The sequence below is a fragment of the Cervus canadensis genome, chromosome 28, assembly GCF_019320065.1.
Source record: "Cervus canadensis isolate Bull #8, Minnesota chromosome 28, ASM1932006v1, whole genome shotgun sequence".
NCBI classification, from domain to species: domain Eukaryota; kingdom Metazoa; phylum Chordata; class Mammalia; order Artiodactyla; family Cervidae; genus Cervus; species Cervus canadensis.
The window spans coordinates 10,832,291-10,893,597 of record NC_057413.1 but is presented as its reverse complement, the minus strand read 5'-3'; the positions used below and the strand labels follow the sequence as shown (position 1 = coordinate 10,893,597).

Genomic DNA, 61,307 nt, shown 5'->3' with positions numbered 1-61,307 from the left:
TTCTCAGTTTTTACCTAATGTCTTTTTTCTGTTACAGTAACCCATCTAGGTCACATTTAGTCTTCAGTACTCCTTAGGTACCTCTTGGCTGTAAGAGTGTCTCAGACTTTCCATGTTTCTGATGACTTTGACAGTTTTGAGGAGTGTTGGTCAGGAATTTTGTAGACTGTCCCATAATTAGGATTCAACTGATGCTTTACTTATGTTTAGACTGGGGTTATGGGTTTGGGGGAGGCAGCTCTTTAACTTTGTCATCTTAACTTCTGAACATCAGACGGTTGTTTCTTTAACTCTCTTCAACACCAAACTGCTTTACACAGCAAGAAACTTACCCAGAGCAGCTGCCGATCTGTGCCCTGAACATTTATGATTATTTGCCTTCCAGCACTTTTTGCTGTTTACTCAGCTAAAGAATAAAAGCAGTTTTAGAAATTGGGGATGTGTTTGGTGATAGCTGTTAAAAAAAAAAAAAAAAAGGTGTGTATAGAACTCAGTTCTAATTATAGTTGCTGTGCAGGGAGAGTTAAAAACTTTAAAGTAGCATTGGATTATTTTAGTCGCAAACATGAATGGTATATAAATTCTCTTTCCTTGTCAAATATCGGATATGGATTTTTTCCTGAAATAATTTGTGTCATTTTCCATTTTTAATTTTAATTGCTACAGGAATCAGGTTTCATCTTTAACACTGTTTCCCAGTACTGTTTTTGTATCTTCCAGATCTGGAAAGACTATACTAATAAGTACACTAGATTGCATCAAAAAGAAAACTCCAGACCAATATCACTTATGAATATCATAGGAAAAAATCTTAAATGAAATATTAAAACACACAATATATCAGCTCATTAAAAATATATAACAAGCAACTGGGATTTATTCTGAGAAAGCAGGGGTGATTCATTATTAGAAAATTCAATAATATAATTCTTTATCTTAAGAGACCTAAAAAGAAAGATTATATATAATCATCTCCACAGAGGTAGATAAGGCATCTGATTATGTGAAATTTCACTCCTGTTAAAAGTATTCAATAGAATAGAAATTGATGACTACTTCCTTTTTATGATAGAAAGCCAAAATTTTAGTAATGTGGTAACACTAAAAACTTTTCAATAACATGATTAACAAGACAAGGAGGCATTATCTTTACTACTATTTTACACTGGGATGGAGGTACTAGCCTATACAATCAGATAAGAAAAAGCAGTCAGAAGGGTAAAAATTGGAAAGGAAGAGGCAAAACTCTGCAGGTGATGATTTTACCTATGTGCAAATTCCAAAGATCCAGTGAAAAACTACCCTAAACAATAAAAATAGAGTTTCAGGTTATAAAATTAACATATAAAACCAATAACCACCTCATATGCTAATTAAAATCCAATATAAGACACAATGGAAGAGAGAATACTATTTTTGACAGTAAAAAGACAAAAAGAACTAGGTATGAACCTACAGTTAGAACTTATGTGAGGTCATCTCTAAACCTCTGCTCAGGATATAAAAGAAGACCTGAAAAAGTAGAAAGGCACACTATGGTCTTGGGTGGGAAGACTCAACAGCATAAACACGCTAATTTTCCCTAAGTTAGTTTATAAATTTAATGTAATCCCAATAAAGTTAACATTAGGGCTTTCCCCTAGAACAAGACAACTTGCTTATAAATTCATCTAGAAGGGGAAAAATAAAAGAACAAGAATAGTAGGCAAACCTCATAATGCAGAGCATGGGGCTAGCCCTTTCATAAATAACTTTTATGAAGCTTCTGTCTTAAAGCAATGTGATATTGCACAAGAATGGACGGATAGACCAGTGGAAGAAAATAGAAAATATAGAAATAGACCTAATTGCATACACAAATGTAGGATGTAATGAGGGTGGCCTCTCAAATCAGAGAAGAAAAGTTGGATTTTTTATTGGTGGTACTGGGATAATTGAATGACTACTTAGAAAGAGTTAATGTCTTTTTCACACCACATATCTGGATATATTCCAACTGAATCAAAGATCTAAATGTAAAAAGTGAAACCATACAGGTACTAGAAGCAAAAACAAATAAATATCTTTATAGCTTGGGGGTGGGAAAATTTTCCTTTGCTATGATTCAGAATCCAGAGCATTTAAAATTATTTTTTGCTTCTTAAAAATACAGGCTTGCATAGTGAAAAAGATGACTTTGGTAAAGTAAAATGGAAAATGACAAACTGGGGAAAATATCATCAACTGAAATCACAAAATGTAATCAATACCTTCCAGCCAGAGACCACCGAACACACACCTGCAGATGAATGAGTTAGGATTTAAGCCCCTTGTAACAATGGAGACTGTATGCCAGGGGCCACCACAGTGGGATTCAGGAAGACTATCTTGAAAGTGACTTTTTGTAGGAGTTGGGCTTTGGTTAGGCACCTTTGGAGAACATTCAAGAAAGTGGAGCTTTGCTCTGCATTGGATCCTGTCAGGAAACAGTAGCAAATCTATTATTGAATATCCTATTAAACCTTATCTCTAGGTCAGGAGAAATGAATCAAGGCTAAAGCCATAATTGTTAGAGAAGCAGCAGTTACTCGTGTTAGCCAGTATAGGAAGATGTCCATGGGTTTTGGTTTTTGTTTTGTTTCTGTGGTTTACACAGGAATTGTGTTTTTGTCTGTGCTTAAACAAGATTCTCAAATGGTGTTTTGTTTTGGTTTGCTTTGTCTGTCGTGGTTGCAAAGTGACCCTATCTGATGCTAATGTTCTTTGTGATTTTTATATCCAATGGGGGGACACCCATCTAGCCATCAGTACCAGGCAAACTCCTGGTAGCTCTGAGGTCCAGCTGTGGCAGGCCACTTCTCAAATGTCAGGGACTGCTTCTCTTTCTTATAGAACTAATACCCCTAAAGTCTTCTCTGTACCGTTACAATTTTAGTATATGTGCTGCCTAGGCGAGCACGCTTGCTCCTTGGAAGAAAAGCTATGACAAATCTAGACAGCATATTAAAAAGCAGAGATATCACTTTGCCGACAAAGGTCTGTATAGTCAAAGCTATGGTTTTTCTAGTAGTCATGTACGGATGTGAGAGTTGGACCATAAAGACGGCTGAGCACTGAAGAATTGATGCTTTCAAATTGTGGTGCTGGAGAAGACTCTTGAGAGTCCCTTGGACAGCAAGGAGATCAAGCCAGTCAATTCTAAAGGAAATCAACCCTGAATATTCATTGGAAGGACTGATGCTGAAGTTGACGCTCCAATGCCTTGGACATCTGATGCTAACAGCTGACTCATTGGAAAAGACCCTGATGCTGGGAAAGATTGAGGGCAAGGGAAGAAGGGGGCGATAGAAGATGAGATGGTTGGATGGCATCACTGACTCAAATGGACATGAGTTTGAGCAAACTCCGGGAGACAGTGAAGGACAGGGAAGCCTGGTTTGGTGCAGTCCAAGGGGTCGCAAACAGTTGGACACAACTGAGCAACTGAACAACAACAATCTCTGGAGAGTCATATCACATGAATTTATGTGCGAGGGTGCAGCAGCATTAAAGAAGGCATATAGTATGTTACTTTCAGTTGTTAATTACTCTTCAATATTCATATGCTTTTGAAATAAACACTTAAAAAAGTGATGACTAAAAGGCCAAATTTCTAAAGGGAAGATAAGTGTGTTTCAGAATCAGACCAAGCACATTTATTAAGCATTCATTCATTTATTCATTAAAAAATATATATATTTAAAGCACCTACTATGTTTCTAATTGTGCTATCAGGTTCTATCCTAAGATTACCCAAAGGACAAGGTAGCCACTTACAAGGAGAGACATTATGTTAGAATATGCTCAGTTTTGCCTTCACTAAATTAAATTAAAAACCCATTGTTATTTAAACATTGATATAATTACAGGCAGTCATTATCCTGGTTGTTTTCCAAAGGCCAAGTCTGACTCAGCGTGCCTTTGATTACTGACAGAAGGCACTGCAGCAATATGAAACGTCTCTGCAGAACAAAGCACGCTGAAGAAGCTATCACACAGGGGGTTTAGCTCGGGAGAAAGGAACAGAGAAACAGCTCCCCATACAAAGCTCTTTATCTCGGTTTCCAAAGTGCAGTGGTTTAACATTTAAAAAGGCTGCTTTGGGGAACATCTTCTCCTGAAGGTTTCTTTCACACATTTACAGTCAGGAAGTACAATAGAACCGTGAACCTCTTCCACTCTCTGGCGAGGATTTTCCTGCTTTTACTTACGTGTTAGATTAAAATAGCGTTTTACTTCCTTTCAAGCCTGAAGACAGGATTACATTTGAGTCTAGGTCGTCTGATTCAAAATTGTGAATTGTTAACCAGGAGATAATGAGACCTGACTTTTAACCAGGCAGTCCTGACTGTTGTTGAGTATTGGCATCTGCTCTCCATAAAGTTCCCCGAGGCAAAATGAGCAGGAGAGGTCTGTAAATAGCAACATTGTTCCCTCCTCCCCTGCCCACACTGACCCCTGCACTGACAAACATTTAATGGTGGTTTTTCCTGATCAGAAACAGCTGCCTTAAGAAATTTGAATGTTTATCTCTTATTTTTCTCCTGAGTTTTCTGAACTTTTTTATCCCTTAAAATAATAGAGCAAGCGGAAGTAGACAAGATCAGAACCCCTTTAGACAGGTCTCTGGTTTAGTTAGTTGACAATCCAAACCCCAAAGGAAGACATATCCCCAGTATTGGGTATCTTGCCAACATGCCTGAATCCTGTTTTCTATGTCATGAAAATGCTAGGGTAGTACCAACTTGTCATTACACAGTTTACAAAACAAAGTGATCACAAAGATAAAGTCATTAAAAGAGTATTGGCCACTTAGATTTCTGATACTGAAAAAGTAATGAGATGGATTTCTTGCGTGTGTTCTGTGAGAACAAAGTGTTATTATTTCAGAGCTGCAAATAGGCTCTGGATGATCCAGGCTTCTTATTTTGCTATCATGGGACCAGAGAATATCACATCACTAGACTTCAGTCTTTCTATTCCTTGCTGCAAGATACTTGTAATAGAAACAAAAGAAGGGATTATCGAAAGAGTGTCCAAAAAACAAGAAATCTCTTAAAATCAGGCCTTAGTTCAAACGGCACCTCTTTAGAGAGGCCATCGCTCCATTCCTTACTCAGCCTCATTTATCCGAAAAGAACAGGGCACTTCATGAGTTTATGGTTGTGTTACATTCTACTGTCTCCAAAACTAGAATGTAAGCTCCAGTGGTGCTGGGGTTCCGTCTATTCTCTTCACTGTTATATACTCAGCACCCAGAACTGTGATTAGTCCCCCAGGTGATGCACAAAAATAATTGTTGAATGAATGGACAAAAATGAATGAATGAAATGAAATCCAGCTGCCATCAGAGGTAAGAAGGAATAAAAACCAAGAGATGAAAAGGCTATATGATATTGTTAGGTAGTTAGAATAGGGAAAAAGAGTCCAAAATGGTGGTGGCTAAAAGACCTGGAAGGGAAAGCCCGCGAAAATAGAACAAAGGAAGGTCCGAGGACCTGAGTGAGAACCTCAGGTAAAACAAACAACGCTCCTGCCTAAGCCCAATTTACATAAGGCAGGCCCAGGGACAGAGAAACATATAAAAAGAGGAGCCAAAGCCCTCTTTTCCCCTTTTTTTGCTCCCTCCCTCTCCCCCGCGCGATGGGCGATTGTCTTTTCTCGTCTTTGGATCAACGTGCCCTCATGCCTCAAAGATGGATTTTCCTACTATTATCTAAATAAATAGAGCCGTAACACTGAGCTGTAACACTGGTTTATTTAAGAGCTATAACACGGTCTGTCCTCCGAGAGCTGTGACCCGCCAAGGGGCTTTAATGTCCATCACTCCAAATTTTTGCTGTGACGAGACAAAGAGCCGAGGAACATACACTCGCGTGACATCTATGGTGCCGTGACTCGGATAAAACGTGGCTGAAACAACCTCCACGGAAGAGGCCAAGCGCAGCAGGAGCCCAACTCAGTGAAGCTCCCGCGGTAGAAGTGGAACGCGAAGAAAACCCAGCACAGGGGAAGGCCCGTCATGCTGGAAACCGGGGCAGCAAAAACGAACTCAGTAGAAAGCCCACGCGGCTCAGTCTCAGATTCCAACAGACCTCCGGTTAAGGTAAGAGGTTCTCGCTCCTATGGCTGGAAGGACATGCCTAACAATTAACAATCTCTCGTTTCTCGTTTCCTTTAACCCCCAGCGAACAGGCAGGCGGCAGTGGGCTCCAGAGGGACTCTGGAGAGGCTATTCTTCAGTATGTCCCAAAGGCACTCTCTGCTGAGCCCCAGTAGCTGTTACCCAAGCCTGTGGGGGTTCTTCTGTCCCTACTCCTCTCTGTTCCAAGAATCAGGCCAATAAAAACTGAGCACCGGTCAGATATCTAGCAAATTTTCCAGTAGGCTATGAAGGGGATTCCTTGGCACGTTTTTCCCACTGCTTTTTCCTCTTTTCCTTCAGCTCTTTCTCCGGGGACTGGAGCCCGACCAAAACCCAGCATGCCCGGTTCAGGCTCTGAGGTCTTATTGCAAAAATTCAGTGAGAGACAAAGCAATAAGTGGGAGGTGGATTTGCTAGGATTCAGAGAGAAGCGCCCATTCTACAGGGTACCGGCCATGGAATGTGGCCTAACTAAGTTTTGCCAGCGGGGCAAATTCATATGCTAATGAGTGGGAGGATCATCCCAGCATTGGGAAACCACCCACTCCTCCCTCTGTTGACAGTGATTTAGGGCTGTTCTGCCACCTCTGGGTGTGTCTTTTGGCTTATGGATTGGAGATTAAAGTTTGTTCGATTGGACCCAATTGACTTTAATTGGTTTACGTTATGCTCTGGTGCTATGTCATTCTTCCAAAGGTTGTGTTCTGCCCCCCTTCCTTCCCGTTTCATGCTCCTTTCCTCAGCCCCATCTGGGCCCACAATGTTGCCTCTACAATCTACTAGAGGGATAACCAGAAAGTAGCTGGCCTTGGGAGGGAAGAACTGTATAATATCCAACCTTAGTCCTGCCTAGCATTGGTCACACTGGAGATCTTGGGGATGCCCAAACTCCATTCCGGGGGTCCCAGGAGGTCATCACGCCTTGACCTGCCTAGGGATCTGGTCCTTGAAAGGTTGTCACGCCTTAGCCTTTCGGGGATCTGCTAGTCCCAAGGGTCCCAGGAGGTCGTCACGCCTCGACCTGCCTGGGGATTCAATCTCTAGGAGGCTGTCATGCCTCAGTCTGCCTGGCTCTCAGGTTGCCACAGTACTGGGTAAGATAAGCTTCAAAAAGCCTGTTAGTTTTTTTCTTTTCCTTTTCCTCCCTAACATGACTGTTTTTCAGATGGGAAATAACCAGTCCACTTCCCGGCAGATGCCCTTGAGATGCATCCTTGATAACTAGATGACCCTGAACATACTAGGGTCTTAAAGGAAGCCCGGAGGTATGCAACAGGGCTTCACATGTCAAGCGATAGATACCCAGTAGGGGAAACTGCAGTCCCCTCCTCCGATCCTAACTGGAATTATAATGACCCTGAGCACATCTGGGAAAGACATCATTTTCTAATCTGTATAAAGGCGGGACTTAAAGCAGCCCAGCAAAAAGTAATCAGCTATGCCTGGGTCTCAGCAATAACTCAGGAGTCCAATGAAAACCCCATTGCCTTTCTAGAAAGGCTAAAAGAGGCCCTCCAAAAGTTTACCAATTTGGACTTAGACTCTTATGAAGGACAGGTGAATTTAAAGGATTTTTAAATGTTAAAGGATTTTAAATTCCTGTCCCAGTGTGCATCAGATATCAGAATTAAGTTACAACAGCTACAGCAGCAGGACCCTGCTGCCTCTCTAGATGAGATGATCCAGACAGCCACCAATACCTTTTATAACAGAGAACAGGAGAAGGAGGCCAAGGCCCAGGAGAGGGAGAGAAGGAAAGAGACAAGGCATGCCCAGATGCTGGCCGCCCTCCAGGGAAGCCCTATGGCACACCCTGAGCCCTTGAATGACAAGGCATGAGGCAAATGCCTAATCTGTAGACAGGTGGGACATTGGGCCAAAGAGTGTCCTAACCGTGACAAGTCTCCTAGAACAGCTTGCCACAAATGCCATCAACTGGGACATTGGGCGGCACTCTGCCCTCTGGACCCAAGAGCCTCAAGGTCAAGAGCCAAGCCTTCCCTCACGATGGTTCAAGAGGACTGAAGCGGCCCGCTCCAGCCAGCCCGCCTGTCACAGATAACCGTCACGGGGCTGGAGCCAAGGGTGCGACTGGATGTGGCAGGTAGGTCCGAGAATTTCTTGGTTGACACACGGGCTGCCTACTCTGTCTTGATCTCCTACTCCGGAGCCTTCTCCTCCCAAACCTGTACCATTTGGGTGCTACAGGAAAAGCAACTACTAGAAGATTCACCCAAGCACTTCTTTGTTGCTGGGATGCACAGATATTCTCCCACCAGTTCCTGGTGGCCCCTGAGTGTCCTCCTCCCTTAATGGGAAGAGACATACTCACTAAACTGGGGACCACCCTTGTGATGGGAAGCTTTTCAGCCCCTAGGGCCCTACAGCTTCTGGTTACTACTGAGGAACCCATCACACCTCCAATAGAGAGCAAAGACTATGGGAGGACAAAATTAACCCCCAGGTGTGGGACCAGGGGATTCCTGGATGAGCCCACCAAGCTGAACCGGTCATCATTGTCCTCCGAGATGTCACTCGGTTTCCTAACCGGAAACAATATCCTCTCAAAAGAGAGGCTTGGGAGGGACTACAGCCTTTAATAAATAAATTCCTTGCTTGTGGGCTATTGGTCCCCACCAGTTCGCCATGTAACACCCCAATCCTCAATAAAGAAAAAGGATGGGACCTGGCAAATGGTTCAAGATCTCCGGATCATAAATGAAGCTGTAGTCCCCCTCCATCCCACAGTACCCAATACCTATGTAATCTTGGGAGAAATCCCACCCGGTGCCAAGTGGTTTACAGTCTTGGATCTCAAAGATGCATTTTTTTGCATACCACTGGCTAAAGAATCCCAATATTTTTTTGCCTTGAGTGGGAGGCCCCCAGAAAAACACCAACAGATGACTTAGACAGTATTACCTCAGGGGTTCAGAGACAGCCCCCACTTGTTTGGACAGGCCCTTAGCCGGGATCTCCTAGATCTAGACCTGGGACCTAATAGGAAAGTATTACAATATGTAGATGACCTACTAATCTGCTCTCCAGATGAAAAAAGTGCCCAACAACATGCAATTCAGGTTCTAAACTTTTTGGCAGAAAGGGGATATAAAGTCTTCCGTGCTAAGGCACAAATGGTCAAGACAAAGGTCACTTACCTGGGAGTTCAGATTACACATGGGTCCAGGAGGCTGTCCTCTGATCGGGTACAAGGAATCCTCCAGTTGCCCTCCCCCATGACTCAAAAACAATTGCAAGCTTTCCTGGGGCTAACTGGGTACTGTAGAATCTGGATACCCAATTATGGTCTAATTGCCCAGCCCTTATATAAAAGCTTAAAGGGACGAGATGATTCAATCCCACTAATGTGGGGAACTCCTCAAAAGAAGGCAGAGGCTACACTAAAACAGGCCTTAACTCAGGCACCTGCCTTGAGGTTGCCAGATCCAAAAAAAGCATTCCAACTTCATGTCCATGAAAGAGAGGGAATAGCCTTGGGAGTGTTAACTCAAAGGTTGGGATCTGAGCCCCAGCCTGTAGCTTACTTATTCAAGAGACTTGATCCAACCGCCCAAGGCTGGCCCCCCTGCCTTCGAAATCTTGCAGCTATTGCAATCATGATAGAAGATGCTCTAAAACTTTCCTTCGGGGGCAAACTAACTATTTTTACCAACCACCAAGTAAAACAACTCCTAAATGGGAGAGGCCATTTATGGATGTCTGATCAAAGAATCCTCAGATATCAAGTAATATTGATGGAAAATCCAGGCCTCACTATATCCCCTTGTGAGGTTCTTAACCCAGCCACCCTCCTGCCTACCCCCGAGGGCTCTGTCCCCTTTCACTCCTGTCTAGAAACCTTGGACCACTATATACAACCCCAAGAGGGATTGTCAGAAGATCCTCTGACCTATCCTGAGGAAATCGGGTACACTGACGGAAGCAGCTTTGTCTTAAATGGAAAAAGAAGAGCCAGATATGCAGTAGTCTCCAATTTTGAGACCATAGAGGCTAAGCCTCTGCCACCAGGTACTTCAGCCCAATTAGCTGAGCTCATAGCCCTGACTCGAGCTTTAGAGCTGGGAAAAGGAACAAAAATAGCCATTTACACTGACTCCAAGTATGCCTTTCTGGTGCTACATGCACATGCAGCTATTTGGAAAGAAAGGGGCCATTTGACCACCCGAGGGTCCCCAATCAAATATGGTGATCAAATCCTCAGACTTAGAGGCAGTCCATCTGCCCACTGAGGTTTCAGTCTCCCACTGTAAAGGACACCAAAAAGGGAGCACTGACGTGGCACGAGGGAACCACGCAGCTGATCAGGCAGCTAAGAGAGCAGCGTTACAGAACCATGACCTAATAAGGATTGCCACCTTAGTTCCACAGACTAACTTGCCAGAAACTCCTTCATATACTGAAGGTAAAACTCTTAGAGCTAAGAGTGAGGGCTTTCAAGAAGATCATATGGGGTGGTTCCAAAAGGAGGGGCTCCTTTTTCTGCCTGGGAACCTCCAATGGAAGTTGGTTAACTCCTTACATGCCACCACTCATTTAGGAGAAAAGGCCCTCCAAAGATTACTAGAAAGGTCTTTCAGAGGAACAGGCTTCCAAACAACTATAAGACAAGTGGTCTCCTCTTGTCCCACTTGCCAATTAAACAACCCCCAAGGAGCTTGAAGACCCCAGCTGGCCCAGCCCGTCCAGTGACGTGGGGCTTATCCCGGAGAGGACTGGCAGATGGACTTCACCCAGATGCCAGTTTCTCAAGGGTATATATACCTATTAGTCATGATAGATACATTCACAGGATGGATTGAAGGCTTTCCCACCTGGACTGAGAAGGCTGAGGAGGTAGTAAAAAAACTGCTCCATGAAATCATTCCAAGGTTTGGTCTGCCCAGGTCATTACAAAGTGACAATGGGACATCATTTACTTCTAAGATCACCCAAGGAATCTCTAAAGCATTGGGCATTACTTATTATCTCCATTGTGCCTGGAGGCCTCAGTCTTCAGGAAAAGTAGAAAGAGCCAACCAATTCTTAAAATCAGTGATAAAAAAGATAACCCAAGAGACCTCCCTGGGATGGAAGGAGGCTTTACTAATAGCTCTCCTCCGTACCCATATTGCCCTTAAGGAACAGGTTGGTTTTAGTCCTTATAAAATGCTATATGGGAGACCTTTTGTTTATGTCAATGACCTCTTCCTAGATCCAGAGGTTCAGACCCTCCAGTCTTATACCATGGCCGTTGGTCAATTCCAACAGGATATACGCTTGTGGGGTATGAACCAGGACCCAAAAGACTCTAAAGACTCGCCACTATATGCTCCAGGGACTCAAGTCCTAATTAAAGTCTGGAAAGATGGGTCCCCAAAGGCTCAACTCCAGCCCACATGGAAGGGCCCCTACCCTGTAATACTTTCTACTCCCACAGCGGTCAAGGTGCCAGGACATGACTCCTGGATTCACTACTCACGAGTCAAGCCGTGGAAGAAAACAGAAGAGGACACTCAATACACCTGTGAGCCCCTGGGAAATCTCAGATACCTATTCAGAACTACAAATGAGTGCCATTCTAATAAACAACCCCAAAATCTGGTCTCTGGGGGTAAGATTTCTCAAGACAGCTCTAAAGAGCCAACACAGCTTGGCAGGGATAATACTCCAAAACAGACAGGAGATAGTTCTTCTGATCTCTGAACAAGGAGGGACTTGAGCCATCCTGGCGATGTGAATTTAAAATTGGCTAATGCCCCTACTAGTCCTTGTTACACCACACTGATGCTGCTTATGATTGTCCATGTACTGTCAATTGTCTAACCTGTCTTGTCTCTGCCCAGGTCAAGCTACGACATGCAGCACCAGTTCAGCAAAGATAAAACTACAGCCAACCATGGAAAACATCAGTCACCCTTAGATGGACACCGCTATAAGGACTCTGAGGCCTGAGACTAGCAAGACGGGGAGGCCCAATGCCCCTCGCTGTCCCAGTTCAGCAGGAAGTAGCCAGAGAGACCTCGATGCCCCTATTCCCAAAGAATTGGGCCTCCCATCTCTTGAGGGGGGAATGTTAGGTAGTTAGAATAGGGAAAAAGAGCCACAAAATGGCGGTGGCTAAAAGACCTGGAAGGGAAAGCCCGTGAAAATAGAACAAAGGAAGGTCCGAGGACCAGAGTGAGAACCTCAGGTAAAACAACGCTCCTGCCTAAGCCCAATTTACATAAGGCAGGCCCAGGGACAGAGAAACATAAAAAGAGGAGCCAAAGCCCTCTTCTCCCCTTTTTTTGCTCCCTCCCTCTCCCCCGCGTGATGGGGCGATCTTCTTTTTGCGTCTTTGGATCAACGTGCCCTCATGCCTCAAAGATGGATTTTCCTGCTATTATCTAAATAAATAGAGCCATAACACTGAGCTGTAACACTGGTTTATTTAAGAGCTATAACACGGTCTGTCCTCCGAGAGCTGTGACCCGCCAAGGGGCTTTAATGTCCATCACTCCAAATTTTTGCTGTGACGAGACAAAGAGCCGAGGAACATACACTCGCATGACAATATCATATTGCAATAACAAAATATAATAAACTGAGTCGACATTTTGAGAATCTTCATACAAATTTCATCCTGCCTCCTTCCACATGAAGACTAAGATCCTAGGTATTGCAATTCCAACATTTGCAAATCTTTACTATTAGAGTCAAACTCCTGGCATCTAACTAATTAATTTATACATTCTAGATATTTTATAATAATTAAAAAAATAATTTTTACTACTTTTTGGCTGTACCACATGGCATGTGGGATCTTTGTTTTCCAACCAGGGATCAAACCTGTGACCCCTGTAGTGGAAGCACGAAGTCTTAACCGGTGGGCCACCAGGGAAGTCCAGACGATATTTTAAATATTAGAATAAAATGTGCTAGAGGTGTCAGCAACAGAAGGTGAAGTAACTAGAACTAGATAATTCACATCATAAATATTCAGACCTTGATGGTCCTGAATTGCTTGAATTATATTGGGGTCTCAAGATGCTGCCAGTGTTGAGGTCCTCTTACTATGCGTTCCAAAACAGCCAAAATTCACGCGTGTCGTTTGTCATCTAGTAGTGACTATAAACATTCAACTTTGTTTTATCTACTCAACAAATTATTACACTAGGCATTTTATGGAGAGATACATGAAATAGCTCTGATGAAATAGTTCTGAGTTCTGGTGAAAAATGCTGGCTGCCTGATGAATCGCTTGCTTGGCACACTGCTTGAAAGATGCCAGCAGCAGATAATTTTTTATCTTGCAATTGTGGAGCTGGAAGGATATGGGAGGAACCCTTTCTGTTGGATTAATAAGGCAATCATCAAATCTGAGTTAATTAAGGACAAAGGTGTCAAATCTGAAAGAGTTCAAGAGGAATAAAAAGGCTTCCTGGATGATAAACATTTTCAACCAAGAGAAGAAAATGAAAAACAAAAATAATAAGGTGATGAATAAAGTAGTTTTAAAAAAGACATCAAGGATTTAAAGATTGCTTTCTTCACATTATTCTTAAACATTTCTTTCAGTGGACAACCTTGATTTTATGTAAAGTTGAGAAAAGAGGGAAAGGAAGAATATAGAATTTTTAGATGAAAATGAATGCTAAAGAAAGATGAAGCTTTAGACAGAAGACAACAAAAAGTCCTCAGAAAGTCTCATTAGGAGCAGACTCAGTCAGACACTGTGCATGTGAAGGGCTGAAAATACTCTATCCAGCAGGAAAGAGCCTAAAAAAAAGAAGAAAAAGATCATAGATAGAAATGAAGACAAATTTCGACAGCTTTAAAGGTGCTTTTGGCTTTAGTTTCTAGCATTTGTCATTGGTTGAATTAGGTTACAAGTGGCTCCTTAGGTAGCAAAAGTCAACTTGTAATCAAGAGACAATTCTGCAACAAAACAAACAAGGCATCTTGGCGATGGTGTAATAGACACCTGACGTGGGTATATTGTTGGATACAACCCACAGGAGAACTCCTGACCCATTTCTAGCAGCATGGCACCAGTGTATTACTCATGATGTTTTTGGCTGTAGGTAACAGAAAAACCAAATAAAGCAGCTTTAACAATAAGAAAAAAAAAATGTATTACTTTCCATAGTGGTTAAGTCAGGGGGTGGTAGGGGTGGGCTGGGTCTCAGGAGCAGTGAACTCAGCTGCTCAATGCTGTCAGGTGGACCTAGATTCTTTCCATCTGTCCGATTTGCCATCCTTTGCCTGTGTGCTAGTTCTCCTCATCTTCACAGGATTGCAGTAGCAGCTCCAGGCATCACATCCTCACACAACTGGAAGTCACAAAAGAAGAGGGTACAGAAGCACCCTAAACCCCTTTTTAAAGAAAAGGCAGAACTCAAGCAGAAGCTTACAGAGCTTCACGTATTAGATTGGTAAGAATTATGTCAAATGCCACAGTATTTTCCTTTCTCTGTCTGGTTTATTTCACTTAGCATATTGCTCTCAAGGTCCATCCATGTTGTCACAAATAGCAAGATATTCTTCTTTTTTATGCCGGAACTCATCTTCTTCGTCCATTCATCTGTTGCTGGACACTTAGGCTGCTCCCATGTCTAGGCCATTGTAAATAATGCTGCAGTAAGTGTGGAGGTGCAAATATCTCTTTGACATAGTGTTTTCATTCTCAAAGGTCATTCTTAAACCAACCAATGACAAGAGGAATTAGATTCCCAGTTGTTTTAGGTTAATCACAATTTATCTCCAAGGGAGGTTGGGAGGGTCCAGCCTCCCCTAAATCCAATAGATACCTGAATACAATCAGGGTATATTAGTAAGGGAAGCCTGGAGTACTGCAGTCCATGGGGCCTCAAAGAGTCAGACACGACTGAGCGACTGAACAACAAAATTAGTAAGGGAGCAGGGTGTGGGAGAAAGGTTACTGGGTAGGCAACAATGGTGTCTGTCATCACCTCTCCTCATTTACACACAGTAACAGTCATTCTCTGTGATGTACAGTTCAATGGGTTTTCACAAGTGCATCGAGTTGTGTAACCAGCACCATGACAATCAAGGTATAGAAAAGTGCATTACAACAGTGGGTTGACCAACCAGCATGGACTTGCTCTCATGGTAGCAGCAAGGAGAAGGAGGAGTCATGGTTCTTCCCACCTTTGTCCTTCGTGAACACACTTCCAAGAAGATGACCAGTCCATGTACAAGTCTGATATAAGGAGGTACAAATAGCATGTCATGGGGGCTTAAAGAAGGGAGAGACTCCTGGTTCTGGAGCTATAGCCTGTCCTGTCCTTGTGACTGATCCCCAGGACACCTTGCTCAGGTAGCCACTCAGAAGGCCATCTCTGGTTGCTGCCCTGTGGTTGTCCTGAGGGTTAACTTTGCTTCCCAGAACTCACAACCCTCGTTTAATTTTGCCCATCCTTCTTGTCATTTATGGTTGTGAGAGTTGGACTATAAAGAAAGCTGAGTGCAGAAGAATTGATGCTTTTGAACTGTGGTGTTGGAGAAGACTCTTGAGAGTCCCTTGGGCTGCAAGGAGATCCAACCAGTCCATCCTAAAGGAGATCAGTCCTGGGTGTTCATTGGAAGGCCTGATGTTGAAGCTGAAACTCCAATACTTTGACTACCTGATGTGAAGAGCTGACTCTTGAAAAGACCCTAATGCTGGGAAAGATTGAGGGCAGGAGGAGAAGGGGACGACAGAGGATGAGATGGTTGGATGGCATCACCGACTCAATGGACAACTCCAGGGGTTGGTGATGGACAGGGAGGCCTGGCGTGCTGTGGTTCATGGGGTTGCAAAGAGTCGGACATGACTGAGTGACTGAACTGAACTGAACTTGTCATCAACCAGTTAGGCAGCTGGGGGTAGTTCAAGTACTCTGTCCAGACTCAGGACCTGTTTTCAGTTCAAAGAGGGAAGTGGATCTGCAGAGGGTGTGATTCCAGGGAGGAATGGCTGGTTTCAGGACAACATGATGTTGACTTGGGTTTGCCTTTTGATCTTCAATATGGCAGGTAGATGATGCTGGCAGACTATTTTAGAAGAGAAGCATGGCCTCTGTGATGAATTTGAACATAATAAATCACACAGTAAGATGCTATGATGATTATAATAAGGACAGCAAACACAGTAGCTAACATTTACAAACCAAATGACTAACCAGCAAGAGCAGCTTTTCAGCTCTTCTCAACAATACTTACAGTGTTTAGAGTCCTGTGAATGAGCCCAACTGTGGCTAAAACCAGTCATCTAACCCGGCTTGCTTTCATCCAGGGAGCTGGCGCCACTGCTTGTCTCTACTATCCAGGGCCAGCCCTTGTCCCTACAGTGCCTTTGTGCAAAGTAGAAAAAGTCTCCTCTTCCTCACAATACTTCCCCATCTATTAGAAAAGCACTGTAATATGCAGTAAACTTGTAACAGTCAATATACAAATCCTTGGGGTGTGAACCTTGAATGCTGTCCCTTAAGTTACCAGTAGCACAGCTGTAAAGAGAAGCCTTGGGATCTACTTGGTTTGGGGTATGAGAATAAGTCTTGTTTCAGAAACAAAGCAGGTCTGGATCAGTGGTTTGAAGGATGCCTGGAAGTTTATTAATTTATTCATTCAGCTCTAATGGACCGGTTACTATATTCCAGGTGCAGTGCTAAGTGCTATATGAGTGTCATCTCATTTAATCTTTGCAGAACAGCTGTGAACAGGTATTATTTTTATCCCTGCTTTACATATGACAAAATCAGAGTTATTGCTTGCCCTAATTCACACCATTAGTGATAAAGCTTAGCTAGAGTCTTGATGGAACTGATATTAAGGTTACCATTCTGCTTCTGAATACATATATTTACATAAAATAATTCTGTTGGAATTGATGTTGGTAATTCTTACATTCATCTAATCTTCTCTCTTTATTTTAATGTACTTCCATTGGATTTCTCAGGAAAAAAGGAATAGAGTCTGTGATTCTTAAGGTGCTACAGAAGATGAGGATATAAACACTATACTTGCAAATATTAAGGGGGAAAAAGTCTGTCTTTTCAGACCAGTGACTGAAGAAGACAAATAACTGTTTCAGCAATAGAGGTGAATTGCATGGGGCTTCTGTGTTGCCTGCTTCAGTGGAGATGGGTGTCATTGTGACCAATTAGGAGGATTAGTTCTTCAAATGGGAAGCATGCTGGCAGAGACTCAAGCATGAGAGCCTTGGCTTTCACAGTGATAATCCTTTCGATCTTAGGAGAGGCGACATGGCAGCTTCCTCCTGAGCACATGCCAAAGAGGAATCTGGTGACCAAAGGCCAGGTTTTCTTTTCTCCTTAGTTTCTGTAGTCATGAGAGTATAGTTTTTGGGCCAACAAAATCCTCTTGCAGAAGTCCTACTGTCTTGCCATCTTCTCTGAGGAAGCTCATTGACGTGAACGAGGAATGAAAAATTTTGCCCAACAGCTTATTTGGTTCTCTTACATGAAGGATTCTTAATTTAACTGATTTCCTCTTCCTAATTAGATTTTGCAATTAGGGTTGCCCATTAACCTAGAATTTTCCTATAAAAGACTCGTCCTCCATCATGTTTGCCTGCCTCACGGCACCACAGCTGTATAATTGCAGTTAAATCCACATCCTCTTTTCAAAGCAGGGGAGATATACATAGCCAGATCCAGGTGGCTGGCTCGTGAATGCAGTTGGATTTGAGAAGCATGTGCAAAGCACTTTGCCAGCCACTCTGAGGTGACGGAAAGATGAGGGCACTCTGGGACCTCTAGGCTCCCATGAGTCATTCCCTTATTAACTTAATAAATGTTTATTGAGCACCTACTACCTGTTAGGCCCTGTTCAGGCAATGGGGACACAGCAGTTTAAAAAGCCAATAAAGTCCCAGTACTTTCTGGTGATGCAGACAAAATATATAGCATGCTAGGTAATGATAAGTACAAAGGAGGAACTATTGTAATCCAGGCATTTATCCTGGAAAGCAACCAAAACCCCCTGATGCTATGTGTTGGTGCACAGTGCTCTCAATTACAATGGAAGAAGAAATTCACTTTGACAGAGGAGGGGAGAATTGTGGAAGATTTTGTGCAAGTAAGGAGATCTAAGCTGGACTCAGAAGAAAGTTTGGATCAGGTGAATATAGCCACAATGCAAACAGGCAAGAAGAAAAAGCTTTCAGACATTATGAAACATTTCAGCAAAGGTCCAGGAGTGAGAAGACAGGGGATGCAAACCACATTCAGAAGAGCTGAATAGTTTAGTCCAGTCTCCGCACTGGTGGGATAACAGGTGGGACAGGAACGCAGTCTGGAAAGGTATGTAGAGGCCAAGTGATGAAGCATTTTGACTTTCAGGGAGTATAGGTGGAGCTCTGCTGGCAGTGGAGAGTACCCCGAGCTAATATGTTTATAGATAGCAATGTGTCAGGCAGTGATATATCAGCTAGATGCACTGGCCAGGTGCAGGAGACCTGGGCTGGTGCCTGCCGGGTGGCTGATACCCAGTAACATTGAGATAAGCAGTCTTTGTTGTTTAGTTGCTAAGTCGTGTCTGATTCTTTGCAACTCCATGGACTGTAGACCACCAGGATCTTCTCATGGGATTTCCCAGGCAAGCATACTGGAGTGGGTTGCCATTTTCTTCTCCAGGGAATCTTCCCCACCCAGGAATCGAACCCATATCTCCTGCATTGGCAAGCAGATTCTTTACCACTGAGCCACCAGGGAAGCACAAGCAGTCTTTGGTTTTCCTTAAAAAACAGATGACATTATCTTATGACTCAGATGGTTCAGGATAACAAGTTAGACATTTACATTCAAACATGATCTTTCCTTCATTCCTAAGCCACGGATATTCAAGTTTAAGGGAAGTACACACTGAGGCCCTGACAGATTCACAGCTTCTTCTTTTAAAGGGCAGTTGAGCAACTAGGGAGCTGAAAAGCTGAGATCTACTGATAGCCTACTGATTTCTTACACCAAGCCTCTGAGGTGGCCTGCAATAAAAGGTGTGGCTTCTCTTGACAAACTGCATATACAGTCAGTTCTCCATATCTGTGGGTTCCATATTCGTAAGATTCAACCAACTGTGAATCAAAAATATTTGCTATGTGGCAGCCTGGATGGGAAGGGAGTTTGGGGGGAAATGTATATACGTATATGTATGGCTGAGTCCCTTTGCCGTTCACCTGAAACTATCACATTGTTAATTGGCTATACTCCCAATATAAAATAAAACAGTTAAAAATTTTGAAAAAAAAATTCCAGGAAACTCCAAAGAGTAAAATTGAAATTTGTTGTATGCTGACAACTATTTACATGACATTTACATCATATTAGGTATTATAAGTATCTAGAGAGGATTTAAAGCACACAGGAAGGTGTGCTTAAAAGTGAAGGTGGCTCAGTTGCACCCGACTCTTTGCAACCCCATGGACTATAGCCTGCCAGGCTCCTCTGTCCATGGAATTCTCCAGGCAAGAATACTGGAGTGGGTAGCCATTCCCTTCTCCAGGGGATCTTCCCAAACCCAGGGATCAAACCCGGGTCTCCTGCATTGCAGGCAGATTCTTTACCATCTGAGCCACCATAACAAACATGAGTATGTGCAGACTTTGGAATCTGTGGAGGGTCCTGGAACCAATTCCTGTGGATACTGAGGGATGGCTGTCGATGGTCAGAGACATATAATAAGGAGTGAATTCTACCATCTTTCCTCTCCTGACATTGCACTTGACCCTCATGGTTCATAAGTAATAAGGAGCCCTAAAGCGAAGAGAGGGCTTCCCAGGTGGTGCTAGAGGTAAAGGACCTGCCTGCCAATGCAGGAGCCATAAGAGACTCAGAGTCAGACATGACTGAAGTGACTTCGCACGCGCGCGAACAGAAGGAACCAGTACTTCCATTTCATAAGCTTATGTCACTATCACCCGCCCCGCAGCTGACTCTCCTTTGCTAACTCAGACCAACAAATATATTTGGTTCACCTGAGTTTAAAGAAAAATATTTTTCATTTCTTTGTTCTTTCTTCTTCCACAGTTTCCTTCCCTAAATTTATGAGGCTCATTTTCTTGCTTCCTCTCTTTGTTGCTGTTTATGGTATAACGATTGCATGAGGGTTTGTAGACGTTTTTGCCACACTGTATATGTGATGAGAGTCTTTTTCCATTTTTCCTCAGTCTTGAGGGATGTATCCATTTCTCAGGAATGCTTTGTGGAGTTGGCTCTAGTATGCTGGCTTTTTTCCTGGTGGGTGTGGATTTGGAGTAGGGGCGACCCTCCGGAGGTCCACTGTGCTAGTTCCAGAAAGAGGATGCAATGTACACATTCTCCCCTCCAACTGGAAGGCCTAACACGCCCAGGCTCTTATTCTTTCCTCGGGATTAGTGGTGGTAACATGAAGCCAGTAGAGGAGGGCTAGCAAAGACATGGGTATTAACACTGATATTTTGAAAGGGAAAAAGCCAGCCAAGATTTAAGTCCTTCAGTTGTTTTCAACAGTCCTTTTGGTTGGTCAAAAAACACAGTGCTAGAAATCCTAGACTCCTAATCCCATTTGATTCTATCTGTATACTTTCTAAAATTTTTTTATTTCCTAGAAAACACAGGATTGTTAAAAAAAAAAAAAAATTGTGGGCGCCCGCCCGGTGCGTGGTGAGCGTTCCTACAGAGCTCAGAGCTGCTGCCATGGCTTCCAGTGGGGCAGGCGTGACCGCTGCGGGCTCAGCAAATGAAGCTCCCGAAATTCCAGACAATGTGGGGGACTGGCTTCGGGGCATCTACGGCTTCGCCACCAACAGGAATGACTTCCGGAGGAACTTGATTCTCAATTTGGGACTCTTTGCTGCTGGAGTTTGGTTGGCCAGAAATTTGAGTGACATTGACCTAATGGCACTTCAGCCTGGGGTCTAGCCTGTGAAGACACATGGAACCCCTGTGCTGTACTTGACCCCTTCAAAAACAGCCTGCAATCTGTGACCATCACAAGATTTGCCCTGCTGGTGGCTGAAGTTTGATCCAGAGGGCACCTTCCCTTCCCTGCCTGCCTTCCTTCTCTTTGCTGAGTCCACTCAGAACACCCTTCTCTGGTCAGCAGGCAGCCTTCAGCTAAAGTGTTGTCTTCTGTTCTGTAAAATGCTGTACATAGTTCCTAAGTTTCTGCAGGGGATTATCTTTGCTCTTGTCCTGAGGAATAATCTAATGGTATTTTAACAAATAAAGCGTGTACACACACACACACACACACACACACAAATTGTTTCTGTTACATGGCAGCCTAGATGGGAGTGGGGTTTGGGGGAGAATGGATACATGTATATGTATGGCTGAGTCCCTTCACTATTCATCTCAAAGCATTACAACATTGCTAATTGGCTATACCCCAATACAAAGTAAGTTCAAAAGAAAAAAAAATTGCTTCATGGGGTGGAACTAGGCTGCTTCAAAGCATAATAATCATTAACAGTGAGGATTTTTGTAATCAACAGCTGTACCCTCAAACTTAAGGGGGCGGAGAGAATTTGGACTGTTAGTCACGCTCATTAAAAAACAAAAACAGAGACACAAAACCATTTATTTGCCCATTAAGTCCCTTCAGATGTTCTGGGAGAGAGCATCTAAGGCCCTGTGTGCCTTTGCAGCAGTGTTGGGTGGGGCTTCAGAACTCCCCTGGCCTGCATCTGTGCACCGATTCCAAGGTGGGTGTTGGGGATGGAGGAAAGCTTCCCACACCACATCAAGAAATTCTCAGATACCAGCAGAGTGTCCAAGAATCCAACTCAGTTCTCACACTATCTACCCCGAGACAGCGTCAGATCCCCCAAGGTAAGACTTCAGTCCCACAAGACTGCTCTCCCCAACTTGAGATGCAAGTTGAAAGCCCAGGTTGTTTCCTGTGCTTCTAACTAGCTACAAACCAGAGGCTCCCATCACCCCCTCCTCAGGTTTGGTTAATTTGCTAGAGAAGCTCATACAACTCTGAGAAACATTTCACTTACCAGATCACTGGTTTATTATAAAAAAAGAATACATAGCTCAGGAACAAGACGATGGAAGAGGTGCATAGGGCCAGGTGTGTGGGAAGGGGTGCCAAGCTTCCATGCCCTCTCTAGGCACTGTGAATCTCCCTTATCTCCACGTTCACCACCAGAAGTCTCCTTTTGGCATTATATCAGCAAGATTGACCAATTCATTGGCTGTTGGTAATTGATACCAGCTCCAGTCTCTCTCCCCTCCCCAGAGGCTGGCAGATGGGACTGAAAGTTCTGACCCTCTAATCTCAGGCTTGGGGCCCCTGGCAAGGTGTGGTTCCAACGTTACCTCATTAACAAAACTGAAGACATCTTTATTGCTCTCATCACTGAAGAAATCCCAAGGGCTTTGGGGGCTCTGTGCCAGAAATGGTGACAAAGACCAAATATATACTTTTATTATGAATCACAACATCACACTTTGACTCCTGGCTCTCTTGTCTTTCTAGCTCTGTGAACTTGAGAAGTCACTTCCTTTTTCTGGGCCTCAGGTTCTCATCTATAAATTAGGCCAAAAAGAGTACCTACTCACAGGCACGTTGTGAGGAAGAAACGAGTTAATTCCCCTAAAAGCCGTTAGGACAGTCTAGCATCGGACACTGGACCGCTGCTGACACCCGTGCTAAGACCCTCCGAAGAGTCTTAGGTGATACTGTATATAAACTGAGGTTAAATACCAGCGGGGAGATGGGAAGCTTGGTGGTTGCTCCAAAGGATAAACACCTTTCAAATATCGGGGTGATATGAAGATGGAAAAGCTTTCCAGAATCAATGACTGAAATGGGGGTGGGGCTCACAGCTCCCACAGACTGGAGCGTAGGGCGTACCTGGCACTTTCCCCTGCAAAGATGCAGAGGGCAGAAGAGGGGGGCACTGAGAAACATCTGTAATGCGGCTGTAAGTTTCCTTTTCCAGCATAATGGGTTATTTGTATACACCTACTCTTGGCAGAACTTACATATCTAAACCCAGGAAGGGCTTCCCTGGTGGCGCAGACGGTAAAGCGTCTGCCTACAATGCAGGAGACCTGGGTTCAATCCCTGGGTTGGGAAGATCCTCTGGAGAAGGAAATGGCAACCCACTCCAGTATTCTTGCCTGGAAAATCCCATGGATGGAGGAGCGTGGTAGGCTACAGTCCATGGGGTCGCAGAGAGTCAGACACGACTGAGCAACTTCAGTTTCAGTTTCAAACCCAGGAAAGTCATGGTTATACACTAGTAGAGATTTGGGCTTGAACAGATAACCTGAGGGTCATTCAGAAGACAATGCCTGACCCTAGAGGTGTCATACACGCCCCCCTATAAGCATCAGGCAGTATGGGCAGGAATGGCCTTTGGAGAATCTTAGAAATGGTGGCTCCCCTAACCAGAACTAGATAGTACCCCTAACTCTCTCCCACATACTCCCTCCTGGCCCGTATCAGCGGCAGCCTCCGGTTTTGAACACAAAGGACATTTGTTCCATGCAATCACTGTATAAAGGTGGTCTCTTTCTATTATGAATAATCATGAAATTGAGGGTGAAGGAGAAAGGTAACTCCACATTTGAAGCTACAAAAAGGCTGTGATTCGTTTTTAGTCTCTTTATTAAGCAGCCTAGTCTCAGATAATTTGCAGCAAGGTTCTACCCTGGAGCAAGTTTCCTCAGTCATGTTAAATTCATGGGGAAAATCCTCCCAGGATTTAGAACTGAAATATAGACAGCTTTAATAACAGGAACATTGATGTAAAGAGCAGGGAAAGGCAGTATGTTCTAACCATTTAGGGAAAAAATGGGTAAGATGTTACTAATAAGCTCTGCTATATTTTTATCCTACCATTTTCTTCATCTGAAGGAATATTGAGACGAGCTTTTAAATTCTGAATGATTATCTGACAGATTCCATCTTTAGGGCAAATTACTGGCAAGGGTTTTATTTCTCTATTACTTTTACTCAAAACTCAGAGGACACACGCTTACTGGAGCCCAGATGAGGAAATAAAATCTACAGACAAGAGTGCCGTGAAGAGAACTGTGGAACCCAGCACCTTCTAGGTTACCTTACGTGACCTTGGTGGACACTGGAGAAGAGAGGCATAGGGCCTGCAGCACCCTCCTGGATGTAGCCCCAACCTAACTGCCCAACCCCATCACTCACCATCACCTCCAACTACACACCTTGTATTCCAGTTACGCCACACCAGCCACTGGTCACAAATGTGCCACATGTTTGAATACTCTCCTTCCACCCACGCTTCCTATCTTCCAAACTTCCTGGTAAGTTTCAACTTATCTTTTAAGACTGATCTCCAATGTGGCTTTCTTCCAAAAATAATTTCAACCCCGAGCACAGTCAGTGACATCTTCTTCTGCTCTGCCATAGCACCCAGCACCCACTTCATTGTGGCGCTTAGGACAGCGGGATCATCATGAATATTTCACAGTGTCAGCTCTCCCTGTGATCCTGAAAGGGCAAGGACCTTCCCTGGGATATCTGAACTCTCCAGCCCAGTGTTTCCCAACAGCAGCGATATTGACATTTTGGGCCAGAAAACGCCTTGGTGTGGGGGCTGTCCTGTGCACTGTAGGATGTTTAGCATCATCCCTGGTCTCCACCCATTAAATACCAGTAGCACGTGATCCTCAATGTGATGACAAAAAACCATCTCCAGAGACTGCTCAACGCCTCCTGAGGGAGAAAGTCAGTCCAGATGAGAAGCACAGCTCCGGCCCTAACAGAGAGCCTGATGTATACCAAGTGCTTAATACATATTTGTTGAGTTAATAAATCAACGTCCAATTAATGAATAGAAACCGAGTGAACCATAGATAAGGAAGGCTTTCTCAGTATCTTTGACACACTCACCAAATCAAACTTAAGATCTTTGTTCCGGAAGTCTCTGCATGAACTGGTTCTACTTTCTTCCTATTTCATCTCTCACATCCTCTGTCCCTCACCTGCAGGCACTTCCAGATCCTCACGTTTTGCTTTCCTTCCTGCCAATCCAAATTCTGTACTGACTGCAAGACAGAGAACAACTTATCTACTTCAAAAAGCCTCCCCAAGTGCACCCAATCCACAGTGACTCTATTTCACTGATGAAAAATTATATGCATATGCATATATATGCTTACATATATATACAAACATATATATACATACTTCTATGTGCAGTATTTTTGGTTTTAGAGCTATTATCATCTTTTTGTTTCACACACATGTACAGGAAATTTCCTCTCAACTAGAAGAATGTCTTGCTTGCTTCTGCCTTTGAGATTTTCCTTTCCCTTAGCATTAGCCCAAGTTTATGAGCAACAAATGTTTAGCTTATGTTTGAAGTGAATTTTTTTCCATAAACCTCTAGCAGGTGTGTTAACTCTGTATAATTGGTGTGGTCTTGACATAGTTTTGCTTTTTTTTTTGTTTTTTTCATAGTTTTGCTTTTAAAAGGCATAGGGCTCCATCTTTAACATCTTGTAGTTTTAAGTTTTTTTTTTTTATCTTGTAGTTTTAAAACTCATTTCAAGGAGATTCTGCAAATATGAATAAAAGTAATTTGCAATGCTGTAGGATTTCTGTCAGAAGGCACTAAATACGATAAAGCAATGAGAAAGGCAACAATGGCTGCATTTGTCTTAAATTCTGACTGTGCTCAGACTCCATCTAGGCTTCGTTTCCCATTGCTTGATAAAACTACCTTAAAAATGTTGACTTCCTGGTTTATTCTGGGCTCTCTCAACCCGAGTATCCTCTGCACCTTCCTGCTTTAGGCATACTTGCAGCAACTTACATACGCACTTTCCCCATGCTTGAGTTTAGAAATTGCTCAAACTTCCAGTCTACGGGGCATTTCTTTCTCACGTTTTTCTTGAAATATAGTTCATGCCTTGCCCAGCAGTTGGAACCTGTGGGGCTTCTGATAGTGTTCAATGACAGGGTTAAGGGGACAACCCCAGAATGTACCCACCTTGCATCTGGGCTCCACACCTGCAACAGGATCTGTGCAGACCTACCGGAATGGGGTCAGGTGGGGTCTAGCTTCTCCGCTAATTTTTGTGGCCCTTAATAAAAAGATGAAAGAATGCTATTTTTTCAACACCTCATAAACTGTGACTTTTGGCAGAACAGCCACAGCTTCTCCAGAGTTCCAAAGTTGATTCCTGTTGTACCTTCTGACTCACCCTCTCCAGGGCTCCCTTCTCTATACCTTCCACACCCTCCCATTTAAAATGCAAAACCCAAATGCTTCTCTGGAGCCTGCCTCCTCCTATGGTATCATTTTTTTTTTTTTTTTTTTTAATGTCCAGAACTGCACAGTTCCTTATTTTGGGAAAACTGTTTCAGACATACATATTTAAAATTTTCTAAGCAAGGTGCTTTAACAATAAAAAAAACTTAAAAGTTGGAAAGAGGCAGTAACTTGGCTCTTAGCTCACATAGAATTCCAAATTAAAGTGGACCCTTCCTAGATTTTGTAAAAAGTGCTTTCTATAATGCTTTATAACACTAAAGGAAATATCATGGTGAAACTTTTTTCAAAGAACACAACCCAGTGAAGCATGAATGGGTATGCTGCTTTTGCATTACCGGGAGTGTCAAATAGCAGTGACAGGATAGAAACCTTTGAACAACCATCCTCTCATGCGGCATCGCTGATTCATACTCCCTTATAAAGTTTTACGTCCTATGGTACCACCTTGACTGACTCTACCTCTCCATCAATGCATGTCGGCCCCGCTGTGTTGCTGCCATGTCTCTATTTTTCCTTTGTACTCAGCTCACCACACCTTAGCAACCTTGGAGCATCCCCTCAGTCTCACAATGCACCAATTCTTTCTTGGGACCCGGGACCACCTAATGCTGCCACATCTGTATGGACCTTTCTCGGTCCCCCAGCTCCTTGACTCTGCTGGCCTGTTTGGATGCAGCAGACCTGACTGAAGTTGTCTCCAGGCGTGGCTTTCAATCTCTTGATTTTTCCTCATCCCTTTGTCTTTCTCAGACTCCTTCCTAGTCTCACTGTTCACCTTAGTGACACCCGGGTCATTTCAGGGTCCTCTCCAGCGTTCTTCTTTCCTACCTTTAAGGCTCTCCTATGCACGACTTTTAAAATTGTCACGTCTTCAAATAGCAATTAAATGTAATGGTCATCAAATGCTTCTCCTTACCATTTTCATCCTCTGGAAGTGCCAACCCAGGTTTTCATACAAATTAGAATTCGTGTATATGACTCATCTGTCTCACTAAATACTGATCATACTTCTGAAGTCTCTTGATCTGTCTCATTTCCATGTCAACTGTTGTTCAGCCGCTCAGTCATGTCCAGCTCTTTTTGACCCCATGGACTGCACCATGCCAGGCTTCCCTGTCTTTCACCATCTCCTGGAGCTTGTTTAAACTCATGTCCATCAAATCGGTGATGCCATCCAACCATCTCATCCTCTGTCGTCCCCTTCTCCTCCTGCCTTTAATCTTTCTAATGAGTCGGCTCTTTGCATCAGGTGGCCAAAGTATTGGAGCTTCAGCATCAGTCTTTCCAATGAATATTCAGGACTGATTTCCTTTAGGATTGATCAGTTGGATCTCTGGTGCAGTCCAAGGGACTCTCAAGAGTCTTCTCCAACACCACAGTTCAAAAACATCAATTCTTTGATGCTCAGTCTTCTATATGATCCAACTCTCACATCCATACATGACTACTGAATAAACCTCAGCTTTGATTATACGGAACTTTGTTGGCAAAGTAATGTCAACAGATGATCAAAACTGAGTTTTCTGTTCTCTTCCTGCTCTTATGCATCCTTTCCTCTGAGGTAGGAGTTCCCTGTGCAAGAACCAGATCTGACTGCCACCCTCTCATCCCCAAAAGTTCTCGGTTCTGAACACAGTAGAGAACCAAGTCCAAATGAAGCCTAGAATTCAAGGTTGTCCACTATTGTAACTCTAACCACATTCCCTTCTGAGCTTCTTTTCTTACCACATCATTAACAACAGTGGGTGGTCCAGACCCCCAAACTGCACTCTAACCCCGTGTGCACCATATACTTTCTTTACCACCTAGTAAAATTCCACTATAATGTTGAGGCTTAGCTTAAAGGGTTTCTGGCTCCTAAGGAGAATTAACCATCAACTTCTGTGCCTCCATGGCACTTTTCTTATAGCTCTATTAAGTCACTTTGTAATAACAGTGGTTTTCATGTTAGTCATTAAACTTTAGGAGTCCATGGTCTAGAGGCGTGAACAATATCTCATCCATTTGTTGGCCTGTCATCCATCCATCTATCCATTATTCTGGCCACCATTTTGAGACTACCACCCTTAGGATTCCCTCCGGTGTTAACAGTCTATGATTCTGAATATTATTTAATTTCTATATAGAGAGAAAACTGTGTAAATTATAAGTTAGGTCCTATATCATTCATGTCGTGATCATTACTAAATTTCCAGTGATGCATAATAACCTAGCAGGTGCTCAATAAATATATGGATTGAACAAATGAGTTAATGCCTAGAAATCGATGGGGGGCTGACTTGTGGAAAACAAATCTTGCTTTTCTTGACTTTTAGAAAATTATTTACTTGAAGTCACTGCACTTGTTCTGAACTTCTGCAGCAGCTGAAATTACTCAACTGCCATAGATAGTTCTGAGTTCTTTATATTGTGTGTGCTGTTCTCTGCTCCACAACGTACTTCGTGAGCACACACTGGCACACGTAGGGCAGCAAGGCGCTGGCAGAAGCAGGCAAGCTGTCCTACGGAAGGCAGCCGTTGTGTCTGCAGCCTGGGGCTGTCTCTGCTGGGACTCAGGAAGACACTCACCTGTCCTGACTAGGCCACACACTAGTGGTACCACCCGGGTTTACATTTTTAACTTCCGACTTTGCCACTCCCTTCCTTCTCCAAATTTAAAGTCCTTTTCCCAACTTCTCTTCTGCTTGTGCATATGACCCCACTGTCACCTACATTCCAATCCTATAAACCAGGAAACACAGATGAATGAGTAACTGGTAAACAGTCTCCTCAGTTAGAGCCAATACCCTGAACGTTTTCAAACTTTCCACGAAGGACCACAGTAGATACCAGCCAGGATATGATCCACGTTCTTTTTAAATGATTACTGGCTTAAATGACAATCACTATGATGATACAAGCACTCATGTTTGCTTTAAAGTCTTTATTATCCTGAATATAAAAGACAGAAGTCCTCTAGGATATAACAGAGTTCTTTATGTGGAAACATTATTTTTTTACAAGTGAAAAAATAAATACCTCTTGGAATAAAGGCTTATATGCTAATATGTGCCATAAAAAAGTAGAGTTTTAATATTGACAAAATGTCTGTGCAAAGAAACAAATGCATAAACACATTACTGCTACATTAAGGCAATATGGAAAGTATACTCAGAAATCTCAGTAAAGTGACAGTGTAGGTTTCTAGCTTTAACGAAGCTAGTATTGCACCCAATAAGGTCATCTAGGTTTCCCAACATCCTAGAAAACCCACAAGCTGACCAGCGTCCAAAATTCCCAAGTGGGAGTGGAAAAACATGATTAAGAATACAGAAACAAACAAACAAACAAAAAACCCGAAACCCCACTATAAGATAGAGGGTCAACAAAAAGTTAATACTTAAGCATTTACTACCAAAAAAGAAAAAAGCATACAATATCTAGGACATCTATGATAAGGCTGTAAAAGGCTTGATGGCTCAAGCAAAAGCAACCCCACTGGGTGAAGCTGGAGCAGGGTGCATGAGAGAACTCACAAACCACTCCTAGTTTGTATGCCACGAAGCTTTGTCTCGGTGAGCAATGCTCTCCCTTCCAAGGAACATGTGCTCCCTTTTCAACCTTAAATTAAAATGTTCCCCCAACTCAAGAGGCCCAAGGAGTGCCAACTACTACACAGAAATCGTCTAACTAAACTGGTAGCATTTTATCATTGAAAGGCTTGGTGACGTGGTAAGAAGAAGAGAGGGAGAAGGGATAGGAAACCATCCATGTGGAGTGATCTGTTTTCCACTGGCCAGACTGGTTTAAATCTGACAACGCTGTTGCCCACTTTAAAAAAAAGTCCCCGAATCGATTTTCAAATCTGTTTGCCTCCCAATCATTCTTGAACAAGTTAGAAAAAACAGAAATGACATTAAAACGATGACTATCTCTTTAAGAAAAATTTTCCTATTAAAAATGTCCGGAGCTCCACGACCCGTATAAAAAGAACCAAGTAAATCCTTAAAATGAATTCTTACAAAATTGGCTTCAGGTAGGAAACTTACCTTGGGATACGTTAAGGAGACTTAAAACATCATTTTCTAAAAGGTACCCACTTTAGGGTTAGGCTGCCACTTAACTGATGTCAAAGATTTTTCCTGATTCCTTACTTGATCATAAAAAGTAGGAAAGTCCAAGGAATGTGTCTGTGTCCCAGAGCTCCTCCTGGTCGCCACCCAACAGGTGCTGATTCTACACATGGTACATTTTGGCGGTGAGTAGTAGTTATATTCTTTCTATTCTTCCTTTTTTCCCCCTATACGTTGCATGGCAGATGGGTGTTGGAGTAGTTTTCTCTCTCCACAGTCTATCATTTTTATAGCTTATACTAGTGCAGTTCATGGAGACATGGCATGTCCGGTAAGTGCACAGCAGATCAGATCACAGTCAGGTTGAGAAGACTGGTGTGCGTTGGCAGGTAGACGTGCTGGATGTGGTCCACCCGTGATCTGCAGACGGGACACGACTGGAAAAGAAGCCGGCACTACAGGTTAGGACCCCTTCACAGATCTGGGTCTTCAGTGTTTACCGGTGGTACCTGTTACAGTGCATTTCCTAAATACGTTGTGGTCACAATTATTTCTAGCTTTTCACTGGGACAGATCTTTGCTTTCTGACCAGTTTGTAAGTTTGCACTTGACAAAGGATTGAAAATAAAGATTATGGTACACATATACAATGGAATATTACCCAGCCATTAAAGAATGAAATAATGCCATATGCAGCAACATGGATGGGCCTAGAGATTGTCATACACAGTAAGTCAGGCAGAGAAGAAATATCGTATGATATCCCTTATGAAAGTGAAAGTGTGATTGCTCAGTCGTGTCTGACTCTTTGCGACCCATGGACTGTAGCTCACCAGGGCTCCTCTGTCCATGGAATTCTCTAGGCAAGAATACTGGAGTGGACTGCCATTCCCTTCTCCAGGGGATCTTCCTGGCTCAGAAATCGAACCTGGGTCTCCTGCATTGCAGGCGGATTCTTTACCATCTGAGTCACAAGGGAAGTCTGACACCCTTTACAGGTAAAAAGTTAAAAGAAATGATCAAATGAACTTACTTATAAAACAGAAAGAGACAGACTTAGACAATGAACTTATGATTGCCAGGGGGGAAAATGGGGAGAAGGGATAGTCAGGGAGTTTGGGATGGACAGGTACACACTGTTACATTTAAAATGGATAGCCAACAAGGACCTACTGTATAGCACAGGGAATGCTGTTCAATGTTATGTGGCAGCCTGGATGGGAGGCCAGTTTGAGGGAGAAAGGATACATATCTATGGATGGCTGAGTTCCTTCACTGTTCACCTGAAACTATCACAACATTATTAACTGGCTACACCCCAACACTAAATAAAAAGTTTAAAAAGTAACTAAAACTAAAGATTATGAAAAAGTATAAACTGAAGGAAATTAATCACGTTTTCAGTCAGACCCTTCCAGAGACTGTGTCCTTGGCTAGTTGGCTTGGGCAACATCACTGGGCAGATGCCATGTGGCCAGGGAGCATGGCTGCTCCAGTCATAGGACAGTCACACACCCCCGCCCCCGCCACCCCCACCCCAAGGCTGGCCTCTCAGCAAGCAGATCCCCTTCTCAACCACAGGTGAGCCTTAGGTGTGAGGGTCAGACTAGGTGGACAGAAAAAGGCAAATTTATGACCACTCCTGGAGAAAGAGTGTGTTGCATAGCCTAAGGAAGGATGCAGGCATCCTCTTGGCTCATGTGTAGCCCTAAAAATAGTCCTGAAATTAGCAGCTTCTTAAGGACTAGAAGTTATTTAGGGCTAATTTTACATAAAACCACAGCGACATGTAGCTAACAGTTCTGGGGGAAGAAAACAAACTGAAAAAATTATTGTAAAAGGAAACGCAAGGTGCAAGAAAGGAAAACCTACTATGTAAGAGGTACTTTTATTTTGGGTACAAATTTTAAAAGTAGTTTGACTTGCTAACTGAGAGCCAATCCAAGGGGATCTGAGAGGCACAGTTGGTAATAAAAGGAAAGGAATCATAAATAATCAGGCAACAACCTATTGAGAGTTAACCATCACCCAAAACTCTAAGAATTCTTCCCCAAATAATAAGTAAGTAAAAGACACCATCCTCCTAAATGTCAGGAAGCAGAGAAAACATGAAACAGAAAAGGAGTTGACCAGCCCAACAAGCCTGGATCCCAGTACCCAGCTCAGCCAACCAACTAGATGTCTTACCGTGTAAATCTGAGCCTTGCTTCCAGGACTGGAAAGAAGCCTGTGGTTTAGTAATTACATTGTCGAGAAGACTGTGCTAACCTATACTGTTTCCTAAGGGCCACACCTTCCTAGTCACCAAATACAAAGACCTTCCCCGGGTGGACATGGACATTCTCCATCAGTGCCTCCACAAGTCAGCACCTGGCCCGTGGCAGCCAGCTAAGCAGCAGCCCCTCATCTGGAGCCATGTGGACCCTCACTTGGAGCCAGGCAGCCCCCTCACCTGTAACCAGGGAGACCCTCACCTGGAGCCAGGCGGCCCCCTCACCTAGAGCCGGGTGGACCCTCACTTAGAGCTGGGTGGCCCCTTCACCTATAACCAGGTAGACCCCCTCACCTGGAGCCAGGCGGCCCCCCCTCACCTGGAGCCAGGCGGCCCCTCACCTGGAGCCAGGCGGCCTCCTCACTTGGAGCCAGGCGGCCCCCTCACTTGGAGCCAGTGGACCCTCACCTGGAGCCAGGCGGCCCCCTCACCTGGAGCCAGGCGGCCCCCTCACCTGGAGCCAGGTAGACCCCCTCACCTGGAGCCAGGCGGCCCCCTCACTTGGAGCCAGGCGGCCCCCTCACTTGGAGCCGGTGGACCCTCACCTGGAGCCAGGCGGCCCCCTCACCTGGAGCCAGGTAGACCCCTTCACCTGGAGCCAGGCGGCCCCCTCACTTGGAGCCAGTGGACCCTCACCTGGAGCCAGGCGGCCCCCTCACCTGGAGCCAGGCGGCCCCCTCACTTGGAGCCAGGTAGACCCCCTCACCTGGAGCCAGGCGGCCCCCTCACTTGGAGCCAGGCGGCCCCCTCACTTGGAGCCGGTAGACCCTCACCTGGAGCTGGGCGGCCCCCTCACCTATAACCAGGTAGACCCCCTCACCTGGAGCCGGGGGACCCTCACCTGGAGCTGGGCGGCGCAGCTCTCGCAGCACACGGTGTGGCCGCAGGGGCAGAAGGCCGAGTTGATCTCGCCCTCGCAGCAGAGCACGCACAGCATGGCCTCCTTGAGCTTGCGCAGCTTCTCCTGGAGGGCACGGGTCTGCTGGCAGCCGAGGCCCTCGCAGCTGCTGCAGCTGGTACTGCTCTCCGAGGACTTCAGGGGAGAGTTCGGGGGGCTGGGGTCGCTTCTGGGCAGGAGGTCCACCACACCCGCGTTATACAGAGCCCTCCTGGCGTGGTCGTACGCCTCCTTGGAGGTTCTTTTAATATCGAAGACATACTTCTTGCCCAGGTTGATGTTTTCATTCAGAAAGAGAGAAGCCAGGTGGCCCTTCAGGTCTCGGCTGTACTGCATCATGACGGCACTGGTCACCGTGTCACACCTACAGACAGAGACGCAACACCCAACTCAGTGCTGACAGGCCTGGGGGTCCCCACAAGCCGGACCTTAAATGCTGCAGTGAACAGGGAGGCTCATGTCCTCAGACATTTAACATGCTTGTCTGCATGCTTGAAAATAAATCCTTCCACTCTCGTATGTGTTAAGCATCTCAATGATGCCACCTCTGTCTCCTCAAATGTCTCCTGAGGAAGGCCCTCTGGTCCGGCAGCGGTGAACACAGAGGCACCTTCCCCTCTAGGGACAGTAGCTACAGTCGAAAGCAGCTTATGGCGAGAAAAGGGACGTTTTTCTTTGTAACCTTGGATTTATGCTAAAAATTTCTACAAATTTTCCATTCTGCTTCACAGTGTGTCTATTTTAACATAAAAAAGTTCATTTGCCTGCCAATTACATTTTGTAGCTTTTGATTTTCCAAATATTTGAGTCAAATCACAACGCTAAAGCACCCTCAGAAATGAGGGAATCAATATGGTTATCGAGGGATCCTCACCACACACTGAGGACTCAGGACTCCCAGGGAGGAAAAACAACTTGGGTCTTCCTGCAGGGAAAGGGCAAAAAGAGCGGCTGAACAAGCCCTCGCTCAGGGTTACCTCGGCGGGGCGGGCGCGGGGTGAGGAAATGGGCTGAGAGCTGAGCAGTGGAGCGAGTCCGTGCAGCTCACACTCACACCCTCCACGCCACATGCACACGTCCTGAAGGAAAGCAGGATGATGCTGAGAAGGACCCCTGCTAGGGCAGAAACAAAGGGCTCACAAATAGCCGATTTCTTAAACTCTGTACACAGTTCACTGACACAATGATCCCAGGAACTATAGGAGGCTTGCTGTCACCTGGAAACCTCAGCCCCGAGGCAGACACTGGGGTTATGGAGCACAGAGGGGTACGTGCCTGTAAAACGCATGCGTCTCTGTGATGGCTCGGTAGAGCCCGCTGGCAGCCCTGGTGCTGATCATCTTGAACAAGAGCACGATGCTATTCCCAGACTCCTTGGTGACGGTCAGGTACACGTTCTTCCCTGACTGGGTGGCCATCTGCACCACGGGGTAAGCGATCCTGAAAGGGGGTAAGAGAAAAGTGAGCGAGCTCAGGGGAGGTCCGCCACTGCACAGGCACCTAGTGAGGTTCCCATGTGCTGTGGCCCAGCCATAAAACCAGATGTTCAGATAAGACCGTCAGATAAGCACTCTGCTTGCAAGTTATAAAGGATCATTGAAAAGCACTTGGGGTAAGTGAAGAGGAGCGTTGGAGTGAGTTTTGGGGGACTGTGTGTAGGTGAAATGAGATTTTTATAGCCGTGAATGACATTTGAGAAATATTAACTCTGCCACATCAGTACACTTAAGTCTGCATTTAAAAAAAATAATGGAATGGTTATCAAGGCCTGAATAAAATGAATGCACCTACCCCAAATGAAACATGTTATCCCTAAAGGATGACTGTCTAATAAATTTCTCTTCATTTCCTATTTTCACAATCACAAGAGTATATACACACTTAGGTCTAAACAAATTTAAGACTTGGGATACCTATTAATTGGGCTGAAGTCATCTTTACAAATGGAGATTCCTTCAGGTCCAACCCCAATGAGGAGCTTCTGCCCCTCGCTGTCCCTCACAGAATGCCATTCAATGCCGTAGTTTTCCATCGCCGACACAATCTGCAAAACTTGGTATTCGGCCGAAGCCTGGCTGGTCCCCTCCAACTCCTTATGCTTTGCCACAATGCTGTAAGACACCAAAAGGCCAGAGTGTACAGAGGGGTTAACTGATGCAGTCTTCAGAGAGAAATCTATTATTTTCACTAGTGAATTAGACTGACACTGTCATTTATGAATCATAAAAACTTAAAGCTATATATTATTGATGTTTCATCTATTTAGCAAACTTATTGTAAAATACTTTTAAGGCACCATTCAAGATCTCAACTACTAAATATTTAGTAGAAAAAACTACTGGGGATGCCAGATGAGGATGAATTTAAAGAACTATGGAAAATCTCTAAAAATATGTGTAAGAAATTTATACGTAGGAATGTCTCATGCAATTGTCTAGGTTTACTTTCTAAGTTTCATTATAATATTGCATTATATGGCATTGATTAGGTCATTTGCAACTGAACTACGCAGGATTTATTTTATTTATTGGGGTGAACAGCCTCCAATATAGTCCTTAAAGATCCCCACCCCCTGGTATCCACACCCCTCTGTAACTTCCTTGAGTATAGGCTGGATTAATGACCTGCTTCTAATGAACAGATTATGGCAGAAGGGATGGGCTGTCACTCAATTCTGAGATTAATTTATAAAGACTCCATCTTGGGTGTTCGCTCTTGCTCTGACCCGATTGCCTGTCCTGGGGGAAGCAAGTCACCATGTTATCAAACAGCCCCTGGAAAGAGGCCCATGTGGTGAGGGCACAGGCCAGGCAACAACAAACCACCTGAGCCCAACTGGAAGCAGATCCTTCCCTCAACTGAGCCCTCAGATGAGGCTGAAACCCACGGTCAGCTTGACTGCAGCCTCCTGAGAGATCTGAAGCCAGAGAACCCAGGCAGGCCACGGCCAGACTCCTGACCCAGGGAACTGTGAGATGATGTTTCTTGTTTGAAAACACTAAGTTTTGGAGGGCAACTCATTATCCAGGAATAGATAATTAAAACACCTATGTTAGTCTCTTGGTTTAATCCTTTCTGGGAGGAAGGAAAGGTCAACATACCTGATAGACTTTTTAAGAGACTTACATTCTTAAAAGGCCAGAGACTTTATAATTTGTTATACAGCATTTTGTATAATGGCATTTATTTTTGTGGATTATATTTTGTGTTTATTAGTATCTCAAAGAAAAGGATAAGAATCTTTTGAAAACAGTTGGTTAGAGTGGGCAATGGTCTAGTCTCAACCTCACAAAATACCTTATCTATCATAGTTTGATGTTTCTCCTGGAGATTCTTATAAATCTGCTAGATCCATGACAACAAACAGAAGCCTGAAGTGGGGCCTCACCTGTTCAAGGTGGCACTGGAGAGCTCCTTGGCACACAGCTCCTCATAGCTGTACTTGGCTGTGTTCTGGTTGTAGTCCCCAAACTTGGTCTGGGCCAGGAGGGCGCTGAGTTCCACTGCCTGCTCTGGGGAACACTGGAGGTGGCCTGCCAGGAGGGCTTCCTTGATATGCAAGAAAAAGATATGCCTACAAAGTAATATAAGAATGAGGTTATGCTGGGGGACTAACATGGTTATCAGACCCACTGCTTGGCAGTTCCATAATCCCTTTTAAGTAAGGAAAACAGAGCAGGGGAGAAAGCTACCTGGGAAATGCTTACACTTACAGACCTTTTATTAAAATCATGAATAGTCAGGCAAAATAAGTCTAAAGATTACATTCACACATAATAACTATATACACGTCTCTGCATTATACATTTCAAAAGAAATGATCTTAATCAGAAAAACTTTATCTTGATGTGTAACTGATATCTTATTCAAATGACACTCAAATCTCTCATTTTCACCCTAACTTCTCTCCTAAGGATCATACTCAAATGTGCAAGAGCTTACAGACTTCTCCCCTAGATGTTCTTCAGTATCCCAATTTCACCTTGTTCGAAGCCAAACTGTCTTCCTCCCCAAACCCACTTTTTCTCCAAGTGGAAACCAGAGACTGATTTGCTACTTCTACGACAGACTCAATTTTTGATTCTTCATTTTCTTTCTGCCTAATCTGTCTCTGAAAATTCTTTAAATCCAGTTCCATTTTCCCCATTTTTACTTCTTCTGTCCTACTGTAGCTCTCAACTATCAGAGAATTTACAGTATCCCCTAAGCTGATCTCTCTTCTAGATTCTGCATGAATCCATCTTCCAAGCTGCTTGCTTCTGATATAGACTTGCCACTCCTCTGCTCAGAATCCTTCAAGACATCCCCATTGTTTGCCAAGGAAGCACACTGTCAGCATGAACCCAGAGTTCTCAACGTCTTGCCCCAGATTTCCAGCCACCTCATGTGGCACTAGTGATAAAAGAACATGCTTGCCAATGCAGGAGACATCAGAGACGCGGGTTCGATTCCTGGGTCAGGAAGATCCCATGGAGGAGGGCATGGCAATCCACTCCTGTATTCTTGCCTGGAGAGTCCATGGACAGAGGAGCCTGGCAGGCTACAGTCCGTAGGGTCATAGAGAGTCAGACAGAATTGAAGCGACTGAGCAAACACACGTGCACTCCTGTCATTCCCTCCAGCCACTATGCCCCAGGAAAGGGACAACTCTTTTTTTCTGGAAAAACCAAGCTCATTCACACTCCCACGTCTCTGGTCTTGCTGTTCCCTCTGTCCTGAAAGGCCACTCTTCCTATCCCCTCTTCTGAATACCTGTTTGTCTAATTCACACACAAACCATTTAGCTGCATGTAAACTGACTTTCTAAGTGCGTCTAACATCAGAGAGTTCTATAAATGTACATAAAACTACACACTGTCTGCAATTAGTTCATATTCCCATCCTAGTTTCATTCCATCTGACCCTGTCCTAATTGTACAACACTGCATTTCACATTTACCAAAACGTAAGTGAAACTTAGAATCCTTGAAAACTTCAGATGTTGTTACCTGACAGTTTGTATTGCCTAAGACTCTGAACAGAGTGTTTAAACTGTCATAGACAGATTGGCCAGGGTTATGAAATTTGTCTCTGGCAAATGTAGAAGTATAACTTTCCCTGATGACTCAATACATCCTCTCAAACACGCTGAAATGCCACACTACTCCCTCCATTAACAAATGAATTATGATCATCATTGTAAGTCTCTGAACAGGGCTGCTACACTCAGCTTGCCCCTTCAGCTGGATATCCTTATTCTAGTCCTCAAGTCACTTTTATTTATGTTAGTTTTGTTGTCTGACATCCAGGTAGAAGGGATAAGGAGAACAATGCCAGAAAAGGAGGTAGGAGAACCTGGGGCTAGAACAAACAAGGAGGGGCACTGTTGAGTGTCTCAAAACTTTGGGTTGACAAGAGCCATTAATCCTCCTTTAAAAAATGCTTAAATTCAACGTTTTGTGCTTTCTACAATGATAAAGAAATGTTTAAAATTATCAGACTCTGCCAAACACTGCAGTTTTTTTTTTTCATCCAAAGCCCCCTATGAAGAAACCACAGTAAGAAAGCATAATAGCAGTGAGAGAAGATAAGCATGGTTTTTATTAAACCAAACATGTGCTTGTCTTTAAAGTATTTCTGACATACTGCTAAACTGAGAAGGGGGGCCCTACTGGGGGAAAGAAATGACTACAAAAATAACTTGTTTTGAAATATCCAAAGACTGAGATCTAGCAGTCCCACAAAATCTTGGTGTTGCGACACTTCTTCAGCCCCCAGAAGGCTTTTTAGACAATCATTCAGTAAACTTCATCTTGGTTTATCTACTTCTGTCTCTGCAGTCATCAGAGGACATGCTAGCAGCGAACAAAAACCTCAGTATATGCTTACATTAAACAAGAAAGTATGTGCTGAAAGATTTTTAAGGGTATTACCCAAACTAAGTCTTCTCAATTTAATCACTGCTTATGTGAAAGTGTCTTTTAACTGATTTCCTAGGTATTAAGTTAGTGACTAGTATAGCCGGCAAAAGAAGAGGTTCAAAATCAATCCAATTTCTTTTCCTAAACTATCCATGCCAACTTCTAGACAGACAGCTGCCAAAATCAAAGGCAGAGAAGCAATAACAAAATACTAACAGGTGGTCAGTGGCCTGAGAGTAACACTGATCCTTTCTCGGCATGTGAGTTGGAATTTTTAAAAAGGGGGTGGAGGGCAATAGCCTTTTCTACATACTCCACAAAGGTAGAAGTATACAGTTGTACTGCAGTTGTACTGCAACTGCTACCCTCTTAAGTACAAAAATCCTCCTCTGTACAGAAACATTCTGGTAGGGAGCTTCTTGCATTTTGCCATTTCACGGCTATCAAGCAACTTTTCAAGTCAACAAGTCCGTCATGCATCATCTCTGTGCCAAGTCCTATGCTGGAGTTCTGGGGTTCCAGGGTGAATATATCTGATAGTTCCTTTTTCGATGGAACTTACAGCCTTTTGGTGTGAAGGAAAGTATCCTATCAAAATAACTCTGGCTGCAAACTGGCACTTAGGTGACAAGTTTATGCTCTCCAGGAGTGGAGCAGCAACAGCAAAGGTCACAGTGGCGGCAGGCCGTCTGCAGACTTTATTTAATGTGCTCTTCCCAAGAAGGAGGATGACAGAGCATGCAGAACCATTGCCAGCAAGGAATCCAGGGATGGCTCAATAGTTAGGTGTGGTCCTAAGTCAAGTATTTTCTTCTATTATTGTCCCTTGAATCATCTGGCCTGTAACTGACTGGTTCATGGATTTCACCCTCTCCTTTTCTGTAGGCTGGGTTAAAGGTCACCAATAGTATCAAAATAAGTAGATGTGATCAAAGGAGTCAGACCTGCAGTGAATTGCTTTTTTTTTTAACTAAAGATCAAACGTGACTGGCATATCTGATTCAATTTAGGCTACATGCTAGAAGCATAAACAGAAAGAAAGCCTTTGAAAAAATAATTTGTCTTAATGTCTATGACTACATCCTAACAGACATAAGCTCATTTTCTAAACATTCCTTTAGCTGAACCTTGAAATTCATGATTCTTGGAGTTTTACTCAGTTACTAAGAAATTGGATACCTTCAGCACAGGATGGGGCTTGGAAGCCCAAAGTGAAAAGTTCTAGCTAACTCATGTCTTTGCATTCATGAATTCACACTTACCGCGGCATTAGGGAAGATTAAAAAAAAAAAAGAAAATACGAATAAATATGAGGATATATCATATTTTAATTTAAAAGAAAGAGCCACACATCCTTTATATGTTTGGTTTTGAAGTACGTATTTAGAATTTCCTCTATGTTTAAAATGAATTTCTTTCCACAATTTTAAGCCATAAAATCAGGTCTTTTATCTTTTAAGAACTGTAATCAGAGTACTCTCCTCTAAACTCTGGCTTGTCTCACAAAGAAATCATCTAATAATCAAAGCAGAATCTTCTGCAAACCAATCGGGAGTTGTGGATCTGCTCATCACAGACAGCTACTCTCTATTACTGCCCTCCAGTTATCTTGCCGGTTATGTAATTTTGAAAAGCTTTTCATGACACAAATATAAGACAAGTATATCCACATTCACTATTACACTCCAGATGAAGTAACCAACTAACACATCTCTAAAATGGCTGAAAGTGAAAGTGTTAGTTGCTCAGTTGCATCCGACTCTCTGCAGATATGGACTGTAGCCCACCAGGTTCCTCTGACCATGGAATTCTCCAGGCAAGAATACTGGAGTGGGTTGCCATTTCCTTCTCCAGTGGATATTCCAGACCCAGAGATTGAACCCACGTCTCTTGCATTGCCGGCAAATTGCTAAACAGTTTTATTTTTTTAAACTCTCCAGTCCCAATAACTGAAGTGAATCTCTCCCCAAGAGACTGACTGAACCTGGCTCTCCATTTTAAAAGCTGGTTAGTTCCTCACAGAGTGAGACACCCACTGCGGTCACCTGAACGCCTGCCTCAGTTCAATGAGTCATTAAACCACAAGCTCTAACTGCAAGGTTATATTTAAAAATTATCAAACCAGAACAGAATTGCTATACGTTTGTTTTGTATCTTAAACTCCAGTGCAACAAAAATCAGTTCAAGATGGATCCAGGCCTAAATATAAAAGCTAAAATGGTAATGCTTTTAGAACAAAACACAGGAGAGTTATCTTTATGACTTGGAGACAGGCAAAGGTTTCTCAGGACGCAGTCAGCAAAAATCACAAAAGAAAAAAGTGCTTTAAGTGAAACTTCACCAAAATTAAAAACTTCTTCCAGTCAAAAGGCATAAAAAAAAAAAAAAAAGACCATGCAAATCACGGAAAAAAGTACACTTATAAAACAAATATCTGACAAAAAACTGGTATATACAAAGAATGTGTGCAGCTCAAAAATAAAGGCAACAACTCAATAAATACGGGCAAATGACCCAAACAGGTATTTCACAAAAGATGTTTGAAAGGCCAATAAGCAGATGAGAAAGTGTTATTAATCAATAGAGATGTAGAAATTAAAACCACAATGTGCTAGCACTGCAAACCCAGCAGAAGGCTGGCAGGAATGTGGACGAACTGGCCCCCCATACACTGCTGACAGGAGCACAGAATGGGACAACTGCTTCTGGAAAAGGTCTGGCAGTTACTTATAAGTTAAACAATTACCTCCTCTATGACCCAGCTTTTCAATCTTATTTACTCAAGAGAAATGAAAACACGTGTCTACAAAAAAAGACTTGTGCGTGAATGTTTATAGCCACTTTCTTCATGACAGCTGGAAAACAGGTGTTCATCAATGGACTATGGATAAATAGCAGTACATACAATGGGATACTATTCAGCAATAAACAGCAATAAGTCACTGATGTATAAAACAAGATGATGGGTCTCAAAAAATTTATGATGAACAAAAGGAGCCAGACACAAAAGAATACCTACTGTGTGTTTCCACTGACAAGAGGTAGAACAGGCATAACTAATCTACGCTGGAAAAACATACAACCTGGTTGTGGAGTGGGGTGGGTGGAGAAGTGGGGAATGACTGCAGAAGGTCATGAGGGAACTTTCTGGAGTGATGGTAATATTCTAAATCTTAATAAGGGTTTCGTTTAAACAGGTACATCTATTTGCCAAAACTCATTAAGTGGAATATTACGATTTATGCATTTCATCATATATAGATTTTATATCAAAAGAAAAAAAGAACTGGAGGCAAAGACTGAGTTCTAGTTAATGGTATGCATAGTGACATATTTAGGGGGATATGTACTTATAATTTATTTTGAAAGGCATCAAAAATAAATAGACTGATAGATGGGTAGAGGGACCAATAAGTGGATAAATATGCACTAAAACAAGTATATTAAACTGTTAATAGCAGAATCTAGGTGTTTTTGGTGTTCAATGTAAAAATCTTCAACTGATCTGTACATTTGAAAATCTTTATAGTAAGAGGTTGAGAACATAATACTAGTAAAAATCCTAGTAAAATAAAACTAGTAAAAATACTAGTAAAAATCAAGGTTCAGAATTCAAATGAGGAGCCATAACTAAAATGAACCATCAAATCTAACACACTTCATGGAAAGCTAGCAACTGAGAAACCTGTCACAGCCAATAATTACCAAGCCAGGTTTCTATTCAGGCTTAAGGAAATCTTTCTCAAAGCCCAAAATGTAAAATGGGAATCACTGATAAATTTGCTTCCTCCTCAGTCTCCAAAGCAGTTAAACGGTAAGGAGGGTACAGGTGAGAGAAATTCCTAACTTCAAATTGATTACAACTCACTCCAGAAAAATACCTGGAAGCATAAAATCTCATTTCTAAAAGGTATGATTACTCACTCACTGGGGATAGCTGTCCCTGGGCAAATAACAATTCAGGCAATCGCAGAGTTTCATAGTGTCAACTATGATCTTTCTCAGCAATCTAGATTAGAGGCCTGGAATCAGGGAATAAATATACCTGGAACCCAATCCCACTGGTCACCCTGGGTCTGACCCCCAGTGCCCTCTAAATAGTCAGATTTTATTTATAATGACATTCAAAATGAAAAGTTCATTTTGGCTACATAAAAATCAATTTCTCAATGTTCTCTGATCTTTTATATGTATATATAAGTATCAGAAGTTCAAAAAGAGACTGAAGGTGCCCAGGTGGGCATCCTGTGGCTAAAATAAACATAAAACCACACAAACATCCCATATACTGAGCAGAAAGACTTAATAAATTAGAATTCAGAAATGTAATTAATACTTTCTTTGAAAATAATATACATGTCTGTTTTTAACCTTTTTTACTTTCCTGGGGCCTATGTTATACTTGTGCATAAAAAGAAAAAAAAAAGAATGTGTTGTTCCACTCTCAGACATGCAGTTGATATGAAGAACATAATATTCCTACAATGCATCTTATGGAATTTACCCATCCTAAATCACACAAAGCTAAGTTCTGTAATCAACATTTACCCTCGTGACAATGTTTTATAAGATTCTGAACATGATTACAGGCATGGGCTAGGGTCAATGTGATTTAGCTGTGGACCGATCTGAGATTATCATCTCATCTCTGCCTATAGTTTACATGTGGTATTTGCTTTGTGGGTTTCAGTGATGCCATTATTCCTGAACTTTCACATGTCTAAGTGATTTCTGTTGGGAGACAGGGAAAAACTGAATTTAATAAGTACCAAGGACCTACAAATTGGCTGAAATTAGATAAAGCCAGCCTGCAGCTTGAAAACTATCTGAACTTCCTAAAAGGTCCAAGTGGGTGGTAGTTCATCCTTGATAAGAACAAATAGCCATAATGAACAAATGGCTTTGAATGGAGTAGAGGGGGCAAACGAAGGAAGCAAGCAAACAGAAGAATGCCAAGCACTGAGCAAATTATTAACCGAGAAGAAACACTAGAAAACATTTAATGGTAAGATTTCTTTTAGATCGTCTCAAACTTCTCAGGTTATAGAAGCGAACTGGCAAAACCTGTCAATATCTACAAGAAAATCTATATTATCAGTATCAGTTAACCCCATTTTTACTGACTTACAAGTTCTTAATTCATTGATTCAACAAATATTTATGCACCAGGTACTTGCCAGGCTCTGGGGATACAAGGTTAATCAGGTCTTTCTTAATAGAATTCAGATTATTAGAGTGGCTGACGATAAGCAAATGATCACAAAAGTAAATGAGTGCTACACATTCATTAAATGTAAAGGAAAACGGCACAATATATTCAGAGTTCAGTCTCCTAAGTGGGCCTAGAGCAGATTTTTCCAAGGAGTGATGAGTGAGCTGGGGTCTGCAGTCACACTCATCACTGATCACAACTTTAAGACCCTAATGGGATGTGATGTTCAGGATTATGGCATTTCCTTGAACATGTACTTCAGCACTCACAAAGCACTTGTATTAGGATTGTTCTCTGGGATAAAGGATTCAGGTGTTGGTGAATCTTAACTAAAAAGGGTGCCCCCTAGCAAAGAACACAGAGTTCTGCTAAAACACGGCAAAGTCAGGAGAAACAGAAAGATTTTATTGGCAGTGGATGGTATAAATACCATTCCTGAAGATGAAGCATATAATTCTCTAATCTCTGGTTTTGAAAATGTTGACAAAATCTGGTCTGAATTGCTGTGAATAACCAAGAGCCTCTGAAAGGTAAGAATTTCAAAGATCACTGTGATTTCAGATCCACTTTCAGAATATATTAGTCTCACGTTTCGTTTTAATCCACAGCATGGCAAGCATCTGCTGAAAATACCTGTTGTCCTCCTCTCTGAAATGTTCCAGCTGAGTCTAAACAAAACTCTCGGGTTACTTTCCAGAATTCCTCATTCAAGAGCAAACAAAATAGTCTGGGTAAAGAATCAAATCTAAAATTAGGCCACATCAGAGACCAGACTAACTCTATCTACCAATTTAAGCAGACACTGGAAATGTTTTTTCTGTCTTCAGAGAAATGTTATCTAGAAAAAGCATTAGGAAAGTGATATAAAGAGAAGTAGAAGCTAAGAAAAAAAAATCTGCTAGAAGGGATCAAAGAAACTCTTTCAGGGTTTTCAGCCGGGCTCAAGTTTTAGAAGGCTGTTTACGTTGGTGGTTGGTGGCTGAGTTGAACCTAGAATGCAGGGCTTCCGTGTGGCCCCTAGGACTCTCCTGTTACAGACAGGCCCTCCCGCTTGTCATTCTCTAGCAGCCTCCCTAATCTGATGCAAACTAATGTATGAACTGCCCCCAGTTAGGCCAGCTCTACTGTAAGCAGGCTGCTTTAATTGTCCACAGAGGACAACTTGGCCAGGATATTTCAGCACCATTTAATAAACTGTCCAGACACTTTCAGTATACTAAGTGTACCCTCATGACTCAACTAAGAGATGCTAAAATATCACCTCTCATAACTGGACTGCGAAAGTTGAGCTTACTCACTATGTAAATAGATCTATTTTACTTCCATGGCATTTTATATCAGTATTTTATAACAAATGATTAAACATCAAAAACATTAATCAACCAGCTTTATCTTGTTAACATAACATTAGGAAAAATGAGTGTTCCTGTTCTGGTACATAAACACAATGCTAATTGTAGCAAAACTGGGCCCAGTACAACTTATGTTCCTAATGAAAAGGTACAAAGCTAATTATAAATCACTTTATCTATTTATTAAAGCTGAATGCTATATAAACTTTAGGTGGCATTTTCTTAAAATTGTTACTTCAGACAACCCCACAGAAAAGTAAAATACACCAATATTTTAAAATCAAAATTTTAGATCACCTGAATTTTTTGGTATGATTTCAAATCAATTAAAATTACCCAGTCTAACCAGGTATGTACACTCTTTGAGTGCTATTAGGCTTGAATCTCAAGAGTCAAAGTCAATTGAGTCAATAAAGTAGGAAATTTGATTCCAATTCTAATTCATAAAATGTCTGTATTTCTTGCATGAATAAAATGGATTTGATAATAGTCATTAACTCTATTAAAAAGAAAGCACAGGTAAATAATGTCTAGTAGCAAACTGTAAAACCTGTAAGCATTTATAATACAAATGCACGTTATACTGTTATGACTGCTGCCATTTAATGATGTATTTAGTCCTCCAAACTTCTGCAGATTTAAAAAATAAATCTGTGTCATCAAAACAGATTTGTAAATGGATGCCCTGAAATAACTGCAAAATCAGGATAAAACTAAACAATGAAAATTCCAAGATGCTGTGTTTTATATATATACAAATAATTTTTTCTTACTCAATTGCAAGGTATCAAACTGAACTGTAAAGTAGAAGCATTCACAAATCAGCTTTAGAAAACAAAAAGTGCAACCTATCCTGATGTCATACAGACAGCTAAGACATTCTTAAACATGGAATTACTTGAATATTTTGCAAGACATTTTTAGAAGCAATAAGAATTCAATATACTAGCTTCTCTCAGATACAAAATTGAACATTTCCCTCACCCTTTAAAGCTCCATGACAAGGCAAAGCAGAGATTTCAAATTCAAATAAACAGTATTTCAAAATGTGTCTAGCCATCCTCTGGTAAACAACCAAAAAAATAAAATGACACGCTAAAAAATGTTAAAGAATATGGCTCACTCATCATTACTCAAAACTGTCACACTCACATTTTTTATGGACATGGCAAATTTCCAAGCCAAAGTAGGAAAACATTAAAATTAAGATCCAAAGTTTGCTGTGTTTAAAAGTAGTCATTTTCCTTTTTTTTTTAAAAAATAAATATGCCACTCTAAGATTTAGTTCTCCTGCATTTCAGCAATAAATATTAAACACCAGTTTCCTAGCTTAGCTCATCCTTGAGAAAAGTATTACATCTAGTCCAGGGGAGAATCCATTTTCTGTTTGAAAAAGGAAACCACACACTCCAATTGTCTTGCACTACTGGTAGCTTTCTAGAAGTAGAGAGAGAAATTTAACAATCTAAACTCAACAATCATGTGTAATGTATTTGTGGGGTAGCATGTTACTACTGGCATGAGATGAGTTTTCTTAACTGAATTTGCAAGAAACTGAAAAACTTAAAAAATTTGGAAAGAGCTCTTTGCTACACACTGTAATCTGACACTAGGCTGAAGAAGTTGACCAAGTTTAAGTAACCCAAGAGGAACTGTTTCCTGCTTTCTGTTAGAACAGTCTGCAATGACCTATAGTAACACTGCTGAGGCAGAGGTTACTAGCGGGCAATAGACGCTGTTATCAGGAAGTCAGTTGGGTCTTTTTTCTTTCTTTTCAAAATTTTTTTGAATTGTGGCGCTGATCTCAAATGTTTTTAAGAATTCATCTTTGCTCTCCCATTGTTTATAAAGACAAGAAAAATACCGCAAGAGCTGCAAAATGTACCCCTGGCCAACTACGCTGCTCTCTTTTCACCTCAACAAAAGAACTGTGCTATGGAAAACTTCTAAGTTATGAACCACCTCTGTATCAAAACAAACGTGCCCATGAGCATCTCCGGGAAGGCGCAGTGGCTCTCCCTAAAGGGAATCAAAGGTCTATTGGACATTGGTTTATTTTAGCATCGTTTTACCTAGTCTGCTCCTGTAAGATGAGATGAGGCTCCACGAAGAACTTGACTCTCAGTTTAAGCCGGTAAGGGGCTAGCCCATCCATCTGCTGGGAGATCCGGTTTCTCAGATTTAGCCATAAACTTTCACCTTTGCTACCCGTAAACTGCAGTCCAAAATAATCAACTTCTATAATTCCCAATCTCCTGCACACCTAAAACAAAAATGAATGCAGCATAGATAAGCAAGCGGTCCATGTGGTCAAAGCAAACCAAGACTCCATCTAAGATTCTTGCATATGTTTTGTTTTAAAAAAAAAACAAAAACACAACACAAAGTTCAACAATGGTGTTACAATTCCTGTTGTAGGCTATAAGAACAAAGTTCTAAGGCTCCAGTGATGCTAAACCACTAGATGTGGTATAGAGGCAGGCACAAAAGGAGTTCTCAAAATGTAGCATTCCAGAAAGCCTGAGGAAGGGAATCCACGGGGTATTTTCCTTCTTATTCCAATCACTGGAATTCCCTCCACCAGCACAATCTGCACAGCTGATTTGGCAGCTTATTATTTGGACAGTTTTAACCATCTGGGTTCCAAAAAAATAAACACAGTGAGGAAACACGCCACAAGTGTCTGCTAAGCTTTACAGAAGGCTTTCCAAACACCTCAGGTCGAGGGGGGTTAGGGCACACTTGAGAGCAAATCCTGCCGTCTGCCACACCACTAGGCGCTGTTTGGAACGGTTTTTTACTCCTAAGGAAAGGCGCGTGCTGACAGACAACCAAGGAGTTTATGACCCAAACCCACGTCCCCAGCAAATCCGGAGAGGCAGGGCGGGGAACCGTCCGCTGGAGAAGCAGCGAGGGGCAAGGGGCCCGGCTTGTCTGCCCAGCAACCCGAGGGACCTGCGACCGCCTCCGGCCACCACATCCCGGGACGCAGGTGGCGCCGCCGGGCCCCGCGGGGACGACAGGCGGCCTCGTGCACACACCACCTGCAGCAGGTGTGCCGGGCCGCTTTCTTCGGGCAAAGTGCCGGGCTGGGGGACCGGGTGGCAGGCCCGCGGCCCGTCTTCGGCGCCCCCGCCCCACCCCCACCAACGGGCCACCCTCGCGCGCGCCGGGAAGGGGGCCGCGCGCCCCTACGGCCTCGGGACGGAGGGGGCGCAGGCCGGGCGCCTGAGGCGCACTCCCCACCGCCGCCGTCTCCCGGCGCCACCGCGAGCCCCCCCACCGCGGCCTCAGGGGACCGGCAGGGGGCCCCGGTCCTCACCTGGTTGAGGCAGTCCTCGCCGTTGGCTTTCGCCTCCACCTCCACCTCCATCAGCACTGCGTCCGGCCTCGTCACATAGCACAGCATGGCTGGGGCCGCCGCTGCTGCCACAGCCGCCTCGTCTTTGGCGTGCGCGGGGCTCAGACCCAGCTCCGGGATCGGCGAGGCTGGCCCCCGGGAGACGGCAGCCCTGCAGACCCCTGCCCTACGCCCCGCAGCCGCCGCGCCCCGCGCACCAACCCCCCTCTGCCTCGCCAGCCCGCGCGTCAGCCGGCTTCCCGGGTCCCGCGGCGGCGCCGCACTCCAGCAGCCCGACTGCCTGCGCCGCGACGGGGACTCCTCAGATATAACGGCCCCGCCCCCCTCGGCTGGGGCCCCCGCCAATCACGGCGGCCCCGCCCCTCCGCCGCCGCCCGGCCAGCCAATAGCGGCGCCCGCTCGGCCGCCGCCCGCCCTCCCATCGCCGGCGGAGTGTCCCCCCACCCCCACGCCGGCCGCCCGGGAGGAGAGCGGGCGCCGGAACGCTGAGGAGAGGAGGGAGGCCCCGGGGCGCAGCCGCTGCGTCTGCCCGCTGGGCGACGCTGCTCCGAGCCCGCGACCGCCCGGAGCTCGCAAGCCTTTTTGACAGGCTTGAATTTACAGTGATTTAACCGTCTGCAAGCTGCTGCTATTCTTTTGAAGCCTTGGGTCGCTCCAATAGCACGTTTCGGGGGGTGAAGGCAGAGCAGCTCCAAAGCTTGAAAAAACTCTTGTCTCTGGGGTTTGCCACAGTGACTGGTTATTAGGCGGAATTCTTGTTTATTATTTTAGATCTCGTCGTTGAAAAAAAAAAAATCTGAGTGTAAAAGTTTGTGCAGTTGTTCTTCAGTAAGGCAGGGAGTTTCTCATCTATTGCTTTCTCTATGAACCCTCTCCAAAGGCTTCTGTTTACCTGTTGTGCTGAATCAAAACACTGTTCAGGGCGCTAAGGCCCTCTCTCAGGTTGCCCATCGTTGTCTCTGCCCTGTCTCATTTGTTCATTAGACATTAATTGAGCACCTGCTCCAGTGCCAGCCCTTTCTCTCAGACAACCAGGTGTTATCCTCAACTTCAGGGTAAGGGACTCCTTTCAGAACCGCTATAGAAGCTATTAATAATTAAAGGTCTCCAGCTCTTTCCTCATTTACCACTTGTTTCTCTTAGCCAACACATTACTCAGCCTACATCTTTGGTTTCTTTATAGGAGAAGCCAGAGATGTGGCTTTCAGCCTTGGACCCTTGAAAGCTGACTTCTCTCTGCAGCTCAGTGTTTCATCAGGCGGATGGAAACTATAGTGTCTGTCCTGCCTTTCCCCAGCATTGCTGGAAAGAGCAGCAGAGGTAGTTTTCAAGAAAGCGTTTGAATGACCTGGTTTATGGTATATGTAAGGACATCTATATCACCAGCTCTGTCACTGCCTGCTGATGACTTCCGTCATTTTCCCTTTCTCGGAGTTCCAATTCTTTCTGCCCCACTGACATTTATTTACAAAGAAGTAAGAATATCAGAGGAGAAGGCTACTGGTTAGGATCCTACCACAGTCTTCCACTAAAGCCCACGATGGGCTAAAACTAAACCACGTCCCAACCTCCAGTGCTGCAGAAGGGCATGCACACGCATCTTTCCTTGTGTCTTTTAAGAATACACCTCACAAGCCTTCCCTGGTGGTCCAATGGTTAAGAATCTGCTTTGCAATGCAGGGGACATGGGTTCTATCCCTGGTGGGGGAACTAAGATCCCACATGCTGGTGAGCTAAGAAGCCAGTGCACCTCAACTGCCTAGCCCTGTAAGTACTGAGCCCCAGCGCTAAAACTAGAGATTCCCTGCTCTACAAGGAAAGATCCCACGTGATGCAAGGAAGATTCCCCTGTGCCGCAACTAAGACCAAACACAGCCAGGTATGTATATATATAATACATCTCAAGATAAGCTGCTGAAATAGTCCTGTCTTGTATCAACTCTTGTTCCTGATTCACTTAATTTCAGTTTAGTGATCTGGGAAATTTATCTAGGAGATAACATTTGGGTAATTGTCATCTAATCTGTGTTTAATCTATAGAAATTTTAGAACTGGGAGAAGAGGTGAGGGGCAGGACAGAGGCCAAGTGTATTGGTAAACATTTTTGCTTATTGAGTGACCACGCTGGCTAAACCAATGCCAGTGAACCAACAGTTGTCTAATTAAAGCAAAAGAGAATTTAGTGCAAAAATTTGGGGGAGCTCACAGAATCAGTGGGGACGAGGCTTGAAAATGAATGGAAAGGGAGACGTATCAATTGGCCAAGAACAAAAATCAAATACCAAAACCTAAACACAAAACAACCAAACACTGAAACCAAATACTCATGCTGTGGAGAAACTACTTTAAAAATAGCATATTTTTGGTTTGCCAGGGATATTTCTTAATATAAACCCAGACCATGCTTTGACTGTGGGATGGTTGGTAAAGATGTCAGTGGGTTTTGAAATTGAATCATCAGATAAGACTGAAGAGAAGGATTTCTTAAAACAAAGCTAAAAATAGGAAAAACAGCACTTGGGGTGGGGGTAGAAATCATGATGACCAAGAAGAAAAAGAACACTGGCTTCTATTAGCATGTCCAGGAAATAGGAGACCTTAATCGTTTCCTCTCTTCCTCTCTCTCTCCCTGGTTTTTCTCTTTCCTCATTTCTTCATTGAGTAGAGATATAGAGAGCAGATTAGTTAGGAATGAGAAGGCTGAGTTTGCTGGTGCCTGGGTGAGAAAGCAGATTATGTTCAAAGACCTGGTTAGGGAGTAAAAAGCCCACAGTAGAACTGCTTCCTAGAGGATCCCACCATCTGGCAATGCTATGAAACGTCTGGAGCCGGTTTCAAGCCCCAGCTGGGTCTAACTCCAAAATAAGCCTGCACACCCGGGCCTGGGGGTGGTAACTGTATTGGATTGAGCTGTGACTGGCAGTTCCGGATTAGCCAGAGACGTGCTACATTTTACTTGTGTCTGCTCTCTTATGCTCTCCATTAGCTATCACCTCTTAAAGATGGTGTTAAAATTAACCAGCAAAGTAAAAGGATTGGTTGCAGGAAGGTAGATTTTAAAAATACTAATAGGAACCATAGCTTAAATGGCTGTTCAGATACACCCAGCATCCACACCTTTTCTTTCTGTCACAGGTACGAAGGCTAAAGACAGAGCACTAGATAAGATTCGTAAGATGTGATACGATGGTCATCTGGCTTCAAAATGTTTCTTCTGGCTGAGCATGAGGTTTGATCTGGCTGGCTGGGTACCTCTCCGTGTGCATTCCTTTCTAAACACTGTACACACTGCTGCAGAGATCCTGTGCTGGGTCACGGCAAAGGCCCTTCTCCCTCTTTACCTCTCGAACGTTCGTTTGTGAGGGCACAGAGCGACTGCCTGAAAAGCTGTCTGTACCCTCTCACACATTATTCAAGCGAATTTTTCTATCAGCAATGCTTAATCGAGCACAAGCGTGTTAAACTGTGTGGAGTGAGCTGAAATCTCTCATTTGAAATGTTAGACTTGTGAAATTCAGGAGTAGTTTAATTTGATGTTTGCCTGCCATCAAAGTAGAGCGTCTCATTTCCAAACCTGGCTGTCTGAAGAGTGGAAGGAGGAGAGGAGAAGCAACGCCCATATTACAGACTCTGGAACATATAAAATGGCATTGTCTTAACTAGCAGGTGGTTTAAATGGTTTTTTCCCCTAGTTGTGAGAGTAGTTTATGTTTATGTTTATGGTGGTCTCCTTAGAAAAGACTGAAAAGTACAAGGGAAGAACGAAGTACCTGTATTTTATCAGGCATCTCCAGTTAGTGTTGATGTTTTACTTTTGTACTTTGCATGCAATGTGCTCTAAATTTTGATTGTTGCATAATCAAATACTGCATATGAAGTTCTGGAGAAAGATCAAGAAACACTTGTGGTGGGGAGTTTCAAATCTAAACCTAGTGTTATGAATATTAGGAAAATTATAAATAATTATAAGTGGCTCAAATGGTAAAGAATCTGCCTGAAATGTGGGAGACCTGGGTTTGATCCCTGGGTGGGGAAGATCCCCTGGAGAAGGGCGTGGCTACCCACTCCAGTATTCTTGCCTGGGAAATTCCATGGACAGAGGAGCCCGGTGGGCTACAGTCCATGGAGTTGCAAAGAGTTAGATACAATTGAGTGACTGACACTTTCACTTTCATAAACAGAAAGAATAACCTCCACAAAAAATTCCAATTATTATTCTTTCTCAGCTTTCTTCTTTTAAAAATTTTTTTCTGAAATATTACCCTTTCTTCTGTTTTCCTTCTTGCTCCTAGTATACCCGGAAATGCATGTATCATTTAGTTGAGAGATGCTTAGAACTGGGAAATAATTTCCAAATTGGCAAGTTTTGTGTAACAACAAAAATAGTTTGTTCATTCTTTGGATACCTGTCTTTTATTTATGGAGATGATCGATGAATAGGGAACTGCTTCTCAAGTCTGGTGATATGCAAGGGCTGATCCACCCACAATAAGGTATATAGCCGTTCTGATCGTGATTGAGTGTGTAAGTAGATGCCAGGGATGCAGTTGGGAGCCATGGAACAGAGAACAGATCCAGTGTGCTTGAGGCTCATACTCACAAACCTGCCCTAACTGGTAGGTGTTCCAACCAGCTGATCTGTAATGACACCCCTCTTCCTGGCCCTTCACACCGTGTCTGGACATGCCCTTCTGTGGAAAAAAAAAAAAGGGAGCTAACATGATATATTGTGTGGATGGGTTTGACATAGAACTTGGTGGGGGTGAAAGTGAAAGTGTAAGTCACTCAGTCGTGCCCAACTCTTTGTGACCCAATGGACTATAGCCCACCAGGCTCCTCTGTCCATGGGGATTTTCCAGGCAAGAATACTGGAGAGGGTCACCATACCCTCCTCCAGGGGATTTTCCCACCCCAGGGATCGAACCCAGGTCTCCCATTTTGCAATCGGATTCTTTACTGTCTGAGCCATCAGGGAAGCCCATTCTTTTCATGACTTAAAATTATTTATCATAGACAGACTGCCCAAGGCAAGTGCTAGATTTCAGCATTGTGATATAGACTGAGAATAAGCAACATCAAATTTCCAGGTGTTTTGAGAATAATAAAATCCCCTTCTTCCTTTTCTAGCTCCAGTCAATAAGAGGTCTTTCTCAGATTATAGTTGTTTTTAACCAGCTTCAAATATACATAGATTTTTTAAAAATCCCATCTAGCTGTGAAAATGGCCACTTGAAAAATGGCAAGTTTTAAATATAAGGCAGGGTATACAATGAGATAATATGGGCAAAAATACTTAGGAAAAAAAAGTGATATTCAAATACACAGTGGTAAAAATGATAGTATTCCTTTAAATTGCTCACCAATATTCTGTGCCTTTATCATCTATTTGATGTCCTGCTGTGTAAATCAGCTCTCTTAGGGGACAATTCCTGCTGTTGGATGACTGGCAGGATTTGCGGCTCCTGGTGATATATATTTATAATAGTAAGACTAGTTAGCTCATTTCTTATTATAAATGCAAAATCATCTTTCACCATTAGGATTTTAGTGTATGTCATGAAAAGGAAAACACATATTATCAGTAATTAAATGAACTTATTTACACAACAGAAACAGGATGACAGACTTAGAGAATGAACTTCTGGTTGCTGAGGGGGTAGTGGTGGTGGGGAAGACGGAGGGAAAGGATAGTTAGGGAGTTTGGGATGGACATGTACACACTGTTGTATTTGAAATGGATAACCACCAAGGACCTACTGTATAGCACAGGGAACTCTGCTCAATGTTATATGGCAGCCTGGATGGGAGGGGAGTTTGAGGGAGAATGGAGACATGACTGTGTATGCTAAGTCCCTTCATTGTTCACCTGAATCTATGACAACATTGTTAATTAGATTTACCCCAATACAAAATAAAAAGCTTTGGAAAAAACACTATCCTAAGTGTTTATGGTGGTGCCTTGCAATATTTATATAATGTTAATAAGACCATGTTAAACATGTTTTAAGATTTAAAAGCTATCTTTCATTACTTAAATTTTTTACTTGACATAATTTTCAACTTACAGAAAAGAATAATACAATGATTTCCAAACAGTTTCACACCAGATCCTCAAATATTGATCACACTGCTTTATTCTTCTTTCTCTTTGTGTATGTAATCTTTTCCTGAACTATTGGAGGGTAAGTTGCATACATGATGCTACCTTTAACCCTAAATACTTCAAGGATAAGTATTAATTGAAATGAATATCCACATAGTCCCAAATTAGGATATTATCTTACAGAATCACACACAATTATCATAATTGGCAAATTAATATTGATGTGATACTATTATCTAAGACCCAGGCCTTATTCATATCTCACCACTTTTTCCATTAGTGTCTTTTATAGCAAAAGAGAAACCCGGGGTTGCTTTTTGCATTCATTTGTCACTCTACCCATTTTTGATCTGAAATACTTCATCAGCTTTTATTTGTCTTTTATGACATTGATATTTTGAAGAGCATAGATCTTGTAGATGATGCCTCAAGTTGAGAATAATCATTTTAAAAGTAAAAGCAAAGATAACACAATGTAACACACTTATTCCAAAGAAGGGTAAAAGGTTTACTGAAGGCCAGACCTTCTTTTTAATGCCCCTCACACAATTTTCGGTTTTCTATCAATTGTCGTCATAGACAGGGCTTTCAGACATAGATCTTATTTGAAGGTCATAAAAAGAAAAGACTGACATGTGCCTTTAATTGTCATGATCAAATTCCAATTAGATGGGTTAATAGCTTTGTGAGGGGTTGGCCATCCCTTGCCAGACTAACCTTCATTTCGAGGTTTTTCAGAACTATAAAGCCTTCACTGGATGCTGTTATCAAAAGAAATCAAACGATGAAAAAGGGTTCAGTGTTCACCAGTGCCTCCCTCATCATTGGGTCTATTCAGTTCCGTGGCCTGGCCACCAGTTTCAGTAGCCGTTTCACATTTCCTAATAACGAGACTCCGGTCACTCGATGACATTGTGTCCTGCCCTGCAGCTCTCCTGCCGGCACTCCTGTTTTCAGCTCTCCTTCCCGTCGTTGTGGCAATGGAAAATGAGTGTCACATCCACCTGGGAGAAGGAAAAGTATGCACGTGTCAAGTGGCACATAGCAGGCAAGTCCTGTGTGAATGGTTTATCACACACCTCAGTCCAGTCTAGCCCTTAGGTGCTTAACCTTCAAGGTACTCTCAACTTCTGTCTGCATGTTTCACCCCAGGGGAAGATTCTCCTGCAGGCCTCTGAGGGTGACGAACAATTGGGGGCTCAGCATCCACCATACCCAGCAAAAATTAATAGGCGAACAAAGGGCAGACAGAATCTGTCCGGGTAGCAGAGCCTTTAGGATCACCCCTCCCTCCTTACTTCACTGCTGAGTAAAGTGTAAGAAGCACTAGGGAGGGACTTCCCTCGTGGTCCAGTGGTTAAGAATCTGCCTGCCAATGCAGGGGACATGGGTTCAATCCCTGGTCCAGGAGGATTCCACGTGCCTCAAGGCAACAAAGCCCCTAAGTCACAACCACTGAAGCCTGAATGCTCCAGAGCCCATTCCCCACAAGAGAAGCCACCATGACGAGGAGCCACTGTTCTCTGCAACTAGAGAAAAGCCCCCCTCCCCCCGTGCAGCCATGAAGACCTAGCCCTGCCAAAAACATACATACATAAATAAGGAACCCATGGGGTAATATAACTAGAACGTAAAACACACACCCAATCTACTAACTGAAATAACCTGGAAGGAAATATACCAAAGTGTTGGCTGCAATTGTTTCAGTTAGCAAGAATTTATAAAAAGAAATGTGAAAGAACCACCTAGTTTTCTTTAGTTTAGAACTTTATATAAATGAGTCGCCACTGTTTTTGTTATCTAAAAATAGTATTAGAAATAGTCTTGTAGTTCCTCAGCATTACTCAAAATATTAATGAGGTATTTTAAACTAACCAAAGAAATGGAACTTTGATATGGAGCTCCGCTATGAATACACTGAAGCTCCATTAGTTACACTTCAAAGGATAAATATTTATATTATTCTACCCACTCTGTCAATTCAAGGTACTCATTAACTATTCAGGTTATTTCCCCAAATACTGTTTAGCAGGTATTTATGCTTGGACAAGTAGGTTACTGGAAAAGTAGGAGGGAGTTTTTGTAGTCTTTAAATTCTATTAAGCCCATGTTTCTTATTTTTTAAAACATTGTACATTCTCATTACCTGGAAGTCCTTTGAACCTTGTTAATTATAATAATATTATCTCATTGCTCCAGGACAACTATTAAGGCAGACCTTTTTGATGGTGCTTCCTGTAACACCAACATGTAGTTTCAGATACAAAGGAAGCAGCCAATTTAACTTGAGAAACAAGCTGTACCACACCAAAGAGATTTTCATATGGAAGGAGGTATCTTTATGTGTATATATATACACCAAGTACATATTTTAATATGATAATGTCTGAGATACTTCCAGAGAGAAATAAAGCGATGCTTTCTCTAAAAGCTTATGAGCTAAGTTAAGCAGTAGGTCATTTGTTACCAACTTCCAATATTTCCTCTTCCTCCCTGTAAGTTCATTTTGCTATAAGTTCTCATTCAGAGTCCTTTATGCAACATCCACACAGGCAAAATGGAAACATGGTCAGTGAAGATCATCAGCCTTCAGACTGAAAGGTTAGAAAATGATACTCATGCGAATTTTAATGCTGACCTTTTAAATCACATCAAAGCCATATCCCAAGGATGTGTTCAGAGCTGTAAAGTTGGGGTAAGACCCGTCATTGGGTACAGTGGGTTGTTATACGATTTAAATGAGATCAATTACATAAAAGCACTATCAAAATATGAAGTAAGATATATTTTCCTTTATGCACAATGGGAGATATACTTAATTTTCTGTTTCTTAAAGTTCGAAGGATTAAAGTACATAACATAATGGAAATAAAATTATAAAAACAATGTGTTATGCAATGATATCACAAGCCACATGTGTTTTCTTTTAAGAGTCATGTAGAATATGGGATCCTTGCTGCCAGATCTCTGTGTGATGACCATCGAAGCATCAGTGGCTTTTGAAGGAAACTTTGCCATCTCCCTCGCTGATCTGCACAAGAGAGAAATGAAATTTTCCTTTTGGAGGAGAGAGTTACATTTCTGATTCTGCATCTGCCAAACCTGCTCCTTCCTCGGTTTTCCCATCTCAATACACAGTAACTTCACCAACTGAAGCCCGAGAATCATGGGTTCCTGTCTTTTTCACACACTCTGCATCTAAGTCACCCACAAATTCTGGGCTATTGCAGTAATCTACAGTGTGTCCTCCACAAAGAGCCACAATGATGCTTTAAAATCAAATCATTCCTCTGCTCATAACCCTCTGATGGTTTCCTGTCTGACTCAGAATAAAAGCCAGAAAGTTGGTAATGGCCCATCTGGTCTGGCCTCCATGTTCCCCACCCCATCTCCTACCCCTCCTGGGGCTGCTCACTGCCCTGCGGCTACACCGCCCCCCTTGCTATTCCTGAACTGAACATGATTGTGCCTCAGGGCCTTTGCACCAGCGGTTCCCTCTACTTAGAAAGCTCTGTCCCTGGATATTGCCATGACTCACTCCATACCTCCTTCCATTCTTAACTCAAAGCCTTCCATGACTAAACTCCATACCTTCTTTCTTGTTTGCTTCCTTTATTAAACTTGTTTTTGGCTGCATTGGGTCTTCCTTGCTGCTCAGGGGTTTTCTCTAGTTGCAGTGAGCTGGGGCTACTCTCTATTTCCAGTTTGCAGACTTCCCATTATGGTGGGTTTTCTCGTTGAAGAACACAGACTCTAGGGCGTGTGGGCTTCAGTAGTTGTGGCACTCGGGCTTAGTTGCCTTGTGGTGGGTGGGATCCTCCTGAACCAAGGAGTGAACTCGTGTACCCTGCATTGGCAGGCAGATTCTGTGTCACTGGACCCCCACGGAAGCTCTTTCTCGCTTTCTTATTTGGCATAGCACCTCTTGCCATCAAGCATATTTTCTTAATATAATTTGTTTGTTTTCTTAGTTGCCTGACTCCTTCTTCCTCTCCCTGTCTTCCCTCTAACTGTTCCAAATAGAATGTAAGCTCCCTGGAGCAGGTGCTTTTGTTTTGCTCACTGAAATATCCTCAGCTGTTAGAAAGTACTTGGCGGAGAGGAGATACTCATTAATTACATGTGTGTTGGGGGCCCTCAAGACCACTCCCAGGTCTGTGATTTTCTAGAAGGACTGGCAGCTGTCACTCACAGCTAAGACTGCTTATGGTACATTCAGTAAGAGAAAAAACACAGGGGGTGAAGTTTAGGGAAACCAGATATGAGCTTCCCAGGGTTTGTTCCTAGTGGAGTCTCACAGAACACAATTCAACCAGCAGTGAGTCAACCAGCACACGCACAGTGCTATCTACCAGGAAACTTCATTAGAGACTCGGGGCCCAGGGTTTTTATTGTAAGTTGGTCACATAAGCAGAGGCTGTCCTGGTGGCGCAGTAATAAAGAATCCGCCTGCCAATTGAGGAGACTCAGGTTTGATCCCTGAGTTGGGAAGATCCCCTGGGGGAAGAGATGGCAGTCCACGCCAGTATTCTTGCCTGGGAAATTCCATTGAGAGAGGAGCCTGGCAGGCCCCAGTCTGTGGGATCGCAAAAGAGTTGGACACGACTTAGTGACTAAACAAGAGCAACACATAAGCACTCTCTGCCTGGCAGGTGCCAAAGACTTAGAACTTCCATCGTGGTCCATTGGTTAAGACTCTGTCCTTCCCATGTAGGGGAGTGGGTTTGATCCCTGGTTGAAGAACTAAGATCCCACATGCTGTGTGGCATAGCAAAAAAATTTAAAATCTCAGACTCCCCAAAGCAAAGCAGGTATGCAGCATAAGCCGTGTTTTACCCAGACAGCCTAGGTACCATGAATTATTCCTGTCAGTTCTAGTACTGGTGAGTTGTTGTTTAGTCACTGTTGTGTCCAACTCTTTGTGGCCCTATGGACTGTAGCCCACCAGGGTCCTCTGTCCATGGGATTTCCCAGGCAAGAATACTGGAGTGGGTCGCCATTTCCTTCTCCAGGAGATCTTCCCCACCCAGGGATTGAACCTGCATCTCCTTCATTGGCAGGCAGATTCTTTACCGCTGAGCCACTGGGGAAGCCCAGGACTGGTGAGAACCCTCCCGAAATCCAAATTCCCAGACCCCATGCAAGGGCTAGCCTTGCAAACTATCCTTTCTAAAGAGCAGTCTCAGGCCTGCCACATTAACTCTCCCTGAACAGTATGTTACAATGATCTGCCACTTTTTAACTGACCAAACATGGAGCACCTTTGAGCTCAAGAGCAAGATAATATCCATTAAAGAAAATAAAGTTTCTAGTTTTGCAAGTTGGAATCCCATTGAATAGATTGTGAGCTTATTTATATTTCTCAACACAGTTCACATATTTTTAAAGTAGCCTGGCATGGAAAGAAGATATGGTTAGAACTTCAAGCGTTGCTTGGATTCTATGCACTTAAAGATCTGTTTCTGAAGGGGATGAGAAGCAAGCTCTAGATGAAGTGAGCATCTATGAGATGATGCTTTAGTGAGTGTGTGCTTAGTCACTCAGTCGTGTCCGACTCTGTTTGACCCCACAGACTATAGCCTGCCAGGCTCCTCTGTCCATGGGATTCCCCAGGCAAGAATACTGGAGTGGGTTGCCATGCCCTCCTCCAGGGGATCTTCCTGAGCCAGGGATCCAGGGTCAGGAAGTGTAACATCTTTAGTGTATTATCTTTATTTTATTTTATTTTTGTTTTTTGAGTGCT

At 43.2% G+C, this 61,307-nt stretch overlaps 2 protein-coding genes and 1 long non-coding RNA gene across 5 annotated transcripts; 2 read left to right on the top strand and 1 right to left on the bottom strand.

The window, feature by feature from the left end:
* Positions 1-6,067: 6,067 nt before the first annotated feature.
* LOC122429205 lies at positions 6,068-8,137 on the top strand. Its single transcript, XR_006265948.1, has 3 exons — positions 6,068-6,124; positions 7,329-7,428; positions 8,079-8,137. It is a non-coding gene; the product is annotated as an uncharacterized LOC122429205 (long non-coding RNA).
* A 12,651-nt stretch (positions 8,138-20,788) lies between these two features.
* Positions 20,789-21,382, top strand: LOC122429573 (mitochondrial import receptor subunit TOM6 homolog). The gene has a single exon (XM_043450007.1). The coding sequence runs from the start codon at positions 20,839-20,841 to the stop codon at positions 21,061-21,063; it is 225 nt and encodes a 74-aa protein (XP_043305942.1). The 5' UTR covers positions 20,789-20,838; the 3' UTR covers positions 21,064-21,382.
* Positions 21,383-29,317: 7,935 nt separating this feature from the next.
* LOC122429659 (myosin regulatory light chain interacting protein) lies at positions 29,318-49,747 on the bottom strand. 3 transcript variants are annotated; one of them, XM_043450192.1, is made up of 7 exons: positions 49,423-49,747; positions 48,173-48,363; positions 37,025-37,210; positions 35,550-35,747; positions 34,912-35,076; positions 33,580-34,000; positions 29,318-30,903 (listed from the first exon to the last, which is right to left on the bottom strand). In XM_043450192.1, exons 1-7 carry the CDS (start codon positions 49,507-49,509, stop codon positions 30,814-30,816), a joined length of 1,338 nt encoding a protein of 445 aa, XP_043306127.1. In that variant the 5' UTR covers positions 49,510-49,747; the 3' UTR covers positions 29,318-30,813. The 3 variants fall into 3 exon arrangements, with proteins under 3 accessions (XP_043306127.1, XP_043306128.1, XP_043306126.1); XM_043450193.1 differs by lacking the exon at positions 29,318-30,903 and adding an exon at positions 31,428-33,079 and having other exon boundaries at positions 33,559-34,000; XM_043450191.1 differs by lacking the exon at positions 29,318-30,903 and adding an exon at positions 33,221-33,344 and having other exon boundaries at positions 33,551-34,000.
* Between the last annotated feature and the right edge of the window lie 11,560 nt (positions 49,748-61,307).

Coding starts and splice junctions, on each gene's coding strand:
- LOC122429573 (XM_043450007.1), top strand. CDS start 20,839: ATGGCTTCCAGTGGGGCAGGCGTGACCGCTGCGGGCTCAGCAAATGAA.
- LOC122429659 (XM_043450191.1), bottom strand. CDS start 49,509: ATGCTGTGCTATGTGACGAGGCCGGACGCAGTGCTGATGGAGGTGGAG. Junction 35,748..37,024: donor TCCAGTGCCACCTTGAACAG/GTGAGGCCCCAC, acceptor GGTGTCTTACAG/CATTGTGGCAAAGCATAAGG. Junction 33,345..33,550: donor CCCCGGCTCCAGGTGAGGGG/GTCTACCTGGTT, acceptor CAAGTGAGGGGG/CCGCCTGGCTCCAGGTGAAG.